Source organism: Vitis riparia, chromosome 3, assembly GCF_004353265.1.
Source record: "Vitis riparia cultivar Riparia Gloire de Montpellier isolate 1030 chromosome 3, EGFV_Vit.rip_1.0, whole genome shotgun sequence".
Lineage (NCBI taxonomy): Eukaryota > Viridiplantae > Streptophyta > Magnoliopsida > Vitales > Vitaceae > Vitis > Vitis riparia.
In genome coordinates, this window is record NC_048433.1 from 19,653,360 (window position 1) to 19,725,448 (window position 72,089).

At 32.0% G+C, this 72,089-nt stretch overlaps 6 protein-coding genes and 1 pseudogene across 7 annotated transcripts; all 7 read left to right on the forward strand.

The window, feature by feature from the left end:
* The first annotated feature begins 1,757 nt into the window (after positions 1-1,757).
* Positions 1,758-3,322, forward strand: LOC117911035 (annotated as a pseudogene).
* A 14,427-nt stretch (positions 3,323-17,749) lies between these two features.
* On the forward strand, positions 17,750-19,177 carry LOC117911037 (anthocyanidin 3-O-glucosyltransferase 2-like). The gene has a single exon (XM_034825198.1). It carries the CDS (start codon positions 17,750-17,752, stop codon positions 19,175-19,177), a length of 1,428 nt encoding a protein of 475 aa, XP_034681089.1.
* Positions 19,178-31,023: 11,846 nt separating this feature from the next.
* On the forward strand, positions 31,024-32,466 carry LOC117911038 (anthocyanidin 3-O-glucosyltransferase 2-like). Its single transcript, XM_034825199.1, has one exon. It carries the CDS (start codon positions 31,024-31,026, stop codon positions 32,464-32,466), a length of 1,443 nt encoding a protein of 480 aa, XP_034681090.1.
* An 8,591-nt stretch (positions 32,467-41,057) lies between these two features.
* On the forward strand, positions 41,058-42,685 carry LOC117909863 (anthocyanidin 3-O-glucosyltransferase 2-like). Its single transcript, XM_034823915.1, has one exon. It carries the CDS (start codon positions 41,091-41,093, stop codon positions 42,534-42,536), a length of 1,446 nt encoding a protein of 481 aa, XP_034679806.1. The 5' UTR covers positions 41,058-41,090; the 3' UTR covers positions 42,537-42,685.
* Positions 42,686-45,508: 2,823 nt separating this feature from the next.
* On the forward strand, positions 45,509-47,217 carry LOC117910589 (anthocyanidin 3-O-glucosyltransferase 6-like). Its single transcript, XM_034824684.1, has one exon. The coding sequence runs from the start codon at positions 45,557-45,559 to the stop codon at positions 46,985-46,987; it is 1,431 nt and encodes a 476-aa protein (XP_034680575.1). The 5' UTR covers positions 45,509-45,556; the 3' UTR covers positions 46,988-47,217.
* Positions 47,218-59,104: 11,887 nt separating this feature from the next.
* On the forward strand, positions 59,105-59,513 carry LOC117911039 (putative UDP-glucose flavonoid 3-O-glucosyltransferase 3; the record flags this gene model as incomplete). The annotated part of the gene is made up of 1 exon (XM_034825200.1): positions 59,105-59,513. A coding segment is annotated over exon 1 (402 nt), but the record flags the coding sequence as incomplete, so codon positions are not given.
* Positions 59,497-60,767, forward strand: LOC117910598 (anthocyanidin 3-O-glucosyltransferase 2-like). Of its 2 annotated transcripts, none has more exons than XM_034824698.1 (2): positions 59,497-59,744; positions 59,972-60,767. In XM_034824698.1, the coding sequence occupies exons 1-2, from the start codon at positions 59,515-59,517 to the stop codon at positions 60,555-60,557; spliced, it is 816 nt and encodes a 271-aa protein (XP_034680589.1). In that variant the 5' UTR covers positions 59,497-59,514; the 3' UTR covers positions 60,558-60,767. The 2 variants fall into 2 exon arrangements, with proteins under 2 accessions (XP_034680589.1, XP_034680595.1); XM_034824704.1 differs by lacking the exon at positions 59,497-59,744 and adding an exon at positions 59,751-59,852.
* The last annotated feature ends 11,322 nt before the right edge of the window (positions 60,768-72,089 follow it).

Below are 72,089 nucleotides of genomic sequence, written 5' to 3' on the forward strand. Positions count from 1 at the left end.
TGACTGACTTTTTTTTCCCTTTAATATGAGGAAAACGTTTTGTAGTCATTACAATTTTTGCCACAAGTTATCAAAAGTGGTTGAAGATTTCCATTCAACATTAGGGTGGGAAAGGTGGTTGGTTCTGAAGGTCATCTATTGTGAAGGACCTTACTCACAAATGAGGTGATTTTTTGTATCTTGGGCACTTATGAGTAAGGTCCTTCATAAGAGATGACCTCTAGAACCGATCACCTTTTCCACTTGATATTGAAAGGAAATCTTGAAGAAGAAATCTTCAACCATTTTTGACAGCTTGTGATAGAAAGCTGTAATGGCTGCAAAAGGCTATCTTGAAGAAGAAAAGTCAATCATCTTTGATATTATGTGCAAAAGGTGTTGAAATAATGATATATAGAAAAAGGTTGAACATAGTTGAAAAAGGAGGGAGAATGTCTATAAAAAACCATAGGCAACAAAGGGAAAGGGAAATGGAGTCCTCCTCAATCGTATTACTTTCTCAATCTACCAAACTACAAAAATCCCTCTTTGTATCTAGAAAATGATAAAGTAAAATTTCAATTATTCATAAAGAATTTTAGGTTCTTCAAGATTCTTCTTGCATTTTATAGTTTAATTAATTTTAGTTTTCTAACAAATCATCAATTTCAAACTCATTGTTGTTCTTGGTATATAATATTTTTATTCATTTGATAGAGGCAAAAGTAATACATTTCCTTTTTTTTTTTCTCATGGTGTTTGTATTTCAAATATCTTCATTAATTGTAGAATTACTTTCTTGCACATTTGCAAATTTAGCTCCATTTATTTTTTCTACACTTATGTCTACCATTTATCACCACATGCGGTGGAGCCAGCAATTTGATTTAGGGGTGGGCAACTTTTAATGCATATATGGGCCTTAGCTCAATGGTCAAGATTTGCTATTGTTAAAAAGGGCATTATCAGTCTTGTGTTTGAATCCTCTTGTTGCAAGAACCAGTGACCACATGTATTGTTTGGGGTGCTAGCCTTTTCGATGTCATTAGTAAACTATTCATGCAAACACAAGGGTCATATGTTTAATTCCAAAAATATTTAAGGAAAAAATTAAGAGAAAAAATATTTTAAAAGGGTACAAATTATAAATTTGTATTATATTATCTAACAAAAATTAAGCGAAAAAAATATTGATAAATACACTTGTTCTAAATTTTCCTTTAACTTAAAGAAAATGGTGGAGAAAATCTTTTCATGTGATCTATTTTTTTTACTAGCACTTTTCACTTTTTCCATAGAAAAAAAAAAAATCTTTTTGTTTTTTCTTTTCCTTAATATTTTCTACTAACCAAACATGAGAAAGAAATTCGATCAACTGATCACATCCCATTGACTAATAGTGTGTAGACTATTATATATGTTACAACATGAATGCAACCACCTTGAACCATTCCATATATATTAATAAACACAACCACCACTGCAGTCCATATCATTCATCTAATTAAAGATAGGTAGAAAAATAGATTTTTCAAACTATATTGTCTTTGCTTCTCTTAATAGGTTTGCAAAATTAATTTACTTAGCATATTTATGACTTTCCTTGGTAATGATGGTAGTTTCAAAATTTCCATTAGATCTAACAACTTAGTCTACATATCCAACCAAGAACACCAATCTATATCAGATATACACCCATGCATATATTATTGAGCTGTTCAATACCTGCTCCATGCCAGAGCAATAATTGAAATTGGTTTCCTTCCACGAAAGAAAAAGGACAAGTGGAATGCTTCTTCCCCAAATGAGATTTATTAAAAGAAAGATTGACATCCAAGGTAATAGACCATGGTGATCAAGAGCTATAAGAACCTTTCAATGGCTTGATTCAACTGATCAAAATTAACAGCATCTGTTGATAATGAAGAAGGCAGAGCTGGTCTTCATCCCTGCCCCGGCCATAGGCCACCTTGTGTCGGCTGTGGAGTTTGCCAAGCTCCTAGTTGATCGAGATGACCGCTTCTCAGTCACTCTGCTCATCATGAAGCTACCAGCTGAGCTTCCTGTGCTCACAGACTACGTACAGTCTCTTTCTGCTTCCATTTCTGGACGTATTCGTATTGTCCACCTCCCTCAACTTGATTTTTCAAAATTAGTATCCAGTTCCAACCCATCATCATCATCATCAGCTGCCTACTTCTTCTATACCTGCATGGAAAACCAGAAACCGCTTGTGAGAGATGCAGTGAAGCAACTCCCTCGGACCGAGTCCACTCAACTTGCGGGGTTTGTGGTTGATATGCTTTGCTCGTCCATGATTGATGTGGGAAATGAATTTGGTGTTCCTTCGTATATCTTCTTCCCCTCTGGCGCAGCCTTTCTTGGTCTCATGCTCCATTTTCAAGCCCTCCATGACCATCAGGGTGTGGATATTACTGAGTTCGGTGACTCGGATGCTGACTTGTTGGTACCAAGTTTCGCCAACTCAGTTCCTGCTCGAGTTTTGCCTTTTATGGTGGTTGACAAGGGGGGTGCATCCACTATATTCCTCAACCGCACGCGAAGGTTCAGAGAAATGAAGGGTATTTTGATCAATACGTTTATGAAGTTGGAATCACATGCTATTAACACCATTGCCAATGGTACAACTCCTCCTGTATACCCAGTGGGACCTATGTTGAACCTAAAGCTTGGAGAGAATCATAATCATATTAGCTTTGATTTGGATCATATGATGAAGTGGCTTGATGATCAACCCCCGTCATCTGTCGTATTCCTATGCTTCGGTAGCATTGGAAGCTTTTGTGTAGAGCAAGTTAAAGAGATAGCACATGGGCTCGAGCATAGTGGGTTTCGCTATTTATGGAGCCTTCGTCAGCCTCCGCCAAAAGGTGAGATAGCATTACCTAGCGATTATGCTAATCGCGAGGAAGTTCTTCCTAAAGGGTTCTAGATCGAACGAATAAGATTGGAAAGGTAATTGGATGGGCTCCACAAGTGGCTATTCTCGCCCATTCAGCCATAGGAGGGTTTGTATCTCATTGCGGGTGGAATTCAATATTAGAGAGCTTATGGCATGGAACAACAGCTCAATGCGTTTCAAATGGTGAGAGAGTTAGGATTAGCGGTGGAGATTAAATTAGATTACAAGAAAGATGGTGATATTGTGAAAGCAGAAGAGATCGAGAATGGAATAAGAAGCTTAATGGGCAGTGATAGTGAGAAGATCAAGAGTAGGGTCCATGAGATGAGGGAAAATAGTATGAAAGCCCTAATGAATGGGGGATCTTCACACACTTGCATAGGGCATTTACTTGAGGACATAATGGCTAACATTCTATGAAGCTTATGCTAGAGCAGTATCTCAGAGAAATGATGAAAAATGTTTGTCTAAGTTGCTTTTTGATGTACAAAAATAAAAATATTTGTATATTAAGGTTGTATTTAGTTCCTAAAAATATTAAGAAAAAAATGGTTTTCTTATGTTTGATTTTATTGTAAAAACAATATGAAAGAAAATAAAATATAATTAATAAGAATAATTAAAAATTTATATATATTTTAAAATAGAAGAAAACAAGTTAAATGAATTTTAAAAAACATAAAAAAATAATTTATTAATTTTAAATTCATTTTTTTAAAATTATTTTTCATCTCTCTTTCCTTCTAGTTTTTCTTTCTATATTTTCTCGTGTATCCCTCAAATTTTGGGGAACCAAACATAAGTAAATCTTATGGAAGAGGGAGAATGCTAAATGAAAAAGGAGAAGGGTGAATCAAATGCGGAAAGTAATTGGCAGCTTTTGGGAGGGTGACGTGCGGACACTTTACTTCAATGATAATTTTTATCCATTTTTGAAAGTATAGATGGGTGCAAGAGATTAGTGCCCCAGAGGAGAATTTATATTTATTTTGGATCAAAGGAGGATTCTTCCTAACATGTACCCTTGTAGATTGATGAAGGAGGTCATTAGTTGAGTGTAGGTTCTTGCATTCCAGTTAAATTATGGTGAGTCCTGCCCATAACTATCCTGATTTAAGGTTAATTATATTTTCTAGTTTTCAAATTCACTCTTTCATAACAACCCGCGATTGAAGCTAGAGTCTGGGTATATTGCTTGATTCGTATTTTAATTGCCAACTCAGGAACATTAATCTCTTGCAATCTTATAGAATTATGGAATCCCTTTAATTTCCTCATTATAGCTGTGAGTGAGCATATAGTTTTATTAATTTTTTTCTTTTTATTTATAGAGAATCAAATATCATTAACTTTTGATTATTTTTAATTTATGAAAATATTGACTGAAACAAATTTTTAGCATTATATGCTTAAATTTGTGCATCTACTTTATGATTCTACGCATCTCCTTTGTTATTTCTACTATATATCATGTCATTCTATGTCCCTCTTTATTCTTTTCCTTAATTTGCCTTCTCTTGGGATGAAAATGAATATGAACGTCCAACTTGTCTTAAAACATGTTAAAGACATCATTTTGCAAAGATTTGTAAAATATCCTCATTTTTTTTTTCTTTTTTGGTTGAGAATTGTAACAGATAGGAAGGGTGAAGTATTTTTCTTTCAAATTGAAATTTCTTCCTCATCAATCATTTCGATCAGGATTGTATTGTTCATATAAAACCTAATGCATATTCTAAGAATGTTTTATCTCATCCTTTTTGGTAATGAATGATTATTTATGTTTTACTATGAATTGACTAAAAGAAGGGTGAGGTGGTTTACTAAGTGTAGTAAGTAAAAAGAAAATTTATACCTTTATCTTATGTTATGAGTGAATTGAAAAACTTTGTTTCAGTATGAAATTGTCTTTTGATTATAACAAAATTGTTAAATATCTCATATACCTTATTAACATTAAAAATCATACTATAAACATCTTTTTTATGGTTCCAATAATTCATGAAGTGACACATATGTCATTATCAATTCATAACTAGTATTGTGGGATAAGACTTTGCTTTTCTCATCATCCTTAATTTTTTTAACAGATTTTTCTCCACTTAAGAAATAAAGAACACAAAAGATGAATTGATTTTATTACAAGAAAATTGAATTTTTAAAATTTTAATAGTGTTTTTTAAATTTTATTAAATACTTAATTTAAAAAAAATATTTTCCATATTAAAAATATTTCTTAAAATCATGACCAAATAGAATTGTAGACAATGATTCAAGAGGTAGTATGTTAATATCATAATGTCATGGCTAATTAGAGAGATGTGAAAATATCATGTGAGAGAAGATTATTGTCTCATCGTTTTCTCCGTACAAATGTTGGATTAGGGAAGGTTAGGTCATCCATTTGAATGGTAGCTAGCATTATTATCATATCTACTAAATCATAGCCATAGAGGAGTGTAAAGAATTGTGCACACCAAAATAGTTTGCTGAGTAATTGAGCTTCAATGTGGTAGTTGAGTGATTGGATTGAGAGAAATAAAGGTGAGTTTGAAGTTTCAATGTGGCAGATTTACAGTGGGTTCAGTACTTGGTGCCAGGAGAAGTTGATAATTAATTCATTAAATTCTCCATCCTACACCTTGAATTACAACTAAAGAGAAAGAGGCGAGGAGAGAAGCTTGGAGAAAACTACTTGCCAACAAAGGAAACAATGTGTAATGTTAAAGAAAAGTCAGAAAAATGAGATTGTTTAATGTTGGTAGTTAATATTGGCTATTAAGATTTCAAGAAGGAAAATTTCAAGGTACCTTCCAATTTCCCAATTTCAAGTTTAATTTCTTGAAAATGTATGAATAAAATCTGGATCATTGAACAAAGGTATAAGATAAAAATAAAATAAAAATAAGATACAATTAAATGGACGGGTTTACAAACTAATGAAATCAAGTTACGCTAATGATATGGTTTAATGAATAATGCTTTCTGGGTAAGAACTAAAATAGTACTATAGTGAAACCCTTTAGAGAGAGTAGGATGAAATTAATAAAATGATTTACCAACTTCAATTCATGGACTATGATTTGTTATATCACGAGTTCATTATTCTAAGAAGTGTTTTTAATTTTAAAAAATATATATATTTTTATTTTAACAAAATTTAAAAAATACTTTTGAAAAGTACCTATACTATTGGAAAATTATTTAAAGGATGTTTGGTCGTGATTTTAATATTTCTAATTTTTGAAAATTTTTATCATTTAAGTGTTAGAAAGGAAAAAAACACTTTCTAGAATCATTCCCAAACATACTCATAGACTTTGTTTAATACTTAATACTTAAAGAATCATTCCCAAATGTTTCTAGCATTTTTAATACTTAAAGAATGGAAATTTTTAAGTGTTATAAATGTTGGAAACACTTCTTAAAATCATTACCAAATATACTTTTGACTTTGTTTGATAGAGATTTTAGGAAACGTTGTTACCTTTTTTTAATTCTTGAAAGATAAAAAATTTATAGTGTTAGAAAAGTTAAAAGCATTTCATAAATCAATACCAAATGGATTTTTAGAGTGCATTTGACGGTTATTATATAAAGTATTTCTAGCATTTTTAATACTTGAAGAATGAAAATTTCCAAATGTTATAAATGTTGGAAACACTTCTTCGAATCACTACCAAACACACTTTTAGACTCTATTTGACAGTGATTTTAGGAAACGTTTTTACATTTTTTTAATACTTGAAAGATAAAATTTTTCTAGTGTTAGAGAAGTTAAAAGCACTTCATAAAATAACTACCAAACGGGCTTTTAAAGTGCATTTGACAGTTATTATAGAAAACATTTCTAGTATTTTTAATACTTGAAGAATGAAAATTTTCAAATGTTATAAATGTTGGAAACACTTCTTAGAATCATTACCAAATGCACTTTTAGACTCTATTTGATAGTAATTTTAGGAAACATTTTTACCCCTTTTTAATACTTGAAAGATAAAAATTTTCTAGTGTTAGATAAGTTTAAAGCATTTCATAGAATTACTACTAGATAGACTTTTATAATGTTTTCTAAAAACACTTTTTGAGAACATTCTTATTAAAAATACTTTGAATAGAAACACTACTAAATACACTCTCAAACAAGACTAACAAAAAAGTCTACACACACACACAAAAACTATAAAAAAGATAAATATTCTTGTTGTTAGTAATTAATATATGGAACCCAACTATCATAAGTAAGAATTCTTCAACCTAATTAAATATTAGTGTTATTATTAATATTATGTTATTCCAAATTAATAACCTAAAACACAAGTCCATTATTAAGTTGTTATAATTCATTGCTTGCTTAAGTGAAAAAGAAACGCTTTAAATTGTCTTGTAGAAATAAAAAATAAAATGAAACATTGAATTTATTATGTTTGGTTACCAAAAAGTATTAAAGAAAGAAAGAAAATGTTAAAAGAAAAATGGTTTTCTTGTATTTGGATTGGATTATAAAAAATATGCAAGAAAATTAAAAACTTATTGTAAACCCTTTATGGACCAAAAGTTTGTTTTTTTTTTTTTTACCACTCCGGGAAGAGTTGGCAGCTTGTTGTTGAAGTGAGGGGGATAGCTTCCAGGCGAACCTGCATAGGATGCGTAGCAATGGATGTGACCACCTTGCCATGGTGGTGGTTGAAGTAGTAGAGCTGGTGGAAGTTGAGAAGATAAGAAAACCAGTTGGGGGAAGGACAAAAGAAGAGGGGTCATTGGCTGAAAAGGGAAGAAAAACAGAGATTTGGAGGGAAAGTTTTCAAGGGTAGCTATGGAGTAGTCCAAGTGAGGGGAGGGTTTTTTAGAGAGTACTAGGAGAGTTGTGGGTTGGCTAATTCAAGAGGAGCAAGATTTTTTGACAGAAAAACGGGTAGTAGCAAGAGCAAGGATCGAGCAGGCCGGTGGAGAGTGCTTGACGTTCGACCAGTTGGCTCTCAGGGCTCCTCTCGATCAGAACATGGTTCTGCTAAGAGGTTGGTAAAGCTCTTGGTGTGCCACACAACCACATTAAACCATATGTTCGATCAAAGGAAAGGAAGTTTGAGAGAACCAGATGAAGAAGAAACAACAGGGGTTTTAGAGTTTAAATTGTTTGTTGGTTGTTTTATCATTATAGAAAAAAAAAAATGTTATGTGACACATTACGCATCCTTCTACATCCTGTTGCATTTCAATTTTTGTTTGGATCAAAAGCATTTTCTCTTTGATTATTCCCTCATGCTCACCACTTCCCTAATCCACTGTATACATCTTCCCATTATCTCTCATGCATATGCAGCCATCATACCCATTTTTCTCACTATTTCCACCACTCAAACATCTTTCCATTTTCTCTCATGCATATGCATCCATCATACCCATTTTTCTCACTATTTCCACCACTCAAACATCTTCCCATTCTCTCTCACACGTGTGCAGCCACCAAACCCATTTTTATCACCATTTCCTCCACTTACAATTCTTCTCATTCTCTCTCATGCATATGGCCTTTAGCTTATTGGGTTGCGGCTCTTTACGGTTTATGGACCATGGGGAAGACTTGATATGGCATATTTTTTTTTTTCACAAAGGATATTTTGAAGGGGAAATCGATTCCCACATTTGAGGCTCCAAATCATGGGACAGTTGCCCGGGATTTTACCTACATTGATGATATCGTGAAGGGATGTGTAGTAGCTGTTAGTTTGGAGGGCTACAAAAAATGGTTTACTTGTGGTCATGTCTAACAAAGGCGAATTCGTAAGAACAAGCCTCATTCCTACCAACAACCTCTCCGCCCCGGGTCCATATGTGCATGGGCATACATGGCTGGCCACTCCCAGAGTATTACCCCAAAGGGCCAAGTGTTTGGTCCTCTTAATTCTTTATATTTTAATGTTAAAAATATAATTTTTGTAAAAATTCTATTCTCAAATAATTTTCTAAAATTCTCACTTTTAAATTTAATTTTCAAAACTTCTATTTTCAAATAACTTTTCAAAATTCCAATTCTTAAATTTATTTATTTTTTAAATTCCATTCTCAAATAATTATTCTAAAATTCCAATTTTTAAATTTAATCTTCAAAATTTTAATTTTCAAAACTTCAATTTCTTAATTTAATCTTCAAAACTCTAATTTTCAAAACATTAATTTTCAAATAATCTTCAAAATTCAAATTTCCAAATTTAATTTCAAAACTTCAATTTTCAAATAATTTTCAACATTCCAATTTTTAATTTAATTTTCAAAACTCCAATTTTTAAGGTTATTTTTCTAAACTTTAATTTTTAAATCTTTAATTTCAAATTTAATTTTCAAAACTTCAATTTTCAAATAATTTTTAAAACTCCATTTTCAAAACTTTAATTTTCAAATAATTTCCAAAACTCCACTCTTCTTGAAATAATTTTAAATCAACTCCGGTTTTCAAATAATTTTTAAGTCCTCAATTTTTTGTCTTTCCTTAAGGTTTAGGGTCACCAAAAATCATGTTTTAATAAACTTGTTGTCTTTTTCTTTTAGACAAACACCTTCACAATTTTTTCTTTGATTTTAAAATAATTTTTCCTTTTTTCTTGATTTTTAATAAGCATGAAGACAATTTTCATAATTTCAAAGCAATGAAATTTGTGGGATTAATTCATGCAAAAATCAATTAGGCTTTGGTAAGGGCCTTACATATGAGTTTTTTTCTTCTAATTGTCAACTATTATGCTTAATGAATATTGTTTGATCTTTTTCTTGCTCTTTGATATACATGTGATAATTTTATACTTGAGTTAACCCCGTTTCATGATAGCACTTTATTACCTACTGTCAAGGTACACCATTACTCTCACTTTGTTTATTTATTCATTATCATGACTTGGTTTTGATATATGATCATTTTGGTATCCATTGATTTTTCTTATTAATTGTCATATTTGCCACATCTTATTTAGTAGAGACTCGTTTTAGGGACTTAGAGGGATGCTACAGTCTTTTACCTTACCTTCTCAATAGGTAACCTGACCCCCGAACCCAGACTCGGTTTTTCACAGACTTTTTTTTTTTTTTCCTTCAGGAGTCATACTTAGGGTTTTTCTTTCTTATTTTGTTTTTCCCTTTAAAAATAAAACAAAAATAAGTGGCGACTCCAAGTCTTTTTTTTTTTTTGAAAAAAAAAAAATCATATTTTTCATCAAATAAATAAAAAATGAGTTGCGCCATCAAGGGGAAATGCATTGAGCAAAATGCAGGGTCCACAAAATGGCGACTCAACTAGGGATATTTTAGAGGGTCTAACTTGAACTTAAGTTGAGACAAATGTGGCATTTGATTGGTTGATCAGTGGATACCTACCTCTCTTTATGCTTTTGTTTGCTTGACTGTTGATTACATATTGAGAGCTCTTGATATCATTATCCTTGATGCATGTTTGGCTATTGCATTCTTTTGAGGTATGGTGTGGACCCCGCATTTCGTGCTCATGCGTTTCCCACTCAAAGGCGAGCTTGATTTTTATTTTGAAAAATTGATTTTATTTCAATTAAGAAAACTGACTTGGAGTCGCCACTTATTTTTGTTTTATTTTTAAAGGGTAAACAAAATAAGAAAGAAAAACCCTAAGTGTGACTCCTTGTTTTGGAAAAGGTGGTCTATGAAAAACCAGATCGGGTTCGGGGGTCAGGTTACTTATCGGGAAGGTACAGTACAGACCGTAGCACCCCTTTAAGTCCCTAAAGTCGGGTTTCTACTAATAAAATGAAGCAATCATGACAATTGATGAGGGAATCAATGAATACTTAGAGTGATCATGCACATGTGGGAATCGGGACATGCATAGACAGCGATTGGAGGGAAAATGAGTACATACCTGGGCAGTGATTCATAAAGCGCTATCAAGAAGCAAGGTTAGCGCACAATTAAGGAATAATTTCGAGCATGTCATAGAGCAAAATAAAATCAATCATGCATGACAATTAAATCAAACAAACAATCAATCAATCAATCATAAGGAAGTCACATATGTTGGGCCCCCACCAAAGCCCGATTTATATTGCATGAATTAATCTCACGAATCCCATTATTTCGGAATTATGAAGATTCATCATTCTTGCTTGTGTAAAAATTAAAATAAATAGAACATTATTTAAAAATCGGAGTAGAATTAAAACTATTTGAGTGAAAACTGGATTCTTGGAACTTGTTTGAAAATCGGGGGTCTTAGGAATTAAATTTAAGATTAGAGCTTCAGTAATTAAAAGGAAATTTGCCAGAGAAAATAAGAAATGAACTTTAGGGAATTAAACTGCAAAGATATGGATTTTGAGAGTTGAATTTGCAATAACAATAATAATAAGGAATGAACTTTGGGAAATTGAACCGCGAGAATATAGATTTTTAATAATAATAATAATAAATGAACTTTCAGGAAATTGAACGGCTAGAGTGTAAAGTTTTAATAATAATAATAATAATAATAATAATAATAATATAATGAACTTTAGAAAATTAAATTGCGAGGGTACAAATTTTTAATAATAACAATAATAATAATGATAATAATAATAATAATAATAATAATAACAATAAATGATAATAATAATATGGACAAACAAAAGGGATTAAAAGAGCTTTGGAATTAGAAGGGCCTAGGGTGAGAAGGGCTATGGAAATGGGCTTGGGGCATTAGAAACGAATTGGGCTTTGGGATTAGGAGGGCTTAGGGTGAGAACGACTTTGGAAATGGGCTTGGGGCATTAGAAACGAATTGGGCTTTGGGATTAGGAGGGCCTAGGGTGATAATAATGACAATAATAACAATAAGGTTTTGAAATAGTAATGATAATAATAATAATAATATTTTGAAATAATAATAATAATAATGGTAACACGATTTTGAAAGTTGAATTAATAATAATAATAATAATAGTAAAATTTTAAAAGTTGAATTAAAGATAATAATTATAATAATAATAATCATAATAATAAGATTTTTGAAAGTTGAATTAATAACAATAATAATAGCAAGATTTTGAAAGTTGGATTAATAATAATAATAATAATAACAATAATAAGATTTTGGAAAATTGGATTAATAATAATAATAATAACAAGATTTTGAAAGTTGGATTAATAATAATAATAATAATAATAATAATAATAATAATAATAATAAGATTTTGGAAAATTGGATTAATAATAATAATAATAATAATAATAATAATAATAACAATAATAATAATAATAATAATAATAATAATAATAATAATAATAATAATAATAATAATAATAATAATAATAGTTAATAGCAATAATAATAATAATAATAATAATAAGATTTTGGAAAATTGGATTAATAATAATAATAATAACAATAATAATAATAATAATAATAATAATAGTTAATAGTAATAATAATAATAATAGTTAATAGCAATAATAATAATAATAGATAATATTAAGGGTTGGAAAGGGACTTTGGGGGTTTTGAATGGGTATGGGCCAACTTAAGGTGGGTGAACAAATCAATTGAAGTGGGCATGGGCTTGGAGTAGGCATGGGCCAACTTAAAATGAGAGAACAAATCAACTTGAAGTGAGCATGGGCTTGGAATGGGCATGGGCCAACTTAAAATGAGAGAACAAAACAAGGGGCCTTTTATCAACACAAACGGGCTTGGGCTCCAACTTAAGCCCACATCACCAACTGAAGACAAACAAATGGGCATGGGCCAACTTAAGATGGGAAAACAAAGCAAAGGGCCTTTCATCAACACAAACGGGCTTGGGCTCCAACTTAAGCCCATAAATCAAAACCTTGGGAGCCCACCAACAAGACCCACTTCCCATGATATTAGCCATGAAGATCAAAGAAGAGGTTTCACCCTTTTTTAAAAAAAACCCTAGGTTGAGGCTAAACTTATCCGTATCCTTCCAAGAAGGCCATGCATGCGTCCAAACGGTCATGCATATGGGTCGTATGTTCAAGAGAGAGGGTAAGAAAGAGATTCATGGGGAGAGGAACCGTGGGATGAGTGGGAGAAGCGGAGTGAGGAATGGGTATGCATGGGGAATATGTGGTGTAGAGAGAGAAAACGGTAAGAAAGAATGGGTAAGGTGGGCATGAGAGGGTGATGATATGCACGATTCCATGCATGGTTTCATGCATGTGGATAGGAAGTGGGCATGAAGAACGTGGTGTAGAGAGAGAAAGGTGGTAAGAAAGAATGGGTAAGGTGGGCATAGAAGGGTGGTGGCATGCATGGTTCCCATGCAAGTGGATGGGAGAATGTAGAGAGAGAAAAGGTGATGACGGGTATAGTAGCTAGGTGACATGGGCATGCATGGAGATGGGTATGAAGGTGATCATGCATGTTGAGACCATGCATGTGGACTAGGGAATGGGCATGAAGGTGGTCATGCATGGCCGTGCATGGCCATGCAAAGGTGAGAAGAATGAACTTGAAGGGCACTTGAAAGAGAATAGGTGAGTAGTGTGGTGTAGAGAGAGAAAGTGTGATGGATGAGAGATGAAATGGGTTAATGGGTATGAAGAACGTTTAGAGTGAGAAATGAGCTTAGTAGGATGGTTTGATGGGTATAGGGGATGACAATGGGTATGAAGAGGCATGATGAGGTATGGAAGTCATTAGAATGAGCAGAATGATGAATCAAGCTCTTGGCAATGAATATGATAGATGGTGGGGATGGTGAGGGTGAATGCAGGCAAACTCAAAGTCCCAACAAAAACAAGCAAAAATTCCCAGCAAATGCATTCAAACACTGAGATAAGAACTCATTAATATCCAGATAACACAAACAAAAAGGAAAGCCTTAACGTGAGAAAAACCAACCTGTAGAAAAGAATCCATGAGTTCCCTTCTTGCCCGTGATCAGCCTCTCGGTCTTCCTCCTCCCTCAGATCTTTTTTTTCCCGCTCCTCCAATATCCCTGTTTATGTCTTTTTCTTCAAGCCTCTACTTACTCCCCTGTTCATGCATCAGCAGGTATGGCTATCCACTCACCAGCATGGCCTCTGCCATCTCAATGCAGCCCTCCTTCCGGGAGAAAAGGGGTCCCCTTCGTTTAAAAAAGAATTGCCAAGAAGAGAGCCCAAAACTCTCCCCCCGGGCCCCCCCATAAAAGGGGTCTACACATGGGCATTCTGATTATATTGATTGATCCTCTTGTTTATCCTCACATATTGACTCTCATTGTTGTATGATTACTTTACTCGCCTTGATATGTAAATTCTTATTGTTGCTTATATTGTTCATCTTGACATGATTGATTATCTTGGTTGTATATTATCATGATTATCATGGAGCATGCTATCTTTGCTAGATATTCATCTCGATTATCATATTTCTTGTTTAGCTTGTGTGTAGATTTGGATGATATATGTGTGCTTTGCATGATTGTCTATTGCATGACTTCTCTCATTCTGTGTGATTGCATGAGTTGCTTCTCTATGTGGGACACACACCTATCCCCTTATCTCCAAGTCCTTAGTCTCGGTCAACCTTATTTTCCTTAATCTCGTATTTGATATGAGACTTATTGTTTTGTTTACTCTCTGACCGAGTTAGTGATTAGGAGTAGGGTCTAGCGATGGACTATATCTATGTTTGGGAGCATTTTGGAGGTGGCCGACACATTGATGCTGATTGGAGTTTGATATTTGAAGACCTATATAGCCCAGAGCTAGATTTCAGGATATTTGTGTGACTAGTATGTTTTCTCTCTGCTTAGTTTGATAGGATTTTCGGGTGCATCCACACCATTCACTATGTACCTTAGATTACCACTGAATGTTGAGAGTTGTGAGAGATTTCACCATAGGAAACCCCCTGGGATGTCGAGGTAGTGCATGTGTTGAGGTGATGACCACCTTGCATGGAAGCGCCCTGTCTTTTCAGAGGCGTGCAGAGGGTTGCGTACCGCCGTAGGGTATGATCGTTTCTGTTAGGGATCTTTTGAAGTCCACATTTCCCTTTTTAGAGCCGCCTTGACCTTGTAAGTTGAGCCTTAGATATTTTGACTAGGACTTCGTTCCTACACATGGGTGCATTTGAGGGCCTTCATAACCTCTTTAATTATAGTTCGGATCCAGTACTCCTTCTTTTGGTCTCCAATTGAGCATGCTTAGAGATTGGTGCAAGTTTGTGTATCAGTTTAGATTACCCTTCGTTGTGTTGCATTAGATAATTCATTTCGCTTGTTGAGTTTGACGTGCTTTCTCTTTAGGGATTTAGTCAACATCCTTTTCTTAACTTAGCATATTCCTTTCAATTTGCTATTACATTCTTTGCTTGATACTTTAGGATATGTTCATTGATCATGATCATATTTTTGCATTGTACACTTGTCATGGGCCCGATACCCCATTCTTTATTTGATGTTTGATTCTAAAAAAGGCCCATTATTGACATTTGAGCCTGCAACTCTTTGTTATCTTTTCTTAGTTGTTCTGTTTGGCGGAATAGAGTCTGCATCTGCTGCACATTTTCTTGTTGGCGTCTCTCCATCCTTTTGCGCCAAACAAAATAGTCTTCGTCATCCATAGCTGATGATTGGTTATTGGAGGGTGTTGACATCCTTAGTTTGTTCCCATAGACAACGCCAATGTTGGTGTTATGCCAACTAGATGCAGGTTCATCTAGCTTCATTGGAGTTAGACGAACTTCTTTCCTACACAAAAGGATGTCCAGACAGGTGGTTCGGGCATGCCCCTCCGAAACTTAAGTCAAAATATAACCAGAGTGAACTCAACTTTTTGAATGGCTATGTATGTGTACCTTTTTCATGCTTCTAGAGGGGTTTTTATAGAACATATGGTGCCATCATCATTGTGTTGATTGTGCATTCATGCCTTTCTTGTGTTTATGATTGTCGTCGTGATAGCTACTATGCCTTAATAAGGTAGTCAATGTCATCATCTTAGCGCAGATTAGGTAATCATACCAAACAAGAGCTGTTGATTGGTGCAATTTGTTGGTTGTTGTGCAAGAATCCCGGACCATCGTTGACTGTGCATTTACGTTTGTCAATGTCACTGATTGCGTGTAACAACTAATTGACATTGATTTTTGGGTATAAATGTCGTCTTGATTGTCGCTCAAGTATTAGTGGTGCTTAATCATCTGTCTAATGCTTGGAATTTCCAACTGGATTGGTTTGTCTGTTTGGAAGTCTTAGTTGGCTTGGTCTGTTCATTTCGTCTGACATTTGAGAAATGGAAATCTGTCTTTCCTCTTAGATTAGACAGAACTTGTCTTGGTTTAGATGGATTGCTCCCAGACGGATTATTTGCTTACCTTGGATGACCAAAGGGTATTGAGTATGGGAAAGACAGGTGGAGGGAAGCTTCCCACAGGATTGAAAGAAATTCATGACAAGATGGCTTGTACAAATCTTATACAATTAACACAATAGTTTTGTACAATTATTAATACAAATACCTTATATTTTGGGGTCTACTATAAAAATTTTAAGCATTATAATAATTATTATGAATTTTTAGAAATAGTTAATAAAATTCATATTTTCATTTATTAAACTTGGTTATTTTAAATATTAGTTACAAATGTACACAATTTATGAAATCAAAAAATCAAAATACTGAAAGATGGATACACAAAATTTTTTTAGACATTATAATATAATTTTAACCAAAACATTTAAAGTAATTCTTCAAAAGAATTAGAATGATGGTAAGAAATCTCATCATATATTTTTCAATATCTTAGTAATTTTTCAATATAAAAAATTAAAAAATTCAAAGAATTCAATAAATTTGTTATAAAATTTGAGAATTTTCAAATGACTAATTATAAATTAGTTAAAAGTGATCTTTTATTTAAAAATTATCTATCATATGAAAGATGATGAATGACCATACAATCACTAAAATATCAAATCAAATAGATAAGTGATTAATTGTTTTTATTTATAATTTAAAGTATCTTATTAAGGCATGTTATCCCTTATAATTTAAATTACAGATAATTTTTTAATGTAAATAATTAACACTAATTTTATTAAAAATTAAATGGTATATAATTTGATATAATTATATAGTTTAATTGTAAATAAGTTATTATAATTAAATTTAAAAAAAAGTCAAAAATTTCAAAATCAAAACAAATTTATTCATATCTATTTATTGCTGTTATGTTTATAATTTTCTTTCACAAGGGGGCATGAGTTGCGACCTTTGTGTGTTGGAATCCAACTTCTCCACTTTTTGAATCAACTGAAAAAGAAAAAGAAAGAAGAAACCCTTGATCCCCTCTTTATTTTGCTTTTGGGGAAAGGTTGGGTGGCAAACATATTTGGGGTGTCATTTTTTAGTCAAAGAGTCAGATAGCCTTTGCAACAATATGCTTTATTGTTCTAATTTGTTACATGACTTGTCACACTTGGGTAGCCTTTAGGCTTGTTCCAGTATATATAGGAAACCTTTATTATTATTTTTTCCTTTTATTCTTCCTTCTATTTTTCCCACAAATTTTCCAAAAACGTAGGGTAAGATTTTTATAGGGCAAGTCTTCCTTCCTAAAACATATTAATATAGATAAACTTTCTTGGGAAAGCCCAAGCTTCCTACCTAAAATAATTAATATGATTTAGAAGGAAAGGATCATCTCCAACAAGTCAAAGATAAGATGATTTTGTCTTGTATGGTAATTACCAGGGCTGCATGACATCCCCTCCGTTTCTTTCTCTTCTTCTTCTCCAACAAATGGTGGAGAACTATAACAAGAACCACTCCAACGTTAATTTCCTTTGAAAATTAAGAAATTAACTTTTCTTTGAATTCCACAGTAGCTTAGTGATGAAGAAAGTAGAGTTCGTTTTTATCCCTCTTCCACTCATAGGCCACCTGGTACCAACTGTGGAGTTGGCAAAGCTTCTTGTTGATAGAGATGACCACTTCTCAATCACTCTGCTCATCATGAAGCTGCCTATTGGCAATTCTGTGGTAACCAACTTTCTTCATTCAGTTTCTGCTTCCGTTTCTGGTTCTATTCGATTTGTCCATCTTCCTGAGCCCGGCTCGGATTCATCCAACTCCCATCCATCATCGTCATCGCGGGGTCCCTTCGTCCATAATCTCATTGAAAACCAGAAGCCTTTCGTGAGGGATGCAGTCCACCAGCTCGTTCAGTCTGGTGAGTCGGGTCGACTCGGTGGGATTGTGGTTGATCTGACTTGCACTTCCATGATAGATGTGGCTAATGAATTGGGCGTTCCTTCGTATGTATTCTTCACCTGCAGTGCGGCCCTTCTTGCTCTCATATTTCATCTTCAAACCCTGAAGGACCATCAGGGCGTGGATGTCACTGAGTTTGGTGACTCGGATATTGAGTTGGTGGTCCCAGGTTTTGTCAACTCGGTTCCTGCTCGAGTCTTGCCTGCTGCCGCGGTGGACAAGGAGGGCAGCGGATCCACCGTGTTCCTTGACCGGCCAAGGAGGTTTAGAGAAACCAAAGGTATTTTGGTAAACACGTTCATAGAGTTAGAATCCCATGCAATAAACTCGTTTGGGAATGGTACAACTCCTCCAGTGTACCCGGTGGGACCCCTCTTGAACTTAAAGCATGACCAAAATCGTGAGTTGGATGTCATCCACTGGCTTGATGATCAACCTCCATCTTCTGTGGTGTTTTTATGCTTTGGTAGCCTTGGAGCATTTAACAAAGGTCAAATAATGGAGATAGCAAATGGGCTTGAAAATAGTGGATTTCGTTTTGTATGGACCCTTCGTGGACCTCCACCAAAAGATGATATTGCGTCTACTGATTATACAGATTTTGATGAAGTTCTGCCTAAAGGATTCTTAAATCGAACGTTTGGGGTTGGAAAGATAATTGGATGGGCACCACAAACGGATATCTTATCCCACCATGCCATAGGAGGGTTTATATCTCATTGTGGATGGCATTCTATATTAGAGAGCATATGGTATGGTGTACCAATAGCTACCTGGCCAATGGATGCAGAACAACAGCTTAATGCATTTCAAATGGTTAGAGAATTGGGAATAGCAATAGAAATCAAATTGGATAACAAAAAAATTGTTAGTGATCTTGTAAATACTCAAGAAGTGGAGAGTAAAATAAAAAGTTTGATGGATAGTAGTAGTGACGTCAAAAGAAAGGGGAAAGAGATGAGAGAAAAGTGTGTGCAGGCCCTTGTGAAGGGTGGATCTTCACACAATTACTTGGAATGTCTAATAGAAGACATGATTAGTAACATGTAATGAAATTAATAATAAAATAGTCTCGACTTATGGATGTAAATAGGGAAAGGTGGGGTTTGGTACGTCTTCCCCGCTCTAGCCCTCCTACATCTACTTATAATTTTATTTCTCGTCTCAAATCCATTTCCCATCTTAAATTAAATGGATCGGAGACAAGGAATATCTGTCATGTGAAATCCTTGTCTTTATCCCCATGTATATCATTTTAATAAGCATTTTCATAAGTATTTTTATTAAATATGTCTAACAATACATGTACATAGATGTATCACCATGAATATTGAATTTTATTAAGAAATAATATTTACAAATGATAGAAAACTATCCAAATATGTTCTCCTCAAACCCTTTGACTCCGAGGTCCTCAAAACTTTCAAGAGAACAAAAAATGAGTTAGAATATAGTTTAAAAAAAAAAAAAGGCAATTTAAAAGATAAAGAGTGTGAGAGAAGCTCTTAAAGAGATTCAAAGCTTCTTTAAATTTTCAAAAGAGACTCCAATGGATCTTCAATTTCTTGAAAGTGTTTTTGAATATCAAAAACTTGGAAATCTTAATTTTCAAGTTTTAAAATTGAAATTTAGAAAGAAAAAAAAAAACCCTCTTTGATTTGACATCAAGTTACTCAATTTTTTGATTGACATTATTTAAGTTAAATCAAAGCTCAAATCTAATTCCCACCGAGGCCCAAGTCATACTAAGACCAGAGTCGAAGTCATCAAGACACAAGTCACATCAGCTTATATGCTCAAATTGTGTTGAAACCCAAGTTAAGCCAAGATCCAAATCAAGTTAAGATTCAAAATAAAATAAAATCAAAGTCCAAATATTAATATCAAATCTTTAATAAACTCTTCATTGAAGATTAGATTTCTTTATCCCTCAATTAACAATTAGGAAAAGAATAATTAAAGGATAAAATAGATGTGTACTCACATCATTATTACAACCATAAAAATTAAATTTGACCACATATGATTTTTCTTCAAGAGAAATTAGTGTATAAAAAATGCATATAAAAATTTATAATTTTTATTTATTTAATATTTAAATTAGATTAATAATTAATATTTGTATGACTCTTGACTATTAAAAAAATAACATATTTAAGAATATATTTAAGATCAAGAAAATAATTAATTTAATTCAAAACTAGTTAGATGTTTATTTTTACTAAATTATTCTTTTCAATGGATAAGAATTTATTTATGAAAATCCAACTATATATAGATAGCCATTTAAAAAATATTTATTTTCAAAATTATTTTTTAAAATACTCTTAAAAAATAACTTTTGAGAACAATTTTTAAAAACTATTTTTAAGAACAAGTTTTAAAATTTGTTTAAGATGTTTTGTAAAACGAAAGTCTCTTTAAAAATCTAAAAGGTTCTTAACATGTTTTTTTTTTTATGTTTTTTTTATATGTTTTAAAAAGAACTTTTATATGTAATGCTTTATTTTAAATCATTTTCATATTTATATAATTAACTTTTTAAAAAATAATATAATTATTTAAAATAAAAAAACAAGTGAAAACAAATTAAAATATATTATCTAGAAATATCCTTTTTATTTTTAAAAACAAAAAATTATTTTTTATTATTTGATTGTGAAATATGTTTCCAGAACAAAAGAAAACTATTTTAATAAATAGTTACCACACATGGCAAAACTTCTCTTCTCAAGAATTAAGATAAAAATTGCATTATTTCCACCAAATTAAATTGATTACTGTTTTGCACGTTTTTCTCGATTTGAGTTATTTGAAAAAACTAATATAAAAAATAAACGGATTGAAACAAGATTTTCAAACTATTTTAAATTATATTTTTTAATAAAAAAATTTATAAATGGAAAAAAAAAACTAAAAAGAACATTCTATAGCATAAAGCATCAATTCTCTTATTTTTCATAACTCAATTCCGAGTGTTGTTTGCATTTTCTTTGGTACAAAACTTAATTAAACTCTTTGCTGTTATTTGCTTTTTTTTTAATAATATTTTTCAAACTTAATACTAAAATTACTTAATGAAACTATTGAATCTTTCCTAATTGATATCCAGTAATCTATGGATCAATCCACTATATGTATATAGAGAGAATACAAATAACAAAATAATTTAAATATAAAATCTTATTCGCAATAATGGCAAGGGTTTGGCTATGGTGTCCAATAATCAATGCCTTTTTAGGACCAATTAGTGAGTGTCACGTGTCCAATTTGATTTCATTACTTTGTGCTTAATGTCTCATTACTTTGCATCATATCATCCTTGGGTCAAATTGGATGCGCATCATTTTCCTCTTGTATATCAAAAAGACAAAAAGATGAAAAGGAATGGGTTGGTTAGACCAACCCCTCTCCAACAATTATGTTGGTCATAGAGTGAAATGGAAAAGACAATAGATAAAAGATGAAATTATTTTCATACCTTGTTCTAGGGTTGAGGCCACCATTTATAGTAGCATTTTAGTGTATTAACTATGAGAAGATATATTTTAAACTATTTTTATTACCTGTATTTTGAAGGCTTTGATTGTTATGTAATGATTATGGAATAACCTCTCTAAGGTTTTGATCATTATATGATTAATGTAAGGATTGCAATTATTGTGCAATTAATAAGTAGGTATCCTTTTTGTAGAGTTGCGGTCTTTAAACAATGATTGTATTCTACAAATAGTGTTCATCACCTAATGTGGTTGATTGTTTATGTGATGTGACGATGATAATAGTAGTCTTATTTATTATGGTGGAGTGGGGTGGGTCTTATAGCGGTAATAAAGAAAATAAATAATTTAAATATTTATCATTAATTTAACTATTATTATTTATCTATTTATTATGAGTTTGAACTAGAGTAGAAGTTTTCTATTAGTTTGAATTATAATAGAAGATATAGTTTGAATTCTAGTAAAATTCAAATGATTTATATATAAATATTCACTATCATCAATGAGAATATTATGTTATAATTTCAAAAACTCCTCTTTACCACATTATGGTATCATAGTAGTATCCTTCCAGGACAACCTCTCTCTATTTCTCTTGTTCATAAGCCAATTGGTCCCACACAGTCAAGCTCCAATGGCTGCAATAAACACTACCAATCTAAAAAACCTACAACCCAATTTTAAAAATCCTTGTAACGGATCTTGGCATCCTCTACCACTAGCAAACTGCTCATTCCCCCTATTCTACAATAGTGGGCCACAATCATCCGCCCCATCTAGTGATTAGTTACCTCTTAAGCCCTATCTTGGTTATTATCAAGCTTGCGGTGTACAAGGTCACAATGTCAAACTTTGTCCCACCTATTTGATGGTGCCAATGACATCAACTCCTATTTCGACCACACAACTGTCAGTACAATGGGAACTTGTATCAACTTTGCTTTCGTAAACAACTTCAACACTCCAAATTGGCTCCTTGATAGTGGAGCATCACACCATGTCACCTTTGACTTGAGCAATATTTCCATTCATACTCCTTATGACAACTCTAATGACATTGTGATCAGTGATGACACAAGTTTTCGCACCACCCATTCTAGTTCCACATCTCTCTTTACACCCTCTCATATCTCTTATTTAAATAATGTCCCTTGTGTTCCTACCATGAAAAATAATATTATTTTTATCTCTCAATTCTGTAAATCTTATAATGCATCAATTACATTCTCTACTTTTACTTTTCATGTGAAGGATCTATGCATAGGGAAATCATTTTGCAAGATCGGACTAAAAACGGTGTGTATGAGTGGTTGATTTTTTCTGTTAGGTCTTCTCCTTTAATTGCTTTCTCAAGTATATATTAAGACCACTTTGTCCAAGTGGTATCATAGATTATGACATCCATCATCTTCTATTCTTAGGCACATTGTTTCTAGCTTTAATTTAGACTTGTCAAGTCCTTTATCTTTATCCTTTAATTGCAATGCTTGTCAATGCAATAAAATCCATAAATTACCATTCTCTATTTCTTTAATTGTTTCTTCTCAACCTCTTGAAATAACATTTTTTGATGTGTAGACCTCTCCTATTCATTCATTTGATGATTTCAAATACTATATTGTTAATCACTTTATAAAATACATTTGGTTTTATCCTCTCAAGTGAAAATCTTATGTCTAAAATGTTTTTATTCTATTCAAAGCACTTGTTGAAATTTTTTTAATAAAAAATCATCACTCTACTCTGACAATAGTGAGAAATATCAAGCCCTTGCCACATTCTTGGCATCTAATGGTATTTCTCATCTCACCATTCCTCCACACGCACCAGAACATAATGGGTATTCTGAATGACGTCATCATCATATTGTTGAAACGGGTCTATCTCTTTTCTCTCATGCTTCCATGCCTCTCTCATATTAGTCATATGCATTTGCCATTGCTATTTATCTCATTAATCACATGTCAACTCCCATTCTTCACTTTTTTTCTCCATATGCAAAACTCTTTGGAATTTAGCCAAACTACTCTAAACTTCATATCTTTGGTTGTCTATGTTATCCTTGGCTTTGTCCATACTCTCCACACAAACTAGCGTCTCGCTCCACACCATGCATCTTTCTTGATATTCTCTCACCTAAAGTGCCTACTTTTACTTAAATTCTTTTACTTCCAAAATTTACTCCTCTCGTCATGTAAAATTTGTTAAGAATATCTCTTATTTCAATTCTTTTTAGAGTTGTTTTAGTCGTTCGCAATCAGACACCTTATTTGATTGGCTCCCTCCCATGTTTAGGGTTCCAATCTTACCTTTCTCAATGCTTGACATGTCATCTCCACCCACCGATCCCTCAACTCCTCTCCATGTGCAGATCCGATGCCTACTGAGCCATTTATGTCCCCATTATTTGTTCTCAACACTAGTGGTATCATGATATATCTTGTTTATGTTGATGACAATATCATAACAGGTGACAATGATGGTGTTGTGCAGAAGTTCATCCTTAATCTTACACGACGATTCTCCCTCAAGAATCTCGAGCTCCTTTCTTATTTTCTTAGTGTTGAAGTCACACACCATTGTCATGGGATATTTCTCTTTCAACGTCGATATATTGGCGATCTTTTAGCTCACACTCGCATGTTAGATGCCAAACCAATCACCACACCATTTGCTACATCTCCAACTCTTGAACTCCATATTAGTATCGTCTTCTCTAATCCTATAGAGTATCAAACTATTATTGGCAGTCTTCATTATCTTTCTCTTACTCAACTTGGTATTGCTTTTAAGGTGAATAAACTTTCACAGTTTATGCATCACCTTACTAGTGATCATTGGACTGCTATCAAGTGTCTTTTTCAATATCTTTGTGGCACATCTAATCATGGTTTGGTTCTTTATCACAACTATTCCTTCTTTCTTTATGCCTTTTCTAATGTCGATTGGGCTAGTAATAGAGATGAATTCACTTCTACAAGTGCTCACATCTTCTACCTTGGTTGCAACCCTATCTCATAAAGTTTGAAGAAGCAAAGAACTATTGCACACTATTCAGTTAAAGTGGAATATTGTTTTGTAGCTTGAACATCTATTGAATTGTTTTAGGTATATCCACTTCTTACTGAACTTGGTGTTTATGTTCCACAAATACCTATGATATACTACGATAATGTTGGCACTACTCATTTCTACTCTAATTTGGTATTTCATTCCCGCATGAAACAAACCCATTGACGCGTACAACAAATCAAGCCTAATAAAATAGCAAATAGGCTTAAAACAAAAATGGGCTTAAAAATTATAAATGTAGCCCAACCAAGAATCATATATCAAAGCTTGAAAGCTCAAATAAAAGTCCGAACAGTCTAAGCTCAACCCAATAGCGAACTAGAACACGTAAATCAACAAATTGGATACCTAAAACTCTACAACCAACTATTGTACGAAGCCAGATTCACATTGTGTTAAAAATCAAGCGGAGCCAAGATCCAAATAAAGTTAGACCCAAAATAAAACCAAATCAAAGTCCAAGTAATATCAAATCTTCAACAAACTTTTCACTCCAGACCAAGCTTCTACATACCCTTGATGAACAACTAGGAAAGGAAGAATTAAAGGATAAATTAGATACTGTACTCACATCATTATTTAAATCAATAAAAATTAAATTTGACCACATAGAATTTTTCTTCAAAAGAAATTTATGTGTTCAACATGCATTTTAATTTTTATTTATTTAATATTTTAATTAGATTAATAATTAATATTTATATGAGTCTTTAATATTACATAAATTAACCTATTTAAGATCAAGAAAATCATAAATTTAATTTGTTACTAGTTAGATGTTTATTTTTACTAAATTATTCTTTTCAATGAATAAGAATTTGTTTATGAAAAGCCAACTATATATAAAATATTCATTTCAAAATATTTATCTTTTATTTAACATTTTAATCAGATTAATAATTGATGTTTGTAAAATTTGTTAAAGTAAAATAATTGAAAACATATTCAAGATTTAGAGAATATATAATATTAAATTAATTGATTTATCATTTATTTTTTAAAATAAAAAAATAACATATTTAAGAGAGTTATCATTCCTGCTTAAATGATTGCATCATCTTTCAAAATTAATGGAAAATCTTATATCTAACTGATAGTTAAGTTTATTAGATGGACGATACTTCTCTTTATATTGGGATAAATTATAATTTTAATTAGATTAAAATAAAACATTATCCAGTAAAATACCTTTAAAAATAAAAATAAAAATATAATAATAATAATAATTAAAAAATTAATGAGTCATTCTTTGAGCCTAATTAGTACTGCACTTAAACTAATAAGTCATTATTATTATTATTATTATTATTATTATTACAAAGAGGACATAACACAGATAATTAACTAAATTATTTAAATATAGAATATTATTCGCAATAATGGTAAGAGTTTTAACTAAGGTATTGAATAATGCCTTTTTCACAATAGCGGCTATCATGTTGGACTTTTTTTAATAGTATGATAATTTAAAAAAGTTATTCTTAAATTATTGTAGTAGAAGAAGTTATTACAAATATATGATAGTTTTTGCCACCTAGGAGAGAGGGTGAACGAATATATATATATTTTTTTAATCAAAATCGTCTTTTCAAAAGACGATTTTATTTCCATTTAAAAAAAAAATTTTCAAAAGGGAAATCGTCTCTTGAATAGACGATTTCCCATTAAAAATTTTTAATATTTTTTTTTAAAAATACCAAATTAAAAAAAAAAAAAATCCTCAAGGGAACTCGTCTCTTGAAAAGACGAGTTCTTATGAAAAAAATTAATATTTTTTTTTAAAAATCCCAAAAAAAAAAAATCCTCAAGAAAAATCTATATATATAAAAAAGAATATATATATATATATTTATATATATATTTGAGATTTTTTTTCATGGAAACTCGTCTCTTCAAGAGATGAGTTCTCTTGAGGGATTTTTTTTTTTTTTTTTTAAATTTAGGATTTTTTTCATTGTTTCTTTAAGAGAGAAGTTCCCTTGAGGCAAGGGTGAAACAGATAAGATCGAAAGCACTGTTTTCTCAAGCTAGAACTTCAGTCCTTTTTTCCTGGGTATGTAGGCACTGAGCTTTTTGGGTCTGTCGGTGTACGTAGTTTCAGGAATTAAGGGAAATCAATACACTATTTCCCCTGAGTTTCCAACTTAGAAAATGTCTTTAATAGACTACCGGATCAGTTTTCCCATGAATGATGATATAGGTGGATGAGATACACCAAAACCAAGCAGACTTTGTGGTCTCAGAACCAAAGATTTCCATGCATACCAGACAGGTAGAAGACCAGGGGATGGACGAGGAGGTGGTGCTAATCAAGAAGATACATGAAACAGAGGACATGATCGTAAACATCTTGTCCAGATGCGAGAATATGGTGAACATTGAGCTGGAGATGTTGAGCAGAATGACCAAGGGATCCACAGAAGACACGTGCAAGAGCGTTGTATCGAGGGTTGTAGACAAACTCCTTGCTCTGCTCCATCACCAACCCATGAAAAAAAATTAATATTTTTTTTTAAAAAAGATTTTCCAAATTAAAAAAAATAAAATATATATATATATATATATATATATATATATATATTTTTTTTTAAAAATTCCCAAATTATAAAAAAAAATAAAAAAAGTCCTCAAGAGTTCCCATGAAAATATATATATATATTTTAAAAAAATCCCAAATTAAAAAAAAAAATCCTTAAGGCAACTCGTCTCTTAATATTTTTTTTTTCAAAAAATCAATATTTTTTTTTTAAAAAATCCTCAAGGGAATTCGTCTCTTCAATAGACGAGTTCCCATGAAAAAATATACATATATTTTTTTTAAAAAATCCCAAATTATAAAAAATAAAAAAAATCCTCAAGGCAACTAGTCTCTTAATATTTTTTTTTCAAAAAATCAATATTTTTTTTTTCAAAAAATCAATATTTTTTTAAAAAAAATCAATATTTTTTTTTAAAAAAATCAATATTTTTTTTTTAAAAAAATCCTTAAGAGAATTCGTCTCTTCAATAGACGAGTTCCCATGAAATATATATATATATATATATATATATATATATATATATATATATATTTAAAAAAAATCCCAAATTAAAAAAAAAAAATTCTCAAGGGATTCCCATGAAAAAAAGTTAATATTTTTTTTAAAAAAATCCCAAATTATAAAATAAAATAAAAATCCTCAAGGGAACTTGTCTCTTCAAGAGACGAGTTCCGATGAAAAAAAAAAAAATTTAAAAACATTCCCAAGTTAAAAAAAAAAAAAAGAAAATTCCTCAAGGAGACGAGTTCCCATGAAAAAATATATATTTTTTTTAAAAAAATTCCCAAATTATATATAAAAAAATTCCTTAAAAAAAAAAATAAAAAATCCCCAAATTATAAAATAATAAAAAAAAAAAATTCCTTAAGAAGAGACGAGTTCCCATGAAAAAAAAATTCCCAAATTAAAAAAAAAAAAAAAAAAATCTCTTGAAGAGACGAGTTCCCATGAAAAAAAATTCCCAAATTATAAAAATAAAAATAAAAATTCCTTTAGGGAACTCGTCTCTCAAGAGATGAAAATATATATATATATTTTTAAAAATCCCAAATTAAAAAAAAAAAAAAAAAAAAAACCTCATGGGAACTCGTCTCTTGAAGAGATGAGTTCTCATGAAAAAAAAATATATATATTTTTAAAAAATTCCCAAATTATAAAAAAAAAAAAAAAAAAAATCCTTTAGGGAACTCGTCTCTTCAAGAGATGAGTTCCCATGAAAAAAATTAATATTTTTTTTTAAAAAAATCCCAAATTATAAATAAATAAATCAAAACCTCAAGGGAAATCGTCAAATAATTCTAATATATTTTTAATCTCAAATAATTTTTTAACTTATTTACCTATATTAGTGGAAGTATATTTTAAAATTATGATTCTAAATCTATACTCATTTTTTATAATGAATATTTTATGATTATCTTACCTAAATACAATATTTTAAATAAAGATGTTTTATAGATAAATTTATTGCTTTCAATAAATAAAAATAAATATGATTTTAAATCAATAAAATAAATATTAATTAAAATTAATGGGGGTGTTTTATAAAAAAATCATTACCTAAAATTAATAAAAATAATTTGAGTTAAAATCAATAAGATAAATATTAGTTAAAATTAATGGGGATGAATGTGTTAATTTGATAATTTAAAATAAATTTTAAGTTAATTTTATTAAAAAATCTTATTAATTATAATAAAAATTAAGTAATAAATTTTAAGTTAATAAGTATTAAGTTTTGACATATGTGGATTAAACCTCTACCATAGATTTTTTTTCAAAATAATAAATTTATTGAAGAAGTATAACAAAATGGAGGTCATGGCTCCCGTGTACTACTCTAGAAAATTATGCTAGGAGAGGATTTTAGTGTCCGGAAAATTGGGGAGAATTTTTTAAATATAAAATTTTATTGGTAATAATATTAAAGCTTGGAATATGGTAATGAAATAATTTTTTTTTCTTTTTTAATCATATGAAAAAGGAATCACCAACCAAGGCTGGGCTTTTTTAACTTGTACAACTATTTTAAAAATTAATTATTAAAACAATGGTACTTTGAAAAAAAATTCTTAAAATATGGTAGTTACAAAAATATTTCCAAATTTATGATACTTTTTACCACTTTTAAAAGTTGTTTCTTGAAGAGATACATTTCATATTTTTTATATCAACTATATATGTTAAAAAAAATTTGAATTTACACTAAAAGTGTTTTTGAAAATATATCTTCCATAATTCCATAAAATTGGATTTATACTAAAAATGTCTCTTCAAAAGACGTTTTTATATAATTTTTTTATTAGTTATACATATTAAATAAAATTGAATTTATATTAAAAAAAATTTCATTTCCATAATACCATAAAATCAAATTTATACTAAAGGTGTCTCTTGAAGAGACATTTTCGATAATTTTCATATCAGTCACACAGTGAAAAAAAAAAAATTGAATTTACGTTAAAGACGTCTCTACAATTCCACAAAATTGAATTTATGCTAAACGTGTCTTTTGAAGAAAACACTTTCCACAATTTTTATATTAGTCACCTATTGAAAAAATTAAATTTATACTAAAAGTGTTTCTTAAAAGAAAACATTTCAATATAAATTTAATTTTATGAAATTGTGGAAGATGTTTTTTGAAAATACACTTTTAGTATAAATTCAATTATTTCAATGGATGATTGATACAAGAATTGTTGATGGTGTCTATTTAAAAGACATCTTTAATATAAGTTTAATTTTTTAAAATTGTAGAAAGTGTCTTACGAAGACATCTTTAGTATAAATTCAATTTTTTTACTATACAATTGAAATGAAAATTGTGCAAAATGTCTATTTAAAAGACACTTTTAATATAAATTTGATTTTATAGAATCGTAAAATGTGTCTCTTGAAGAGACATTTTTAACATAAACTCAATTGTTTTTTAACATGTGTTATTGATATAAAAATTGTGAAAGGTGTCTCTTGAAGAGACACATTTCATGTAAATTCAATTTTTTTGAACGATGTATCATTGATATAAAAATAATCGAAGATATTTTTTCAAAAGATAACTTTCAAAGTGACAAAAAAAAAAAAAAAAAGATTTAGAAATATTTTTCATATTCTAAAAAGTTAATTTTAAATTCACCGTAAAATTATTAAAAGTCCAACCAAAGCGGACAAAGCGGGGGGTGGGCATCATGGCTTCCCATGTGATGCTTAAAAAATCATGCACGCGGAAGATTTAAATTATTAGAATTTGGTCAAAAGTTGTGGGCTGAAATTTGGTATTGAGACAAAAATTTTGAAATTAGAGGATTAATCAATGTTAAATTAATGAAGCTGCGATGAAATCAAGTTGAATAGTTCTAAAAATAATTCATTAAATCTTAGAGTGAGAAAAATGATATAATAAAAATTTAATTTAAATATTATTTAAATAAGAATATATATATATATATAAAATTCATTTACAAAGTAAATTATAGTGTTTATTAAAGAGAATTGACGAGATCCAATAATCCCAAAAGGTCAAAAACAAAAATTTGGTTGGGAAAGATGAAGATTATTAGATATTCTAATATTCTTCTAGAAAGATGAGATAAGATCGTCTATATTCTATGGTAGCCAGCACAGCAATGATGTCACCTCCTTTAACTCTTCTCCTCCAACCCAATACCATATATGGTCAACAAACTATAGATCTGAATCATCCGGTGGTTAACTCCGCTGAAATTACCGAAGCAATATTTCTTTGAATTCTCTCTATTATCCTCAGTACTAGCCGGTGATGATGAAGAAATTAGAGCTTGTTTTTGTGCCTCTTCCGGCCATCGGACACCTTGTATCAACTGTGGAGTTTGCTAAGCTTCTTGTTGGCAGAGATGACCGCTTCTCAGTCACTGTGCTCGTCATGAAGGGACCTATTCTGCAGACTGCGGTAACCAACTATATCCATTCAGTTTCTGCTTCCTTATCCGGGTCCATTCGATTTGTCCATCTTCCTCACCTCGACTCAGACTCATCCAACTCACACCCGTCATCGCCATCTCCTGTCTACTTCCATAATGTCATGGAAAGACAGAAGTCTCTTGTTAGGGATGCAGTCCACCAGCTCATCCTGTCTGAGCCGGGTCGACTCGCTGGGATTGTGGTTGATTTGCTGTGCACTTCCATGATGGATGTAGCTGATGAATTGGGTGTTCCTTCCTATGTGTTCTCCACGTCCAGTGCGGCCTGCCTTGCTCTCATGTTTCATCTCCAAACCCTGCAGGACCACCAGGGCGTGGATCTCACTGAGTTTGCTGACTCGGATGCTGAGTTGGTGGTCCCCGGTTTTGTCAACTCGGTTCCTGCTCGAGTCTTGCCTGCTTTATGGGTGAACAAGGAGGGTGGGGGGGCACTCCTCAGGGAGGCAAGGAGGGCAAGAGAAGCTAAGGGTATTTTGGTAAATACATTTATGGAGTTAGAATCTCATGTGATCAACTCCTTTGCGAACGGTACAACTCCCCCTGTGTACACAGTGGGACCCTTATTGAACTTAAATCATGGGGACCACCACAAACAAGATAGTGCCTCAGATGTCATTAGATGGCTTGATGATCAGCCTCAATCATCAGTGGTGTTCTTATGTTTTGGTAGTGTTGGAGCATTCAACGATGATCAAATAAAAAATATTGCAAGTGGGCTTGAAAATAGTGGATATCGTTTCTTGTGGTCTCTTCGTCGATCTCCACCAAAAGGTATGATCGCAGACTCTAGTGATTACACAAATTTTGAGGAAGTTTTATCAAAAGAGTTCTTAAATCGTACATCTGAGATCGGAAAGATAATTGGATGGGCACCACAAATGGAAGTTCTAGCCCACTCTGCAATAGGAGGGTTTATTTCTCATTGTGGATGGAATTCTACGCTGGAGAGCATATGGCATGGTGTACCATTAGCTACGTGGCCAATATATGCGGAACAACAATTGAATGCCTTTCAAATAATAAGAGAGTTAGAAATGGGGGTGGAGATCAAAATAGATTATAATAAGGATAGGAATAATATTGATCTTATAAATTCTCAAGAGATTGAGAGTAGGATAAGAAGTTTGATGGATGATGGTAACCACATTAGAAAGAAGTTGGCATCTATGAAAGAAATGTGCATGAAGGCCTTGATGGAAGGTGGATCTTCGAACTCTAGCATACAATGTCTAATTGGAGACATGATAACCAATTTCTCATGAAACAGATGTTAAAATAATCTATTACCGAAGAAAAAGTTATAAGTTCATACAAATATTTATTTCAATTGCTTTTTAATGTATTGTATTAGTTGAGTGTTGTTGAAAGGCTTATGTTGAAGAAATTTTATTATTTTGCACAACGACTTTATTTCAATATTAGATTATGTATTAAATTTAAACCGTAAGCTTGATCATTCATTATTTAAAATTTGTTTAAAAAAATGGTAAGTGTGTTATAATAATAATAATAAAAAAGAAATTCATGGGTCTTGTTTTTGTAGGCCCTCATAATTAAATTATTATATCCATTTTCAGTCAATTTGATATTTAATTTATTTTCATTAAACTAGAAAAGGTTAGTTTAACAAATCTTCCTCATCTACATTACAATTTTATCACAAATATTTGAATTTGTAAGATCTAAAATTCAAAGGTTGTTAGGGAATGATTATTAGAGGATTACAATTATTTCTTAATGCTTAAAAGAACTTTCCTAATAAAAATTAAATATTTAATGAAATTATAAAAACACTTGAAATAATTGTTCCACTAGAACCTTGAATCCTTGATATGGGATTCTTCCAAAAATTAAATCATTTTTTTTATAGCACATTGCTAAAAACACTTCTCTTATATATAAAAATGCTAATGAATGTCCATAAATGTGTTTTTAATAAACTCACTTTGATAAAAATAAAAAAAAAAATTAAGAAAGACTTTCATTAAAATAACCCAAAATAAAGTTTTAATAAACTATATTTCTTAAATTTTTTTTTAAAAAATAAAAAAATAGGATAACAATTAATAATAACATATTAACTTCAAAAATGAACTCTTGAACATCATAATCCAAATTATAAAATACAAATCACAAGAGACTAATAAATAAATATCAATAGTCTAAGTTATAAAAGGTAAATCACAAGAGGGCAAGAAGAAGAAAAGATGTCATGAATGAGCTAAGAAAGCTACACATTTGATGAGTGGGATTAAGACGACCAAGTCAAAGAAAATGAAATTATTTCCAAAAAAAGAAAAAAAAATGTTCAATGTATTTATCTATCAGAATCTTAACTATAGATTATGCTTTTAAGTATATGATAATCTATTAAAGTTTTTCAAACTAATTTAATAAAAAAATTAATATAAAAAACTTAAAATATTAATTTATTCAATGTATTTATTTCTTATAATTTTGATCAGGTACCAACCAATCTATGATTATGGATAATTATTTACATTAACTTAGTAATAATATTATCACTAATATTATTTACATATACTTGAATAACATTTTTTAATTTTTAAATGACACCTTATATATGAAGACAAATTTATCATTAAAATATTTTCAAGGCAATGTTATTTTTAGTAGTATTTAATTTTGTGAAAATAAATGTGTTTAGAAAATTTATACTGCATTTGTGCTCTTTTAACTCTTTTTATGGATGGCAATATCCAGCAAATTAACCTTAATTAATTAGGTAAAAATCACTTGTTCATTTCATCTATTTAGTGTCAAATTCAAATTATCTTAATTAAAATATTTTTATTATATTTTGTCGATGTATATGTGCTTGTAATGTAAAGATGGACAAATAATTTAGGGTAAATTTCACTCATTTTTCCTTAATTTCCTACTAAACACACTTCGATTTATTAGTTTAAAATTTTTATTAAATACCTCTCTTATTTTGAGTCAAATGATATTTGAATAAAATTAACAAATAAGAATGGTATAAGAAATATTTAATATTATTTGAAGCTGATGGTGACTAGATGTATTTAACTCAAACATAAAAAAAAAAAATGAATGAAATTAACCCAAAAAATTATATATAAAATAAATAATTTACGTACAAACTTTATACATATTTGAAAGCCACATGCCTCTTTGGAACCATGCTAGTAATCTATTATAAAATGTACTATTACAAGTTTAACAAACTTGGTCTCATATCAAGGATGTTGGTTAATGTGAAGGACATATTGATATGAATTATTTCAATTATGACATTAATAAAAAGAATGTCAATTATGTAATAATTAAGGTTTATTTACTTTTTGATGGGCAATTACTTAATTATGAAGAAAAGTCTGTAACCCTTTCTCTATGGTTAAGCGATAAGGATCCTTAGGCTACAAGCATCACCCCTATTTATTTAATTCAAGAATGACTTTTGTCCTTTAGTCAACACATGTCAATTAATTAATATATCTATACTACATATAAAAAATACGAAGTGTTTAAACAATTTTTTTATTCCAAAAATAGTCTTATCATTTATATTATATATGCTTATATTATTATATGTAATTAATTCAGATAATATTTTTAGATAACCAATAAATTATCTAAGAAAAATTATCATTATTATTTTTAAATAATTGATTGAGATAATGATTATCTTTTAAAAACTTAATTTAGATAAGGTTTCTTTTTAAAAAAAAAAAAAAAAATCATTATTTTTTAAATAAAAAAAACTTGATTTAGATAATGATTTTCTTTTAAAAACCTATCATAATTTTATTTTTCATTCTTGATTTATTCAATAAAAAAGATATTTAAATTAAAATAAAATAAATACAAAAAATTGGTTCGAAATAATTTTTTTTAATCCAAATTTTAAACAAAAATTGTTCTTTAATGTGTATTCAATTTGTATGATAATAATACATTATTGTTTTAATGGTTATTTCAATTTTTTATAAAATTAATATTTGAAGATGATATAAGTTTTTCATAGAATTTTTTTTATAAATTATTCATGTATCATATATTTATTATTATATTCATTCATAGTATTCATTGTTATATTAATAAAAATTGATTTTTTTATAAATACTTATTTACAAAAATAAATATTAAGAATCATTATCTATTTATTTTATATTTGTCATTAGAAAAAATCTCTTATTAAAAAAGAAATTTTTTTTAACATCATTTCATTCCCTAGAATGACTTTTTGTACATACTAATTCATATCTATTCATTTTCTTTATATGAGTTTTGGTACATACCCATTCATATCAATTCATTCAAATATCTAGATTTAATTAATTAAGATGATGTTTGTTTTCTCTAATGACAATCTACATTTTATAAAAATGATCATAATATAATTAAAATAATTTTAATATCTTCATAAAAAAATGATTTAGATAAATATCCTTTTAAAAAAATGATGATAATTTAATTTTTTTTATTTATAAAAAATGGATAAATATAATTATGACAAATGATTTGTTAATCCATATTAAACAATATTTATATTTATTGCTATCTAATCATTCTTGTTCTATTCCATGTAAAATCATTTTTTTTTTAAATAAGATTTTATTATGACCATAATTTATAAATTTCTAATAAAACTATATTTTTAAATGATAATTTTGAAAAATATTTTATTTTTTAAAATATATTCACAACTATTTATATATATAATTTTCTTAAAAATAATCATGGCTATGACAAAAGAATTCTTCATTAGAGTATGAGATTTAAAGAGTCAATTTTTTCATTTTAATAAACTGCCTTTTAAATAAACTCATCTCATTAATAAATCAATTAAATTGATTTATTTCATTAAATTCTATTATATTTCAACCTCTCCCTTTGTCTATTATTCTTACTTTTATTTCCCATTAAATTTTATTATCTTATTTTTGCATCCAATTAAATTTTATTTTGTTTCTATGTCTCCTTTATCACTCTGCTATCATATTTTGTTACTCTTATTTTGTGATATGATATTAACTATTTATTACTTATTTCATATCAACAACATTGTAATTAAGGGCTATTTTATTTAAATATTATTATTTTTAAGGATATTTTATTTAAATAAAATTACTTTTGAAAACAATACTTTAAAAAACATATATTTACATCTATATTACATCTAAAAGAATGGTCATACTCTTAAAACATCTTATACCTAAAAATCTCCCCTCAAAAATTTTATATTCTCTAGAATCCCTTGAATAAATGCTAATAACTTTTCACTTCATATTCCTTTTTATATGGATGAATGTCTTTTTAGTGTCTAACACTAAGAATTTTATAAATTTCATATTTAATATATTTTAATTTTAACTTTCATATTTAATGTCTTTTGATTCTATCCACCTATAAATAAACTCATGTTCTCAACTCCTAAAAACATTTGTTTTATTTCTCTCCCTTCTCATTTTCATTGCCAAATTTTATTTGCTCACAAAAATGACACAAATTAGTATTTTCTCATTGTTAGATCCTATTTGCTCACAAAATGAAATAACGTGAAGGATTTGTTGTTGTGTGTGTGTGTTTTTTGTTATGCAGATAATGTAGTCCCAAAATTGGATACCACCTTGGCACTTGCTCCATCGCTTAATGTTGGATTTTTTTTTTTTTATGTTTCTCTTCAACATTCTTTGATGTTGCCTCTCTCTTCAGTGTAATGATTTCTTTCTCTTTGGCCTTTTCTCTACTCACTCTCATGAAGCATGTTTCTTGAAGTAATACTAGATTTTTAAGTTTAAATATAAATAATTTATTATTTAAGTATATTTTTTAAATTTCAATAATAAATTGTAATTTAATAGTTTTTAATTAAATTTGAAAGTAAAAAAAAAAAATATTATAATTGAAATCTCAGTTATCAACTACAATACTATTATTTCGATAAAGATAAATTTATCATAATATAAATAAATTAATATCTTAAAAATTAACAAATTAAATATCTTAAATTAATAAATTATACAATTTTATATATTATTTATATGTTATATAAATTTATTATTTTAAGATTATTAATTTATTAATAAATAAAACGTTCATTTATAATATATTTTATTTATCAATTTATATTTGTTGAAGTAATACTAGAATTTTAAATTTAAATATAAATAATTTATTATTTAAGTGTATTTTTAAATTTCATTCATAAATTGTAATTTAATAATTTTTAATTAAATTTTAAATTTAAATAAAATATAACTAAAGCCGCAGTTGCCAACCGTAGCTTTAGTTAAAAAATGAGGCTGCATTTGCCAACTACGACTTTAGTACAAATATGAAGCCGCGTTTGCCAACTGTGACTTTAGTACAAAAATGAAGCCACATTTCCCAACTATGACTTTAATACAAAAATGTAGCCGCGTTTCCCAATTGCGGCTTTCACTATAATGATGAAAAAAAATACTTTTTAATGATGTGGCGCTTACGTGACATCAAAGAGGCCAATTTGAACATAAGTTTAAAAAAGTGGTTAGATATTACAATATTTTTCAAAAATGGGCCATTTTGACCCAAAACTCACTCTTTAGTCTCGGCACTTTTGGATTTTTTTAAAGTGGGAGAGGGAGAATTTTCTATTTATAAGGACTTACAATTATCATAAGAGTTAGGATGAGACCCTAAAGCATTATGTGCCCACATCTCTTTATGGGATAATGGATGTGTATAGTGATACTTTAAGTTATACATGAGTTCAAAAATTTACCTTACTAGACTTGTTTTTTAGATCCTAAGTGAGTATTGTCATCAATCATAAATTAAGAGACATGGCAGCATCTAGATTTAATCAATAAAGGACACCGCATGACTAGTAAGGTGTAGACCAGAGACAAGGTCCTGCGTGATAGTAGGAGAAATATTAGGAGTGAAAAAATGATGTATATGATAGAAAGAGAAATCTTAGGAGAGAGAAAATGGTAGGGTTTGAGAAAATAAGATCAGGGTGAGAATGAGAAGAAATTTTAATTGGCAAAAAAGTGTATGGTTTGAAAAAGTGAGGCCTTAGAGGAGAGAGAAAATTGGTCAATGAGAATAAAATTAAAATTTATAGAGAAATATTAGGAGTAAACTTATTCTCGCTTATTTTCATTATTACTATTATCATGGCCTCCCATCCACGAGTTCATTTCATTTTTTTTAAAATTTTCTTTTGTTATTAAAAACAATGGAGAAAACCTTAGTTTGTTCTTTGAATGTTGTTGTTTTTTTAATTATATATATATATATATATATTGCTTAATAAAAACAATTATTAAACAGGTAAAAAAAATTAGAAACTATTTTCTATTTTTAAAAGTTGAACACTATTTTTAAGTTTTATGTCAAACAAGCTCATCTCAACCTATTTATGTAGTTTTAAACATTTCCTAAAAATAAATTTTATTTTTAATTTTTAATCATTATCCATATTTCTACAATTATTTTTAAAACAACCCAAAAAATAAATGAAAAAATTAAAAAAATAAATAAAATATATTATAAAAAATTTGGAATTTTTTGTTGTCATTTGCATTTATTTTCCATATTAAATATTAAAAATACTTAATGAAATTATTGAATTTTTAAAAATCAATATGTATACAATCTATAGATCAGTCCACTAGTATATACTTGTAGAGAGAGAATATAGATAACCAAATTAGTTAAATATAAAATCTTATTCACAATAATGATAAGGGTTTAGTTATGGTAGAATGATGACTTTTTACTGCCAATTTGTGGGTATCACATATGCACATTGGTTTCATTGCTTAGTCCTTAATGTCTCATTATTTTGTGTTACATCTTCCTTCAAGTTGGATCAAACTAGGCATCACTTTCCTCCTAAGGATAAAAGAACCAAAAAATAAAAAGGGTTAGGTCGGTTCATAAACTTTTCTCCAACAATCAAGTTAGCCATGAGGTTAAGTGAAAAAGACAATAGATGAAAGATGAAATTGTTTTTCTACCTTGTTATGGGATTGAGATGTACTATTATAGTTGCATTTAAGTTTATTAATTATAAGAAGTTAATAAATGAAGGCATCGGTTATGTGTAGTACCTTAAACGATTTCCACAATGAGTATCTTAAAGACTCTAATAGTTATGTAATGGCTATAGAATGATGTTTAAGGTTTTAGTCATTATGTGATCAATGTAGGGTTCATAACCATTACATAATTAATGTGTAGCTTATCCTTTGTGCATGGTTATATTTTGTAGTGGTCATATTCTATAAGTGGTAGTTATTCCTAAATGTAATTAATTCTTTACATGATGTGATGATGATATTGGTTTGTCATATTTATCATGCAGCAGTGAGGTAGTGAGGTGGGTCTCATAGAGACCTCATGACTAGTGTTGTACCATGTGATAGCCCAATTCCCTTACTTTGTATTACCGAGGGATATCAATAGGGTGAGTTTTTTTGGATAATCACTCCATGTTTAATGTGGCGCATTTGAAATTTAAATAAATAAGTTTGAGAGTTTAAGATTTTTTTTTTAAACCGAGGACGGGTTCAAATATGGCCTTGTCCCTTTTTGATTATGTATAAAATTAATTTTATTTTATTTTTATTTCATATTTTTCATATATATATATATATATATATATATAAAGTACTTCTCAATAATTATAATATTTTAATTATTTATAAAAAAATATATTTATTTTAACGTAATAAAAAGATTAATTTTTTTTTTTAAATAAAAAAAAAATGGGGTAGGGTAAGGCAAGTGTGGAAAATTCACATATACGTCCTGCCTACTTCACCCCATTTAATTTTTTAAATGGGATGAAGATGAAATTATTTTGAATAAATGGGGCGAGATTGGGATTGGGCAACCTGTCCCGTTGTCATCTCTAGTATTACATGATACCTTGGTTCCATTATTTTATATTCAAGTGTTTGATTATTGTATACATAATTTTGTTATTTTGTACCTTAATTCCATTATTATTAACTATTATCTAGTAGCTCATCCGTATGCTTGTATATACACTTAAAACAATTTCAATCAAAAAGTTCTCTAGCTTAAAAAAATATGCATACTCAAGATTTGTGTTAGAAAAATTGAGATTTCTTCTAGAATTGGGTCAAAAAGGTACTGCAAATGACATGTATCATATTTAAATTTGACTTTAGACTATTACAATTGGTAGACATTGTGAATTAAAATTTGCCTGCTTATATGATTGAGGTAAAAAAAAAATTGAAATTAGAGAATTAATCAATGTCCAATTAATGTAGCAGTGATGAAATTCAGTGGAATTAGTTTATAGATGATATTGAATGGATCTCTTAGACAGTGTACTAAATTTTATCAATTTGATTGATTCGAAAAATTCATGTATATGTTTAACAGAATTAATATTTTTGACTAATTATATTAATTCTAAAAATTATATACACACAAAATTACATACTTCTTAAAATCATTCAACATTCTTAGAATAATTCCTTTTTGCATTAAAAATTGCTTGATCCACACGAAAAGAAAAACTTTGACTGGTCGCCTTCCAAAGTAGAAATAATTCTATAAATACTTAATTATATTGTTTATTAAAGAGAATTGAAGTCGTCAAAGACTGCCAAGAGAAAAAACAAAATTTGCATGGAAAAGTCCAGTCAATGGTATTAATGTCATGCCACAGGCCCACAGCCTAAGATTTCAACATGAGAGAAGAATATTCTATATTCTATGTATAGCCAGCACAGCCATGACATCACCTCTATTCTTCTTCTCCAAGCTAAGACAACATGGTCGAGACCTATATATCTCAATCATCCGGTGTTTAATGCCACTGAAAATAAGAAAAATTCTTAGAATTCTCTCTGTTAGCTAGTATTAGCTAGTGATGATGAAGAAAATGGAGCTTATTTTTGTCTCTGTCCCAGCCATAGGACACCTTGTATCAACTGTGGAGTTTGCTAAGCTTCTTGTTGGTAGAGATGACCGCTTTTCAGTCACTCTGCTCATCATGAAGCTACCCATCGAGCACTCCGCGGTAACTAACTATATCCATTCAGTTTCTGCTTCCGTTTCCGGGTCCATTCGATTTGTTCACCTTCCTGAAGCAGACTCAGATTCATCCAATTCTAACCCATCATCGTCATCCTCTATTGCCTTCTTCCATAATATCATTGAAAAGCAGAAGCCTCTTGTGAGGGATGCAGTCCACCAGCTCACTCGGTCTGAGTCGGGTCAACTCGCTGGGATTGTGTTTGATATGATTTGCCCTTCCATTGTAGATGTAGCTAATGAATTGGGTGTTCCTTCCTATGTGTTCTTCTCGTCCAGTGCGGCCTGCCTTGCTCTCATGTTTCATCTTCAAACCCTCAAGGACCACCAGGGCGTGGATGTTACTGAGTTTGCTGACTCGGATGCTGAGTTGGTGGTCCCGGGTTTTGTCAACTCGGTTCCTGCTCGAGTCTTGCCTGCTGTGGCGGTGGACAAGGAGGGTGGCGGATCCACGACTTTCCTCAACCGGGTAAGGAGGTTTAGAGAGGCCAAGGGTATTTTGGTAAATACGTTTGTGGAGCTAGAATCTCATGTGATTAACTCCTTTGTCGATGGTACAACTCCTCCCGTTTACACAGTGGGGCCGTTATTGAACTTACATAATGCCAACCACCAGAAACAAGATAGTGACTTGGATGTCATCCAATGGCTTGACGATCAACCCACATCATCTGTGGTGTTTTTATGTTTTGGCAGCGTTGGAGCATTCCACATGGATCAAATCAAAGAGATTGCAATTGGGCTTGAGAATAGTGGGCATCGTTTCTTGTGGACGCTCCGACGACCTCCACCAAAAGGTAAGATCGCAAGGCCTACTGAGTATGTGAATTTCGAGGAAGTACTACCTGAAGGGTTCTTAGATCGTACATCTAAAATTGGAAAGATAATTGGATGGGCACCACAAACGGCTATTTTAGCTCACTCTGCAATAGGAGGGTTTATATCTCATTGTGGGTGGAATTCTACATTAGAGAGCATATGGTATGGCGTCCCAGTAGCTACATGGCCTATGTATGCAGAACAACAATTGAATGCGTTTCAAATAGTAAAAGAGCTAGAAATAGGGGTAGAGATCAGATTAGATTATGAAAAGGATACTAGTGATATTGTAAATGCTCAAGAAATTGAGAGTAGAATAAGAAGTTTGATGGAGGATAGCAATGACATAAAAATAAATAGGGCAAAGATGAAAGAAAAGTGCGTGGCAGCCCTAACGGAAGGTGGATCTTTAGATTCTAGCATACAACGTCTAATTGGAGACATGATAACTAATATCTCATGAAGCAATGTGTTATCAAAGAAAAGTTATAAGTTGTTAAAAATGTTTATTTCAATTGCCTTTTAATAATATGTTGGTTGAGTGTCGATTCAAAAATTAAGTTAACAGACATGTACTATTTACTTATTTTAAATAAAAATAAGCGTAACATATGTTATGTCTTGGTAACAATTTTATTTTAATATTAGATGATGTATTAAATCCAAATTTCATGTTTATTTTATTATTTAAAGTTTGTTAAAGAAACGATAAATGCATGATAATAAAAAATTTAAAGTAAATAGGCCAACTACATGGATGAAGTTTTTCATTTAGATATTTAATTAGGAGTCTCTACATTTTCCTTTTTCTAATATTTAAATTCTTTTTTACTTATTTCAACAAAATATTAAATATGTAAAAGGTCTACCTTTCACCTTTTAAACAAATAAAAAAAAAAAACAAAATGATTTTAAATCCAATTGAATCCTACATAATCGAAGTACAAATAAGGCAATATTCAACGACGTGGAAGAGACAAATAAAATAGAGGAAGGCTTTTTAATTATTTTAAATTTTGATGTATTAAATATTAATATTTCCCTGGAATTTTTTAAAGACGGGAACATAAAAAGGTTTTACGCTTTCTCATCTTTTATGTCATGTTCTTGTAAACCCTTATACTAAATTAGCATGTCCCATTGTCATTTTCAGTCAATTTGATATTTAATTTTGTTGTTATTAGATTGTGAAAGGTTAACATAGATCTGCATTTTTTATGGATGTTCTCACTCGATGATGAGATTCGTTTTTTATTTGTGAAAAACTGATTTCTAAAAAATTAGAGTTGTTACTTATTTTAATTTAATTTTTATGAAAAAAAAACAAAATGAGAAAAACCACATATTACTCCTTATTTGAAAAAATGATAAGTTTGTAAACCCAAAGAGGAAAATATCACAATATGTCGGATAGGCAAGTCAACACGTGGTCAAACGACTACAATGCCCTGAAAAACCTTTTGTTACTAAGGAAAAGGTTTGGGGTTCAAACCACTAACCTCCCAGCAAACTCACCCCTATTATATAATATGCATTAAACATATATATAGTTAAACTGATTTTATAAAGAAAATATTAAAAGAATATTTTAAAGAGCAAATTAATTATAATTATTTTATGATTAAATGCAAAATTTTCTTTTAATTGATTATAAAAAATATAAAAATTATATAATTTTCTTCATAAAGTTTTTAATATCATTAATAATTAATTAATATTAAAAAATTATACATATATCATAATTTATTTTATATTGTTTAATATAATTGAATTAAATGGATCATAATTTTAATATTAATATATATTTTAAAATTAGACATATTACAATCAAATATCATAATATTAGATGTAATATAATAATAAATGTACACTTATAAAATTCATATTTTTATTGATGCATACAATATTATTATCAAATATGATAAATCATATTATACATATATCAAATTATTTAATAAAACAACTTAAAAATATCAATATACTTCTAATTACATTTTTATGAAGTTTTTATTATATTTTTATAAAATTTGATCAATTTTAGGTTTATCGATACTTTTTTCCAAAATATCTGCTGATATATTCGATATATCTATAAAATCGAAGTACTGATATATCTGTGATTATCGATATTTTCATCCTTGTGTAAACCAAAAACAAATTCATCAATCAAATTATTTATCGGGAAAGTATAATGATGAACTGTAACACCTTTCTAAGCCTGTGTCTATAATTTATACTAAATGAATGAAGAAAATTATAACAATTGACTAATTAATCATAAATACCAAAAAAGTATGATGCAAATATATGTAGTAAGATAAGATAGAGACAAGTTACAAGAATATACAACATAAATAATAAGAGAATTGCACAAAACGATTTATTAGATTAATTAGAAAAATGAGTTTTATTATTCCAAATATCACAACATAATTTTAAAATATTTTGAAAAATCTATTTACATTAAAAACGATTTGAAATTAGTGATTTTAATTTATTTATTCACAAAATTTCAATTTATTTTCAAAAGATTTGATTTTTATTCAAATTCGAATTTATTTTGAAAATGACTTTTCTTGTTTTTATTAAAGGAGACTATTGAATGTAATTTCACTAAAAAAATGTTCAATTTGATTTTATTTACAAGAAATGATTTTTATTGGTGTTTGTTAGAAAAAGAATGAATTTTTACAATTTTATTTTCAATAAAATATTTTAATGCAAATTTTATTTTAAAAATCAATTTTTACAAATTATTTAATTTTTTTTTTTTTTACAAAAGAGATTTTTTTCTAGAATTGGGTCAGAAAGGTACTTGTGTGACATTTAAATTTGTGTGCTTATATGATGGAGATAAGAACATTTGGAATTAGAGAATTAGTCGATGTTCAATTAATAATGCAGCAGTGATGAAATTTAGTGGAATTAATTTAGGTAATATTGAATGGATATCTTACAAAGTGGACTAAATTTTATCAATTTGATTGATTCAAAAAATTCATATGTTTAACAGAATTAATATTTGTGACTAATTATATCAATTTCGACACGAAAAGACATTCTAAGAATAATTCCTTTTTCTATTAAAAATTGTCTGCTCCACACGAAAAGGCAAACTTGGTTTTGGTCTCCATAAATATTGAATTATATTGTTTATTAGGGAGGATTGAATATTCTATATTCTATTAGAGATATGAATATTCTAAGGAAAAAAAACAAAAAAAGACAAAAATTTGCATGGAAAAGTCCATGCATTAGTATTAACACAATGAAACACGCCCAAAGCCTAAGACTTCAACATTAGCTAGAGATATGAATATTCTATATTCTATAGCAGCCATGACATCACCTCCATTCTTCTTCTCCAAGCCAAAATCACATGGTGAAGATCTATATATCTATCTGAATCATCCGGTGTTTAATTCCACTGAAAATAAGAACATTTCTTAGAATTCTTTCTGTTAGCCGTAGTATTAGCTAGTGATGATGAAGAAAATAGAGCTTATTTTTGTCTCTGTCTCAGCTATAGGACATATTGTATCAACTGTGGAGTTTGCCAAGCTTCTTGTTGGTAGAGATGACCGCTTCTCAGTCACTCTGCTCATCATGAAGCTACCTTTTGAGGACTCTGCGGTAACCAACTATATCCATTCAGTTTCTGCTTCCGTTTCCGGGTCCATTCGATTTGTCCACCTTCCTGAACTCGACTCAGATTCATCATCGTCATCCACTAATGTCTTATTCTCTAATATCATTGAAAGGCAGAAGCCTCTGGTGAGGGATGCAATCCACCAGATCACTCGGTCTGAGTCGGGTCGACTCGCTGGGATTGTGGTCGATTTGCTTTGCACTTCCATGATAGATGTAGCTAATGACTTGGGTGTTCCTTCCTATGTGTACTTCGCCTCCAGTGCGGCCTGCCTTGCTCTCATGTTTCATCTTCAAACCCTCAAGGACCACCAGGGCGTGGATGTTACTGAGTTTGCTGACTCGGATGCTGAGTTGGTGGTCCCGGGTTTTGTCAACTCGGTTCCTGCTCGAGTCTTGCCTGCTGTGGCGGTGGACAAGGAGGGTGGCGGATCCATGGATTTCCTCGACCGGGCAAGGGGCTTTAGAGACGCCAAGGGTATTTTGGTAAATACGTTTGTGGAGCTAGAATCTCATGTGATTAACTCCTTCGTCGATGGTACAACTCCTCCCATTTACACAGTAGGGCCATTATTGAACTTACAACATGCCAACAACCAAAAACCAGATAGTGACTTGGATGTCATCCGATGGCTTGATGATCAGCCCACATCATCTGTGGTGTTTTTATGTTTTGGTAGTGCTGGAGCATTCCACATGGATCAAATCAAGGAGATTGCAATTGGGCTTGAGAATAGTGGGCATCGTTTCTTGTGGACACTCCGACGACCTCCACCAAAAGATAAGGTGGCAATATCTAGTGATTATGTGAATTTCGAGGAAGTATTACCTGAAGGGTTCTTAGATCGTACATCTAAAATTGGGAAGATAATTGGATGGGCACCACAAACGGCTATTTTAGCTCACTCTGCAGTAGGAGGGTTTATATCTCATTGTGGGTGGAATTCTACATTAGAAAGCATATGGTATGGTGTCCCAGTAGCTACATGGCCTATGTATGCAGAACAACAATTGAATGCGTTTCAAATAGTAAGAGAGTTAGAAATGGGGGTAGAGATTAGATTTGATTATAACATGGATACTAGTAATCTTGTAAGTGCTCAAGAAATTGAGAGTAGAATAAGGAGTTTAATGGATGATAGCAGCAACATTAGAATGAAAAGGGCAAAAATGAAAGAAAAGTGCATGAAGGCCTTGACAGAAGGTGGATCTTCAGACTCTAGCATACAACGTCTAATTGGAGACATGATAACTAATATCTCATGAAGTGCAAGTTATAGCGATGTATTATCAAAAAAAGGTTCTGAGTCCTTAAAAATGTTTGTTTCAATTGCTTTTAATAATGTATTGGTTGAGTGTCATAGAAAAATTAAGTTGGAAAAAATGTATTGTCTACTTATTTTAAATAAAAATAAAAATAGAATATGTTACATCTTGTGTGACATCTTTATTTTAATATTAGATGATGTATCAAATCCAAATTGTGTGGGAATATAAATAGATTTTAGGCTTTCTCATCTTATATGTCTTGTTCTTGTAAACCCCCACACGAAATAATCACGTCCCATTGCCATTTTCATTCAATTTGGTGTTTAATTTTGTTATTATTAATCGTAAGAGGTTAGTTTTACCAATCTTCCTCACGTTTGATTATAAATATTTGAATTTTCAATACCTAACCTTGTCCCATGTCATTTGGGAGTGGTTATTAAAGGATTAAAGTAACTTTGTCAAAGTAGTGGTTGTGAAATGACAAAATTTTGCTTTTAGTAATATAATTTTGTAGATTTAGAGGGTATTTGGTAAATTAACTTAATAACTTAAAGTAACTTGATAACTTAATTTAAATTATTAAGTAAATTAATGGTAAAATAAAGATTTAAAGTAAAAAACAACTTTAAATAATAAGTAAAATAATTAACTTATTTTTAAGTATCCTCATTTGACATTTTTATTTCCATTTACCTTAATTATCTTCACAATCTTTTTTGCTACTTCATGATCTCCATTGTTACTCGACCTCCTTTTCCCTAATTATAATTTATGAAAATAAATATGTTAATTTAATTATTTGAAATAAATTTTACAACCTTAATACTTAAAGTAATAATTAAGTAATAAATTTTAAGTCAACAACATAAGTATAATTTAACTTAAAGTCAACTTAAGAGATTAAGTAATAAGTATTAAGTTTTACCAAACATTCTCTTAGGTGGTGTTTTTATTTTTTTTTACTTAATAATAAATAGAATTTAAAACTAAATAGTGCTTAATAGTGTTAAGTATTAAGTTATTTGTTTTTGTAATATTTTATTTCTATTAAGTATTTAAAAATAAAGAAAAATTAACATATTACTTTTTCTGTTAGAAAAAATTAAAGATTTTGGTTAGTTTTTACTCAACAAAAAATTTATAATAAGTCATAAAAAATAGAAAAATAACTCTCTTAGTTTATATTAATTTCTACTTTAACTTAAATGATTTTAATTTTTTTTGTAGTTTTTTTAGTGACTTTTTTTAAAAAGACACAAAAATGGACTTTTTTGTGCTTAAGCTTTTCAAATTAATATATATTTTTATTATTTTGTATTTCATATTAATATAATTAAAAATAAAAAAATTGTTAAAATATCCAACATGTATAAAAGGAAATGAATCATGGGTAGAAACAAATGGAATAATGCTAAAATATAAATAAATAAGATATTTTTTTTATATTGTATTTTTTTTTTTTATTGATCACCATTTTTTTAAATGAGATCGTGAACTACATTTTAGTATCATAGAATGGCCCAAAAAGATTATGACACATGGCATAATAAATAGACAAATGCATTACGTGTGAGGCTGGTCCCAAAGGTGATGGGGTTGGAGAGAATAGGAGTTGCACGTGACACCCAAATACCATATTCCCAAAATCAAAAAATAAATTCGCGAATTGAGGGAAACCCTAGGAGAGAGAGGAGAAAGGAGAGAATGGGGAAGAAGAAGAAGAGAGCAGCTAAGGTGTTCTGCTACTACTACGAGAGGGAGTTCGAGGATGAGAAGATTCTTTTTCAGTACTAGAAGGCCAAGCACTTCAAGTGCCATGTCTCCAACAAGAAGCTCTCCACCGCCTCTAGCATGGCCATCCACATCCTCCAGGTCCACAACGAGACCGTCTCCAAGTACTATTGCTTGTCATTTGCAATTTTTTTAAAGACAATTTCCATTCATGTGTGGGATTGTTGGAATTTATATAGGTGAATTGAAATTAGGATTTTTTTTTTCTCATAAGACATGTTGTTTCTTAATAGGCATAGTAGAAGAAAAACCTAAACCCAAAAACAATAGGTCCAGAAAGCAAAACACTAGGACCAAGCCCAACGCATAAAACAAGGTTCAAAACCCAACTATTAAAAATGGCGTAATTGCTTTGTCTGTGGCAAGTCTGGACACCATGCAGCTCAATGCTGCCATAAGAAAAGAACTAAGAAGTCTAATTCAAAGGAAAATCTGGCAAAGACAGAGGTGATCACAACAATAGCCTTCTCTGAGGTGAGCATGGTCTTTAATATGAAGAACTGAGTGGTAGACTCTGGGGCTACCAAGCACATCTCTGGAAACAGAAGTGCATTTGCTTCCTATACCACTATAAATAAAGAAGAGGAACAAGTGTTCATGGGCAATTCTATATCTACCCCAATGATTTCCAAAGGGAAAGTTTTTCTCAAGCTAACCTTTGGAAAAGTGCTCGCCGCCCACAATGATGTTCTTCATGTGCCAAATATCCATTGGAACTTGGTGTTAGTATCTTTGCTTGGGAAAGCAAAAGTGAGGATCTTGTTTGACTCCGATAAAATAGTTTTAACCAAGAATGATGCATTTGTGGGGAAAGGCTATTGTAATCAGGGTTTATTTATGTTGAATATTTTTATATTATCAATAATAATGCATCTTCTTCTTCTGCTTACATAGTTGATTCGTGTGATATTTGGCATGGTAGATTAGGACATATGAACTTTTCATATATGAAGAAAATTGTTGAATTGAGTTTAATCCCTAAGTTGTCCTTAGAAAACCTTGGAAAATGTTAATCATGTGTAGAATCTAAAACCACAAAGAAATCTTGCAAATCAGTAGAAAGAGAATCAGATTTACTAAGTTTAATACACAGTGACTTAGGAGACCTAAAAAATACAATGACTAGAGGTGGTAAACGATTCTACATAACTTTCATAGATGACTACTCAAGGTATATAAGGGTATATCTTTTGAGAAACAAAGATGAAGCAAGAGATGTTTTCATCAAGTACAAAAATGAAGTGGAAAATCAACTAAGTAAGAAGATTAAAAGACTTAGAACTGATAAAGGAAGAGAGTATGAGTCCAACCCCTTTAATTCTTTTTGGGAAGATCATAGGATCATTCACGAAACTACTACTCCTTATTCTCCTGAGTCTAATGAATAGTAGAAAGAAAAAAAAAAGGACCTTAAAAGAAATGATAAATGCAATGTTGGTAAGTTCAAGAGTACCCTTGAACTTGTGGGGGGAAATTATCCTCTCCTCTTGTCATATTCAAAATAGAATACCTTACAAGAGAACTAGTAAAACTCCTTATGAGTTGTGGAAGGGTTATGCACCTAATATAGCATACCTGAAAGTGTGGGGTGATTAGCTAAAGTTCTTTTCCCCACACCTAAAAAATGAAAACTAGGTCCTATAAAACCTTTGATGCAATGTTTGTTGGTTATGCTGAGAATAGTGTGACATATAGGTTTCTTGTTGCTAAGTTAGAAAACAGTCTTGTAGATGTCAATACCATAATAGAAACAAATAATGAGGATTTCTTTGAAAACATATTTCCTATGAAACTAAATGGTGAACAACAAGTTCAGAAAACAAGTAGAGACGAGTCTATTGAACCTTCTGAATTTGAACCTAGAAGGAGTAAAAGAGATAAGAAAGAAACAAACCTTAGAGATGGCTTTTACGCCTTCCTAATAGATGAAGACCCAAGATCCTACAAAGAAGCTATAACTTCTCCTGATGCACCATTCTAGAAAGAGGCCATTAATAGTGAAATCGAATCAATCATGTATAACCATAAATGAGAGTTAGCAAATTTACCTTCTAGTGCAAAGACTATTTATTGTAAGTGGATCTTTAAAAGAAGGTTAAAACAAGATGGGTCCGTAGAGAAGTATAAAACTCGTTTAGTTTCCAAAGGCTTTAAACAAAGGAAGGATGTAGATTACTTTGACACATTTTCCCTTGTGACTAGAATAGCTTCAATTAGAGTATTGATCGCTTTAACTTCCATTCATAATCTGGTGATACACCAAATGGACGTCAAAACTGCATTCTTGAATGGGAATTTGGAAGAGCAAATTTATATGGAACAACTTAAGGGTTGTGTAGTTCTAGGGAAGAAGAAAAATGTGTGTAGGTTAGTTAAATCACTATATGGGTTAAAACAAGCTCCCAAACAGTGGCACATCAAGTTTGATCATGTGTTAGTAACTAATAGATATTCCATTAATGATGTTGATAAATGTATCTACAACAAGTATGAGGATAACACGTGTAGTCATTTGCCTTTATGTTGATGACATGCTGATTTTTGGAACTAGCCTAGAGGTTGTGTGTAAGACCAAGAAATTCCTAGGTTCTAAGTTTGATATGAAAGACCTAGGAAAGGCATAGGTGATTTTAGGAATTAAAATAACTAGAACACCTAATGGGCTTAAACTTTCTCAAGAGCATTATGCTGAGAATATCCCAAAGAAGTTTGAACACTTTGATTGTAAACCAGTGTCAACTCCTTATGATCTTGGCTCACAACTGAAGAAAAATAAAGAACAAAATGTTGCCCAAATCGAGTATACTCAGATCATAGGGACCCTAATGTACTTAATGAACTATACCATACTTGACATTGCTTATGCAGTAGGTAGATTAAGTCGGTACACCTAAAGTCCTAATCAGGACCATTGAACCGTTGTTCGTAGAGTCCTTAAGTATTTGAGAGGCACCATTAACTATGGTTTGTGCTATAGTGGATATCCAAGTGTCCTTGAAGGATTTAGTGATGTAAATTGGATCTCAGATTCAAATGAGATGAAATCCACCAGTGGATATGTTTTCATCCTTGGTAGAAGTGCAGTTTCTTGAAAGTTTGCCAAGCAAACTTGCATTACTCGGTCTACTATGGAAGCTAAGTTTATTGCCTTAGAAAAGACAAGTTCTGAAGTTGAGTGACTTAGAAACCTCTTAGTAAATCCCGTCTATGTCTATGCATTGTGATAGCCAAGTTGCAATTACTAAGGCTAAGAGTAAAATATTTAATGGAAAGAATGAGCATATACGCCTAAGGCACAATATTGTGCGACTGCTGCTTGAAATAGGGGTTATATATCTAGAATTTGTGAGGTCAAAGTTGAATTTGGTCGATCCTTTGACCAAACCACTAAATAAGAAACTAGTGGAAGAAACATCGAGGGGGGTGGGGCTTATGCCTATTACAAAAGTCAAGAGTGGTGGTAACCTAACCTATTAGAATGGAAATTCTATGAAGTTGGTTCATATGGGTAATAACAAATCACTTGTTGACTTGAGGTGCTCTATCAACTTTAATTGTATGAGAGTCTATCCCTATGGTGTAGATAGAGCATATTCTGCATTGACTAAGGTTGAGTGTTTACTCTTAATGAATGCCATATTCTTTATGGATGGTATGTTTAAATCCATAATATACTTGATGGATTCAATTATATGAGAGTGGAGGTGGGACCACTTCCTATGAGAACTTAAGCAGGTTCTCGAGAGCTCTCATAAATATCCAGGCAGAGTACATGGCCTATTTGTGTCAACCCGTTATGTACAACTCATAATGTAATTAAGAAAACCAATGTGGATAAAGGTCCCTTGAGTTACATCAAGAAACACTGGTTCATAGAAATTCATTTTTCACCATATTTTGTGATTCAATACTTATTTGTCCTAAGATTGGTTCATAGCCTTTGGGTTCCAATACTGATGCATTTGATTATTTTTTTCCTCCATTTTTTCCTTCCTTCACATCTACTCTTTGTGGGGGATTGTAGAAAGAGTGTAAATGTGAAGTTGTGTTTGACTTAGTCTTTTATTTTTTAATGACTCTTTAGGAAGATTCCCATTAGGAGTGTGCTAGTAGAGTCTCGTTTCGCTTACATGTAGAGTCTTGTTCTGTTTAAACTAGAGTCATGTTCTAATTACAAGTAGAGTCATATTTTTATTACAAGTAGAGTCCTGTTGGGATTGTGTTAGTGGCCTATAAAAACAGGTCACTCCTCACTCTCAAATAAATATTTTTTTCAGAGAGTTCTTCTAAATCTTCCAACGTTTTGCTTTCCTCTCCACTATTTCATACATCTATCTGGAGGAATTTTTTAAAACCCAAGTTGTACATGTCTCGCCTGTAGAGTGTACCCAAGGTGAGATTCACCGGTTGATGAATCCTAGAGGTAGACCACTGGTACCCTAATGCACCAAGTTTATCTTCGAGGAAGATGGATCTATTTCAAGAACAGTATTTGTCACACCTCAACCTATCATCGATAAGTTTCGTGTTATTCATTCTATTCTTTGTTTGTGTGTTTTGGGTTAGTCATCTGTTTTCATACCCTTAAAACAATAGTTACTTCATGGGAAAGAGATGATTCTGACTTGAAGGAAGTGAGATGAAGAGAATGTTGGAAGATAAGGAGATTTTTGGAGGAATATGACAATTGTATTCTCTAGGAAGCCGCAACATCAATATGGGAAGAGTGAGTCTTCATTGAAAAAAAAAAAAAAACAGATTTAAGGAAAATGATCAACAGGGACTGCAAATTTGATTTTGAGGGTCTCCTTACAATAGACCGAACCATCCAACAACCCTTTTCTTCATAAGAGGACATCACCGTATGACCATACTGAATCCAACATTGCCATTTAGACTGCAAGGATGCATGAAGTTGTATCGTGCACCATTTTGTGAGTTGCAAACCACATTCTGGTAAGTTGAGAGGAAATAATCCACATCAAATTTTGGAAGCCATGACATTTGGGAGGTTATTGATACTTGAGAGGAACTTTTTCAACTTTTCGACTTCTTTGATCATTTAATCCACTGAAAGTAAAAAAAATCAAAGATCATTGATGAATGAGGTTGTGATATGGTGCCTAATTTTGGGTGCAATAGCCTTAATTTTGAGTTATATATCACATTCGATCATCAAAGGCAGGAGCAATAGATGACGGGAGTTTAGATTCTTCCATCCATATACCAATGACGGCGTTGATGGTGAGAGGGTCTTGTGGCACACCGTCAAAGCCATCCAAAAAGAAAGCTTCGACCTGGATTGCATCATCTACACCGATGACCATGATGTTTTTTCTAACAGCTTGATGGCTCGTGTCGTTCAACGTTTTGGTGGAGTTTTTAAGGTGAGGGTTGAGAAGCAGGTTTGAGCGTGTTGAGAAAAAGATTCAAAGCGTTGGGAGGATTTTTCAGAAAAGAGATCTCACACAAAAGGTGGTCCACTTTCCATTTGAGAGAATGACGAGCTGAATTTTTAAGGAACAACAATCAGAATTTCTAGAGTGGTGGATGTTAAGAATTTTTTTTTTTTTTTTTTTTATGGGATAACAATCAGAATTTTTCTGAGGACAACAATCAGAATTTTTGAAAAGGAATATGCAACAAAAAAAACCATCATCCTAATGCGCACCACCAGAATTGTAGAACCAACTCACCATCAACAACCGTTCTCCATCTTCGTGCACGGGTTGATCATTCGACCATTGGGACGCACTCTCTACGAGGAAAACCAATAGAACCAGACATCATCTTCACATGAAAGAAGGTTTCCACGTTGAGGGGCTGCCACTTTGAAACCATTGTTAGCATCTCTCCATCACAAAGGAGCTTTGACATGCATTGCTTTAAACACTTTTGAGTAGTAGTTAATACATTTTAACTCAATTGGCACATTAAGGACCCTTGCAAGTGTTACTAATCAGTTTTTGGCAAGTTTTAGTGTTTTTGGTAGCTTTTTTATCATTAAAACAAGCCAAGAATGAGGGAGAACTTTGTGTAGTCCATGGCAAAGCAAGGTAAAGCTCAATTACATGAAGAATCCAAGCTTTGGAGCTTCATAGCCCTTTGACAAGCCAATCAAGTATGCAAAGAAGAGAATCAGAGAAGAAATCTAGCAACCAGCAATTTCGCATGGCTATGCGAAATCAAGAGGAGCTTCAATAGCTGCAGGACAGAGAGCAGGAATGAGTGAAAGAAATTTCGCACCCTGTGCGAAATTTTGCACACCATGCGAAACCAAGATGCAGCCATGAAGGAATTTCAAATACCATGCGATATCTTCCTCTATAATCTCCATATATTTGTGCACCGACTTCATTAGATTTTTATCTTCAGATATTTTGTGTAATTTCCTAGTTTCTCCTTGTAACCAACTAGATATTTTCTTTTATATCTTTTTATATATCTTTTAGGTAGCATATATATAAGGAGAAATATGGGTGATATTATTATATATGTTTTTCATAAAACACTTGTAAAATTTCCCGTGGTAAGAAATATATAGAGCTTTTGCTCTGCCTTACCTTCTCATTTTGTTTTCACTTTGGATGACCTGAATGCAAAGGTAAGAGTTGTCCTTGCTTTAAATGACAGTAGTTGTTAACCATCAATGGTTTTTATTTCAAGGTCCAGCTTTAAATCCCTTAAAATCACCTTGAATGGCCAATACTTGGTAAACCTTTTGGATTCTATGGATGCTTATTGCTAGATCCATGGATGTCTATTAGTTATCATTTACGAGCCATTGGAAGGTGGTTCAAAGTGAAAGTCTTTAGTGTTTGAAGCCATTAATGGGAAGCAATTACAGTTTTTAGGAACCCGTTTGGATCAAATCCTAGTTGCTAAATGTAAATCCGGTTCGGGAGATAACCATCCTTTATGTTATTGTCCCCAACGCAAGGAAAAGATCCGGAATCTCCCCCTTTGCCTAAGGAACCTGATCTTAGTGACCTAAAACTCCAAGAAACCTTTTCTTTGTAATTAATTTTAGTTACTATTTTTTTGTTAACTTAAAATCAACATTTTCCACCCACAGTTACATTTTCTTTTAAAGCTAACTTTCATAAGGAAAAACACCATTTCAGTACCTTAACTAATATCAATTGTACCATGAAAACTCATTCCTATGGACGATCTTATAGCCACTATGCTATGCTAACTATGCTACCTTAGTGTATGGTGAAATAGGTTTATAAATTTTGTTGATGACACCCGTCTGGGCCAGAATCAAATGGCACAGAAGCACTCTAGGACGAATCATTACTCATTTAATAAAACAAAAATTACTAATAATTTAATAAATCATTAAGTTATCCTTATCATATTTTGAGCTATCAATATTACCAATAATAAAATGATGAAATGTGTTTAAAATTTAATTACTTATATATTTTCTTATTTCATATAATTGTTTTAAATTTTATTAATAATGCAATTTATATATTTATGACATCATTGGTTTAATCATTTCAACCATTGATCTAATCGATGAATTGTGAATTCGATAACTTTTATAATTTAATGATCAATCCAATTTTGAAAACATTATTTTAATGTATGTACACTAAAACTTAGGGGATGTGATTGAAATTAACTTATACAAACAATTTTGTTCGTATATATTTCTAGTTCTTTTACTTATTTTTATAGGACTTTCGAAATTTGCACATATAATCGCCATCGATAGCATTTGGATATGCATTCTAATCTATTGTTCATGACTAAGAAAATAACCTTTGCCACTGTAAACAACCATGATGTGAGTACCAACAAAGCCAAGTCACTCACCCTCTTCATATAGTTTTTATTTTTTATTTTTTTTGTTAATGTTTGGATATGGGAATAAAGAAAAAAAAAACAAGACATGCAAGCAAGGGAAAGGAAAAGTAATGGGAGGGATATAAGATTCATAATAATGATAAGGGTTTAGGTATGGTACAAATAACACCTTTTTAGTACCAATTAGTGGGTGTCACATGTGCATTGGTTCATTGCTTTGTTCTTAGCATCTCATTATTTTGTATTGTATCCTCCCAAGTTGGATCAAACCATGCATCACTTTCCTCCTCAAGATCAAAAAACCAAAAGATAAAAAAGAATAGGCAGGTTAGGTAAACCTTTCTTCAACAATCAAGTTATCCATGAGGTTAAGTGAAAAAAAACATGAAAGACAAAATAGTTTGTGTTCCTTATTTTGGAAGTGAGAATTCCTTTTATAGATTTATTTTGGTGTATTAATTATGAGAAGTTAATAAATGGAAACATCAATTCTATATTGTTCCTTAAATGATTTCCATTACGAGTATCATAAAGGCTCTAATCATTATGCAATAATTATGGAATGACTTTTAAGGTTTTGGCCGGTATGTGATTAATCTGTGAATCATTGTCATTACATAATTAATGTATAGGTTATCCTTTACACAAGGTCATATTTTGCAATAGTGATCAGATTTTATGAGTGGTAGTCATTCCTAAATGTGATCAATGCTTTTTGTGACATGATGATGATAATGATCTATTATTACGGTGAGGTGGGTTTCATGGGGCCTCTTGACAAGCATTATATGGAGGTAGCGCATTGCTTTTTTGACTTTGCTACATGACGAAGGATTTTCATATCCCTACACTTCCTATTTTACATGTGAACTAATTATTTTTATATTTTAGTTCCATTATTTTGTAGTTTAGTCTTATTACAGGCATTACATTTTAATCTCATTGATCTATATAATGGTTCCATGTGCTTATAATATGGGTCTTTATACTTTCATTTAGTGACTCAGATTTTATTATATACTTAAATGATTAGGATTAAAATTTCAATATCATATCAAATATAAACCCAATATATTTCTTTTTTTTATAATAATAAATTTATTGAAGAAATGTATGATTGAATATTAGAGATTGTGGCTCTCAAGTTAACACTAAAAAAACTACGCACATAGATGATTTTAGTGTTAAATAACTTGAGGAGAATTATTTCCAACTGGTGACATGTGTTAGGTATAAAATTGCCTTTAATAAGATTGATAACTACATTACTAAAATATAAAACCTTATTGGTAATAATAGTAAAGGATTGATTATGACACCAAATACTACTTTTGGGGTATCATATCAAAAAGTTATCATCAACTAAGGGTATCAAATGTATGCATGTTGATCCTATTACTTTGTACTCGATATCTAATTAGTTATACTTTATATACATAATGATCGTATTGGTTTGTATCTTGGTTCATTACTTTTCAACATATGATACCTAGATTTCATTACTTTTCAACAATATATGTGATCTCATTGATCCATACCTTTATTCCATTATTTTGTACCATGTGATAGCTCGGATCCTTGCTTTTGCTATATATTACATGGGACTTTGGTTCCATTATTTTGTATTCGAGTGTTTTATTATTTTATAATTTATATATAATTTTATTGTTTTCTACCTTAATTTCACTATTATTAAGTGTAAATAACAATTTCAATAAAAAAAAAAGTTTTCTATGATATGGGATGTATATTATATATTAAATTTATCATTTATGGGAGATAATTGCCCCCCATCTAACGCTCAAAAAATTATGCATATGAAAGATTTTAGTGTCGGAAAAGTAGAGATTTTTTTCTAGAATTGGGTCAAAAAGGTACATGTGTGGCATTTAAATTTGTCTGCTTATATGATTGAGATAAGAACATTTGGAATTAGAGAATTAGTCGATGTTCAATTAATAATGCAGCAGTGATGAAATTCAGTGGAATTAATTTAGATACTATTGAATGGACGTCTCACAAAGTGGACTAAATTTTATCAATTTGATTGATTTGAAAATTTTATATGTTTAAAATCATTCAACATTCTGAGAATAATTCCTTTTTCTATTAAAAATTGTCTGCTCCACACGAAAAGACAAACTTGGTTTTGGTCTCTTTCCAAAGTAGAATTCCATAGATATTGAATTATATTGTTTACTAAAGAGAATGGAAGAGATCAAAGAATGCCAACCAAAAAAAAAACAAAAAAAAAGACAAATATTTGCATGGAAAAGTCCATGCAATAGTATTAACACAATGACTCACGCCCACAGCCTAAGACTTCAACATCAGAGATATGAATATTCTATATTCTATGTCGGCCATAACATCACCTCCATTCTTCTTCTCCAAGCTAAAACCACATAGTGAAGATCTACATATATATCTGAATCATCCGGTGTTTAATTCCACTGAAAATAAGAAAATTTCTTAGAATTTTCTCTGTTAGCCGTAGTATTAGCTAGTGATGGTGAAGAAAATAGAGCTTATTTTTGTCTCTGTCTCAGCTATAGGACATCTTGTATCAGCTGTGGAGTTTGCTAAGCTTCTTGTTGGTAGAGATGACCGCTTCTCAGTCACTCTGCTCATCATGAAGCTACCTCTTGAGGACTCTGCGGTAACCAACTATATCCATTCAGTTTCTGCTTCCGTTTCCGGGTCCATTCGATTTCTCCACCTTCCTGAACTCGACTCAGATTCATCCAATTCCCACCCATCATCGTCATCCCCTAATATCTTCTTCTATAATATCATTGCAAGGCAGAAGCCTCTGGTGAGGGATGCAGTCCACCAGATCACTCGGTCTGAGTCGGGTCGACTCGCTGGGATTGTGGTCGATATGCTTTGTACTTCCATGATAGATGTAGCTAATGAATTGGGTGTTCCTTCCTATGTGTACTTCGCCTCCAGTGCGGCCTGCCTTGCTCTCATGTTTCATCTTCAAACCCTCAAGGACCGCCAGGGCGTGGATGTTACTGAGTTTGCTAACTCGGATGCTGAGTTGGTGGTCCCGGGTTTTGTCAACTCGGTTCCTGCTCGAGTCTTGCCTGCTACGGCGGTGGACAAGGAGGGTGGCGGATCCATGGATTTCCTCGACCGGGTAAGGAGCTTTAGAGATGCCAAGGGTATTTTGGTAAATACATTTGTGGAGCTAGAATCTCATGTGATTAACTCCTTTGTCGATGGTACAACTCCTCCCATTTACACGGTAGGGCCGTTATTGAACTTACAACATGCCAACAAACAAAAACAAGATAGTGACTTGGATGTCATCCGATGGCTTGATGATCAGCCCACATCATCTGTGGTGTTTTTATGTTTTGGCAGCGCTGGAGCATTCCACATGGATCAAATCAAGGAGATTGCAATTGGGCTTGAGAATAGTGGGCATCGTTTCTTGTGGACACTCCGACGACCTCCACCAAAAGGTAAGATGGCAATACCTAGTGATTATGTGAATTTCGAGGAAGTATTACCTGAAGGGTTCTTAGATCGTATATCTAAAATTGGAAAGATAATTGGATGGGCACCACAAGCAGCTGTTTTAGCTCACTCTGCAGTAGGAGGGTTTATATCTCATTGTGGGTGGAATTCTATATTAGAAAGCATATGGTATGGTGTCCCAGTAGCTACATGGCCTATGTATGCAGAACAACAATTGAATGCGTTTCAAATAGTAAGAGAGTTAGAAATGGGGGTAGAGATTAGATTTGATTATAACATGAATACTAGTAATCTTGTAAGTGCTCAAGAAATTGAGAGTAGAATATGGAGTTTAATGGATGATAGCAGCAACATTAGAATGAAAAGGGCAAAAATGAAAGAAAAGTGCATGAAAGCCTTGACGAAAGGTGGATCTTCGGACTCTAGCATACAACGTCTAATTGGAGACATGATAACTAATATCTCATGAAGTGAATGCTAAAGCGATGTATTATCAAAAAAAAGGTTCTAAGTCCTTAAAAATGTTTGTTTCAATTGCTTTTAATAATGTATTGGTTGAGTGTCATAGAAAAATTAAGTTGAAAAAAATGTATTGTCTACTTACTTTAAATAAAAATAAAAGTAGCATATGTTACATCTTGTGTGACATCTTTATTTTAATATTAGATGATGTATCAAATTGTATGGGAATATAAATAGATTTTAGGCTTTCTCATCTTATATGTCTTGTTCTTGTAAACCCCCATACGAAATGATCACGTCCCATTGCCATTTTCATTCAATTTGGTGTTTAATTTTGTTATTATTAATCGTAAGAGGTTAGTTTTACCAATCTTCCTCACATTTGATTACAAATATTTGAATTTTCAATACCTAACCTTGGCCCATGTCATTTGGGAGTGGTTATTAAAGGATTAAAGTAACTTTGTCAAAGTTAGTGGTTGTGAAATGACAAAATTTTGGTTTTAGTAATATAATTTTGTAGATTTAGAGGGTATTTGGTAAATTAACTTAATAACTTAAAGTAACTTGATAGCTTAATTTAAGTTATTAAGTAAATTAAGTATGTTTGGTAAAATAATTTAATGATATGGTTTAAAGTAAAAAATAACTTTAAGTAATAAGTACAATAATTAACTTATTTTTAAGTTTATATCCTCATTTAACATTTTTATCCCCATTTTCCCTAATTATCTCCACAATCTCTTTTACTATTTCACAATCTTCATTGTTACTCGACCTCCATTACCATAATTATAATTTCTAAGAATAAATATGTTAATTTAATTATTTGAAATAAATTTTAAATTAATTTTATCAAACAATCTTAATAATTAAAGTAAGAATTAAGTAATAAGTTTTAAATCAACAACTTAAGTATAATTTAACTTAAAATCAACTTAAATTATTAAGTAATAAGTATTAAGTTTTAACAAACATTCCCTTAGGTGGTGTTTGTATTTTTTTTTTTACTTAATTATAAATAGAATTAAAAAACTAAATAGCGTTTAATAGTATTAAGTATTAAGTTATTTATTTTTGTAATATTTTAGTTTTATTAAGTATTTAAAAATAAAGAAAAAACCAACATATTACTTTTTCTATTTAGAAAAAAATTAAATATTTTGATTTTTTTTTACTCAAAAAAATCTATAATAAGTCATAAAAATAGAAAAATAACCCTCTTAGTTTATATTAATATCTTCTTTAACTTAAATGATTTTATTTTATTTTTTTGTAGTTTTTTTTAGTGACTTTTTTAAAAAAATATGCAAAAATGGACTTTTTGTGCTTAAGCTTTTCAAATTAATAGATATTTTTATTATTTTGTATTTCATATTAATATAATTAAAAATAAAAAATTGTTAAAATATCCCACGTGTATAAAGGAAATGAACCATGGGTAGAAACAAATGGAATTATGCTAAAATATAAATAAGTAAATACATAAGATATTTTGTTTATATTGTATTTTTTTTATTGATCACCAATTTTTTAAACAAGATCGGGAATTGCATTTTAGTCTCATAGAATGGCCCAAAAAGATTATGACACATTGCATAATAAATAGACAAATGCATTACGTGTGAGGCTGGTCCCAAATGTGATGGGGGTTGGGTAGAATAGGACTTGCATGTGACACCCAAATATCATATTCCCAAAATCAGAAAATAAATTCACGAATCAAGGGAAATCCTATGAGAGATATGAGAGATGAGAGAATGGAGAAGAAGAAGAAGAAGAAGAAAGCAACGAAGGTGTTCTGCTACTACTGCGAGAGGGAGTTTGAGGACGAGAAGATTCTTGTTCAGTACCAGAAGGCCAAGCACTTTAAGTGCCATGTCTGCAACAAGAAGCTCTCTACCGCCTCTGGCATGGCCATCCACGTCCTCCAGGTCCACAAGGAAACTGTCTCCAAGAACTTTTGCTTGTCATTTGCAATTTTTTTTTAAAGACAATTTCCATTCATGTGTGGGATTGTTGGAATTTATATAGGTGAATGGAAATTAGGATTTTTTTTTTCTCAGAAGACATGTTTCTTAATAGACACAACTTATTTTAAAGGATTTGTCTTGTATTTAAAAGACACATCCTCTTCCAAAGGATTTGTTTAATGTCTTAAGACACAACTGTAAACCCTTTAATTTGTCTTCTTAGCATATGTGACACTAAGTGTCTTCTCATACTTCTCTCTTGACTCGTAGTCATCCCTTAGTGGCCCATCGACAATTATATAGTTTCATTTTCTAAGCCACCTTCAGGGACCCTTTGTTGAGGGACTCATTCGGACCTACATTGTGACCTTGGCCATCCTTTGTCCTTAGGTTAGATCCCACTTAGGTTCACCTAGGCCCTCTTAGATTTACTAAAGCCTACCTTGGCCCACCTTGACACACCTCAACCCATGTTGGTCACTTTTAGGTAATTCTTGCATGACTTACGTAGTTCGCATGATTTGCATTTTTAACACTCAAATATACTTGATTTTCTTATTTATTAATTTTTCTATTATTTATTTATATTTAATATTATTTTTTTAGTTATTTGTTTATTTTTCTTTATTTATTTACCTATTTTCATAAAATAGTGTGTGGTTGGTTATCTTGTCTCTTTTATTACCATGGGAACTCAGGTTATACCATGGGAAATCAAGTTACTATAAGAAGAGTGTAAATGTGAAGTTGTGTTTGACTTAGTCTTTTTTTTTTTGCCGACTATTTGGGAAGAGTCCCATTAGGAGTGTGCTAGTAGAGTCACATTCCACTTACAGGTAGAGTCTCATTCTGCTTACAAGTAAAGTCCTATTTTGATTACAAGTAGAGTCTCGGTGGGATTATGTTAGTGGCCTATAAAAACAGGTCACCCTTCACTCTCAAATATATATTTTTTTTTCAAAGAGTTCTTCTAAAACTTCCAGCGTTTTGCTTCCCTCTCCACTCTTTCATACATTTATTTGGAGGAATTTTTTAGAACCCGAGTTGTACATGTCTCACCTGTAGAGTGCACCTAAGGCGAGACTCACTGGTACCCTTGTGCACCGAGTTCATCTTCGAGAAGGGTGGATCTATTTCAAGGACAGTGTTTGTCACACCTTAGCCTATCACCGATAAGTTTCTTGCTATTCATTTTGCTCTTTGTTTGTGTGTTTTGGGCTAGTCCTCTATTTTCATACCCTTAAAACAACAATCATGAAATAGATCCAAATGGAAGGCTCTCTAGTTCACACTTGTCCTAACACCTCTAAGATTGATCCCTTCAACGGGACATTGTTCAAGAGATGGCAGGAAATAGTTTTCTCTGCAATTGATGTAGTGAACTTGGGACACATTTTGACTGACCCAAAACCAGAAGATGGTTCTGAATCGTTGCCTACTTGGGAAATTGGTAATAAACAAGTTAGGCATGATATTCTTAGTACCATTTCTACATAGTTGATTCTTGTGATATTTGGCATGGTAGATTAGGACATGTGAACTTTTCATATATGAAGAAAATGGTTGAATTAAGTTTAATTCCTAAGCGGTCCTTAGAAAACCTTGGAAAATGTTAATCATGTGTAGAATCTAAAACCACAAAGAAATCTTGCAAATCAGTAGAAAGAGAATCAAATCTACTAAGTTTAATACACAGTCACTTAGGAGACCTAAAAAATACAATGACTAGAGGTGGTAAACGATTCTACATAACTTTCATAGATGACTACTCAAGGTATACAAGTGTATATCTTTTGAGAAACCAAGATGAAGCAAGAGATGTTTTCATCAAGTACAAAAACGAAGTGGAAAATCAACTAAGTAGGAAGATTAAAAGGCTTAAAACTGATAAAGAATGAGAATATGAGTCCAACCCCTTTAATTCTTTTTATGAAAATCATGGGATCATTCATGAAACTACTCTTCCTTATTCCCTCGAGTCTAATGGAATAGCAGAAAGGAAAAAATAGAACCTTAAAAGAAATTATGAATGTAATGTTGGTAAGTTCAAGAGCATCCTTGAACTTGTGGGGAGAAGCTATCATCTCTGCTTGTCATATTCAAAATAGAATACATTACAAGAGAACTGGTAAAACTCCTTATGAGTTGTGGAAGGATTATGCACCTAATATAGCATACTTGAAAGTGTGGGGGTGTTTAGCTAAAGTTCTTTTCCCTGAACCTAAAAAATGAAAACTAGGTCCTAAAACCTTTGATACAATGTTCATTAGTTATGCTGAGAATAGTGTGGCATATAGGTTTCTTGTTACTAAGTCAAAAAACAGTCTTGTAGATGTCAATACCATAATAGAAACAAATAATGTGGATTTCTTTGAAAACATCTTTCCCATGGAACTAAATAGTGAATAGCAAGTTCAGAAAAGAAGTAGAGATGAGACTATTGAACCTTCTAAATTTGAACTTAGAAGGAGTAAAAAATATAAGAAAGAAACAAACCTTAGAGATGGTTTTTAAACCTTCCTAATGGATGAGGACCCTAGATCCTTCAAATAAGCTATAACTTCTCCTGATGCACCATTCTGGAAGGAGGCCATTAATAGTGAAATTGAATCAATCATGTATAACCATACGTGGGAGTTAGTATATTTACCTCCTAGTGTAATGACTATTGGTTATAAGTGGATCTTTAAAAGAAAGTTAAAACAAAATGGGTCCATAGAGAAGTATAAAGCTCGTTTAGTTGCCAAAGGCTTGAACAAAGGAATGATGTAGATTACTTTGACACATTTGCCCATGTGACTAGAATAGCGCCAATTAAAGTATTGATCGCTCTAGCTTCCATTCATAATCTGGTGATACACCAAATGGATGTCAAGGTTGCATTCTTGAATGAGGATTTGGAAGAGGGAATTTATATAGAACAACCCGAGGGTTGTGTAGTTCCAGGGAAGGAAAAAAAGGTGTGTAGGTTGGTTAAATCACTATATGGGTTAAAACAAGCTCTGAAACAGTGGCACAACAAGTTTGATCATGTGTTAGGAACTAATAGATATTCCATTAATGATGCTAATAAATGTATCTACAACAAGTATGAGCATAACACATGTGTAGTCATTTGTCTTTATGTTGATGACATGCTAATTTTTGGAACTAGCATAGAGGTTGTGTGTGAGACCAAGAAATTCCTAGGTTCTAAGTTTGATATGAAATACTTAGGAGAGGCAAAGGTGACTCTAGGAATTAAAATAACTAGAACACCTAATGGGCTAAACCTTTCTCAAGAGCACTATACTGAGAAGATCCTAAGGAAGTTTGAACACTTTGATTGTAAACTAGTGTCAACTCCTTATGATCTCAACTCATAGCTAAAGAAAAATAGAGAACAAAATGTTCCATAAATCGAGTATGCTCATATCATAAGGAGCCTAATGTAATAAATGAACTGTATAAGACTTGACATTGTTTATCCAATAGGTAGATTAAGTCAATACACCCAAAGTCCTAATCAGGACCACTGGGCTTTTGTTCATAGAGTCCTTAAGTATTTGAAAGGCACCATTAACTATGGTTTATGCTATGATGGATTTCCAAGTGTCCTTGAAGGATTTAGTGATGCAAGTTGGATCTCAGATTCAGATGAGATGAAATCCACTAGTGAATATGATTTCATTCTTGGTGGAAGTGCAGTTTCTTGGAAGTCTGCCAAGCAAACTTACATTACTCGTTCTACTATGGAGACTGAGTTTATTGCCTTAGAAAATGCAAGTTCTAAGCTTGAGTGGCTTTAGAAACCTCTTAGCAGATATCTCTTTATGGACGAGACCAGCCCCGTCTGTGTCTATGCGTTGTGATAGCCAATGTACAATTGCTAAGGATAAAAGTAAAATATTTAATGGAAAGAATGAGCATATATGCCTAAGGCACAATATTGTGCAAGAGCTGCTTGAAACAAGGGTTATATCCTTAGAATTTGTGAGGTCGGAGTTGAATTTGGCCGATCCTTTGACCAAACCACTAAATAAGAAACTAATGGAAGAAACATCGAGGTGGATGGGGCTTATGCCTATTACAGAAGTCAAGGGTGGTGGTAACCCAACCTATTAAAATGGAAATTCCATGAAGTAGGTTCATATGGGTAATAACAAATCACTTGTTGACTTGAGATGCTCTATCAAATTTAATTATATGAGAGTCTATCCCTGTAGATAAAGTATATTCTTCATTGACTAAGGTTGAGTGTTTACTCTTAATGAATACCATATTCCTTATGGATGGTATGTTTAAATGCAGAGCATACTTGATGGATTCACCTATATGAGAGTGGAGGTGGTGTCGCTTCCTATGAGAACTTAGGCAGGTTCTTTGGAGTTCTCATGAATATCCATGTAAGGTGCATGGCCTATTTGTGCCAACCCGTTATGTACAACTCGTAGTGTAGTTGAGAAAATCAATGTTGATAAAGGTCCCTTGAGTTACATCAAGAAACACTGGTTCATAGAAATTCATTTTTCATCGTGTTTTATGATTCAATACTTATTTTTCCTAAGACTGGTTCATAGTCTTTGGGCACCAATACTGATGCATTGAATTCTTTTTTCCTCCATTTTTTTCTTCCATCACATCTACTCTTTGTAGGGGATTGTATGAAGAGTGTAAATGTGAAGTTGTGTTTGACTTAGTCTTTTATTTTTTGTTGACTCTTTAGGAAGAGTCTCATTGGGGTATGCTAGTAGAGTCCTGTTCCGCTTACAAGTAGAGTCATGTTTTGTTTACAAGTAGAGTCCTTTTTTATTACAAGTAGAGTCATGTTCTGATTACAAGTAAAGTCTTGTTGGGACTGTGTTAGTGGCCTATAAAAGCAGGTCACCTCTCACTCTCAAATAATTTTTTTTTCAGATAGTTCTTCTAAACCTTCTAATTTTTTGCTTCCTTCTCTACTCTTTCATACATCTATCTGGAAGAATTTTTTAGAACCCAAACTATACACGTCTCGCCTATAAGGTGCACCCAAGGAGAGAATCACTAGTTGTTGAATCCTAAAGGTAGACCATTGCTACCCTAGTGCACCGAGTTCGTATTCGATGAGGGTGGATCTATTTCAAGGACAATGTTTATCACACCTCAACCTATTACCGATAAGTTTCTTGTTATTCATTTTGTTCTTTGTTTGTGTGTTTTGGGTTAGTCCACTATTTTCATGCCCTTAAAACAACAGTTACTTCATGGGAAAGATAGGATTCTGACTTGAAGGAAGTGAGATGAAGAAGATGTTGGAAGAGGAAAAGATTTTTGGAGGAAAATGACAATTGTATTCTTTAGGGAGTCACGCCATCAATATGGGAAGAGTGAGTTTCCATTGAAAAAAACAAGGATAAAAAAATATTTAAGAAAAATGATCAACAAAGAATGCTAATTTGATTTTGAGGGTCTCTTTACAATAGACCGAACCATCTAACAACCCTTTTCTTCAGAAGAGGACATCACCTTATGACCATACTAAATCCAACATTGCCATTTGGACCACAAGGATGCTTGTTTGCTATTTGTACCATAAAATGATGCATGAAGTTGTATCGTGCACCATTTTGTGAGTTGCAAACCACATTCTGGTAAGTTAAGAGGAAATAATCCACATCAAATTTTGGAAGCCATGACATCTGGGGGCTTATTGATACTTGAGAGGAACCTTTTCGACTTTCCGACATATTTGATCATTTAATCCAAATAAAAGTAAAAAAATCAAAGATAATTAGCGAATAAGGTTGTGATATGGTGCCTAATTTCGGGTGTAATAGCCTTAATTTTGAGTTATATATCACATTCGATCATCAAAGACAGAAGCAATAGATAACAGGGGTTCAGATTCTTCCATCCATATACCAATAGTGGCGGTGATGGTGAGAGGGTCTTGTGGCGCGCCATCAAAGCCATCAAAAAGAAAGCTCCGACCTGGACTACATCATCTACACCAATGACCATAATACTTCTTCTAACAGCTTGATGGCTTGTGTCGTTCAACATTTTGGTGGAGTTTTCAAGGTAAGGGTTGAAAAGCAGGTTTGAGCGTGTTGGAAAAGAGATTCAAAGTGTTGGGAGGATTTTTCAAAAAAAAGATCGCACACAAAGGATGGTCTTCTTTCCATTTGAGAGAACGATGAGCTGAATTTTTTAGGAACAATCAGAATTTCTAGAGTGGTGGATGTTCAGATTTTTTTTATTTTTTTTTATGGGATAACGATCAGAATTTTTTCGAGGACATCAATCAAAATTTTTGGAGAGGAAGATGCAGCAAAGAGCCATTATCCTAGCGCTCACCACCAAAATTGTAGAACCAACTCACCATTGACAATTTTTCTCTATCTTCATGCACATGTTGATCATTTGACCATTGGGACACTCTCTCTACGAGAAAACCAATAGAACCAATTGTCATATTCACATGAAAGAAGGTTGCCACATTGAGGGGCTACCACTTTGAAACCATTATCGGCATTATTGATGCTAAACCAACTGGAGTTAGGTCCATCTAGCTTCGTTGAAGTTAAGAAAACTTATTCCCTACTTCATGCCTCTTAAAGAATCCATCTAGCTATACTGGAGTCAGACAGGCTTGCTTCCTGCACAAAAGGATGTTCGGAAGGGTAGTTCAGACACGTCCCTCTGAAGCTAAAGTTAGACAAGAATAGCTCTAACTATTTTGTGGGAAAGAGTGAGTGTGTATGTACACGCGTACCTTGTTCGTACTTTTTGGAAGGTTTATATATAACTGATGACACTACCACTATAGTACTGACTAGGCACTTTGACCTTCTTTTGTAATGATAATTATCCTACGGGCGACTGGGCAATCATCATAGTTAAGGGCGGTTGGCAGGTGCCATTTGCTGATGTGTCAAGATCTCAGACCATGTAGCTATATGTCCCCTCAATCTATCGACGTCTGGGATTATGTTGAGCCATTAATTGACATGGACTTGTGGGCTAAATGAAGTCTTGTTGGTCGCTCAAATGTCAAGCGTGAATGATCAAGCATGCCAAAGGTCTTTAAGACATGATTAGACAGTTCTTGCCATTTGGGAGTCCGAACTCCCAATGTCGCCTCGCCCTATGGGGAAAAGGAACCCTCTCACTTCTAGTGCCAGACGAAACTTGTCTTGGTCTGGATGGAACGATCTGAATAAGTTACACATTTGTCCTAGACGGCCAAAGTGTCTGAGCTGGAAAAGGACATGTGGAAGGGGACCCCTCACAATACCCCTTTAACCTATCTACCTATGTTCGAACAAGTAACCGTCAAGTAGAGGTAAAATGAGTTACCTATCTTCTCAGGTTACTTAGGCGCTTTGGAACACGTATCACTTGAAATAGCAATGATGGGTCGCGTCCATCAAGGCTACCTGTTAGAAGGAGCGCCACTTTGAGATATGTTTCCAAACAACTTGTCTTTTAGGATTCCTAGGTTTTTGGGTCCTTATAAATAGAGGGCCCCCACACCCTTTGGATTACTTTTTGGTTTTTACCGCTCTAGAGCTTTCTCTTCTTAGTTTTTGCATCTTCATTGTCGTTATCTGGTTGCCGCTCATTCTCCACTATTCTCATCGTCGTTCTCAAGCTTGCTTCCGATGGACTTCCTCTCGCTAGAGAGCACTTACTTTTGACTCTAGTAAGCCTCTTATCATTCGCTATTTTGTTGTTCACTGTTCATTTTGGGACTACGTTGGCGGTTGTTGAGTTTAGACCAAAAATGGACCTCGTGGCGTCCAAATTCTAAGGTTGTCTTATGTCTTCATTTTGGAGAAGATGACTGTATCGACCATCAAATCTAGGGTTTTCCAGATTTCCCCGTTTTGCTTCCTCTTTGTCAATACCTTCAAGGGTCGGTTCAGGCATTTTTCGTCCTGCCACCGTCATACTGGTAAAAAGGGAGCGTGATCCTCCTTTTGATTACTAGTCAAGAGGCTTGCTCTACAAGTTTCATTAAAAGGTCTGTTTAGACTTGGACTTTTGGTCCATCTAGGTTTCTTGTTGTATAGTTGAGGCACTGCAAAACGGCGGATGGGTCGGGTGACCGTTTCTAATAACTGTGTTGTCTCGCGCAGGTTTCCACGCTGCCCAGAGTTACTCAGCATATAGGCAAGATGAGGTATTGCTTCCACCAGTAAAGGTGGTAAGCCCTAGAAAGGTGGTCGGAGAGATACTAGAGTAAGGTGCCTTAAATCAAAGCTTCCAGTTGATCTTCTGTCCGAATAGGAATTTCGGGCACGCTTTCATATCTCAGACAGAATTTCTATCCACCTAGTAGACGACGAGGCTCTATCCTCCAAAAACCAACCCTATAACTCGACGTACTTCAACAATGAGCAATTTGTTGTGAGGCTTCATCTACTTCTTCCCTCTTTCTTCAAGCAATTTCTCCACTTCACCGAGATTCCTCTAGCTTTCCTTCATCCAAATGTTGTCCGGGTGTTGATGGGATGCAGCGTTATGGACATGCTCTTCTAGTTGGACCTTTCCTTAATGGAAGTCTTGTTCATCTATACGGTGAAGATGAGTCAGAAGGAAAGGTTCAGCTTGTCATCCCACATCCTTTTCCTGTAGCTAGTGACCGGACTTCCAAACTCCAACAAAGGTGGGACAAAGAGGCATGTCCTTGTGTCCGGTCCTTGGAGGGATCCGTTTGAGGGGCTAGACAGAGTCTTTACTCTACAGCACTCGCTAGAGATTCCAAGTAGGATATGCCTCTATAACTTTTGTCTATTCTTCGCAATTATTTCTTCCTCACTGAGAACTTATTGGTAATCTTTCTGTTTGTGTAATGCAAGCAAGGATAGGCAAGGTCGTCTTATAGAGTAGCTGGATAAAGTTTCCTTCACCTAACTTAACAAGATATTCGAGATAGACGCATTTGAACGGAATCATCAGGTTCTTTTGTCAAATAAGAATCTATTAGCGCTAATCAACGACCTTAAGCTGTTTATTATCCCCGTCTTCCCTCACGTGGCTTTCATGTCTCTGGTGCCCGACGAGCACTTCGTGCTGAAGGACTTGCCCGTTTACGAGGTTGCTCGTTTGGCAAATTCAAAGACAGGTCAGGCCCGTCTAGAGTAACGGAAGAAAAAAAAGTTAGGAAGGGACGCTGAGGTAAGCTTCGACTACAAACCGTCCGGCCTCTAGCTCCACCATCCGGCCTCCTGCTAAGAAAAAGAAATGACTTACTGTTCAGCCCATTCAAAGGGCATGGACTCCACCACCCGAACCTCTAACTTCTCCATCGGCTTCATCCTCATCTCCGTCTTCATCTTCTTGAACTGCCAGCACCGAGCCAGAGACAAGGGTTGAGTGGTGGTGGCCCCCATTGTTTGTGAATATGAAAAAGAGGAAGACATGGCTACAAACTTGAGGGCTAGATTTCGGGAGAGGCAGCATAAGCACTTGTCCAAATCCATCGTGGTTAACACTGCTCTCTCAAAGAAAGCCTGTCCGAAGCCTGTCTACTAAGAACTTGTCTCGGCTCCTACCCCGATGCCAATGCCTTCAACTACTGCTGCATATACCATTCCTGAATT

Coding starts and splice junctions, on each gene's coding strand:
- LOC117910598 (XM_034824698.1), top strand. CDS start 59,515: ATGAATTGGGTGTTCCTTCCTATGTGTACTTCGCCTCCAGTGCGGCCT. Junction 59,745..59,971: donor CCATGGATTTCCTCGACCGG/GTAAGGAGCTTT, acceptor ATGTTTTGGCAG/CGCTGGAGCATTCCACATGG.
- LOC117910589 (XM_034824684.1), top strand. CDS start 45,557: ATGATGAAGAAAATAGAGCTTATTTTTGTCTCTGTCTCAGCTATAGGA.
- LOC117911037 (XM_034825198.1), top strand. CDS start 17,750: ATGAAGAAAGTAGAGTTCGTTTTTATCCCTCTTCCACTCATAGGCCAC.
- LOC117911038 (XM_034825199.1), top strand. CDS start 31,024: ATGATGAAGAAATTAGAGCTTGTTTTTGTGCCTCTTCCGGCCATCGGA.
- LOC117909863 (XM_034823915.1), top strand. CDS start 41,091: ATGATGAAGAAAATGGAGCTTATTTTTGTCTCTGTCCCAGCCATAGGA.